Below are 72,089 nucleotides of genomic sequence, written 5' to 3'. Positions count from 1 at the left end.
ATGATCCTTACATGATTCTAACCAAGATGGTGTCGAGTTTTAATCAAAACGGTACAAGAATAAAGGAGTTCAAGTTTTGAAAGGTTACCTCTAAAGTGGAAATCGAAAGATGGATTAATGGACTTCCATAAGTGATTGGATGATATGGACAGCATCCTTGGACCTTAGTGAAGTTGTTTGAATGTTTTGAACACTTTGCGATGGCTTGAGTTGCTCTACCTGAATCCTCTTGCATGTAAGAAAAGTTGAAAATTAAGTATAGTGTTTAAGGTGTTACAAATGCAAAGTTAAGGTTTGGATAGTTTCTATGAAGTGTATGGAAGGTGTTTGGATGGTTGTTTGACACATAAGTTGCATGGAAATCAAAATTCACAAGTTTGTGCAAGTTGGAATTTTGGAGCTTTCAAATGAGGTAGTAAAAAATAGATTTTCGGTGTATTTGAATTAAGAAGCAAGACCTCCTATTTATAGGCAAGATTCGTGGTTTGTGGGGGGAAATCAGATCAAATGGTTGCTTCAAACTCAAGTTGTGCAACTTTGCTTCTTGGTGAATAAATGAAAAAGTTATGGTTCCCATGATACTTGGCAAGCTTTAAACATGACTTAGGGAGACTCCTCTGTAGGTTAGGGTGTTGCTTGTTGGATTTGTGTTGCTTTTGGTGCATAGCAAACAAGTTAGTGGCTCAGTATAAGAGTTGTTGGTGATTAAAGTCACTTTACAAGAATGGAAATCATGGCCTTATGCTTGAAATGGAATGAATAAATGGACCATAGCCAAGACACTTGGACAATATCTCAAAAGCTTGTGTAATCTTCTGATTAGAGGTAGATTTTCAAGTTATATGGTCTATAATCACAGATTTGGTAGGTTTGGCTCATGTTTGTAACTTGGTTCTTCATGTAGGCTAACAGGCTAACCAGGCCTTCGAAAAGATCAGGCTCAAACCTAAAAAATAAGTCTACGTCAGACTACAGACCAGACTTAATCTTCGGTTTTTTTGACAAGTCAGGCTTAAGCTTGACAAAGCCTAACTTGGCCCGGTCTATTTCCACCCCTAGTTATAAAACATCATAGTTTTTAATATATATAAAATCTCTATTTTTTTATTTATTATTTTTATTGCACTATATTCTTATTATTATGTTGTTTTCCTTGGAACTAACATTAATTATAAAAGTTTTCGATGCAATTATCTTTAAAAAAAAAATTGCCTATACACATGTATAAGTTTATTTTGTCAAATATATTTAAAAATATAAAATGAATCATAATGCGATGAAATGAGAAAAACGCTAACATTTTCATTTCAAGTCAATTCAATTGAAATGAGACACCACAAATAAACAAAATTCTTTTTAGACATTTTATTTTTTTATTGAGGATTGCTATTTGTACAATCAAACAATTTACATATACATCGTATAGTGTACAGCATTTGCATTGGTTCTTTAAGTCAGAAAAAAAGAAAATATTAGTAATAATCATTTTAAAAAGTTAAAACCGTATACATAGGTTGTAAGTGTATTGTTTAGTGTAAAAATAATATTCCTCTTTTTTATTCTATCATTTTCTACTCAGATAAATAAATATTGTGATTGTAACCTCTAATGGAATGTATTTTCTTATATTTATATTTTGCTTCCTTATTTAAATATTTATACTAGAAAAAGTGAAAACAATTTTTTTTTATATTTATATCTTTGAAAAAAAAATAGTGAAAAAAATGAACAAATAACATAAATATAAATTGTTTTTTCAAACCAAACATAAACTTTTAATACATTTACTTGTATTGTATATCCAGTACTTCTTTATATCCAACTTTCTATTTGTATATAGCATTAGTTATTAATGAATCCCAATAATTGTAATCTAAGTTTCCTCCAGATTCAACAACACTCATAGGAACTGCATAGCTTATTTGAAGATTAGAGTTTGTTTCAACTAGCTTCTTTGATTCCATCATCAATGGATTTTTATGCCTATTAATCTCTGTAGAGCCATTCAAAGCATGCAAATAATCTCCAACTTCACTAAGAGAACTTATTCTTGAATAGGATGTATCTGAACTTCTACCAATGGCTGTCACCATATTAGTTTGTTGGTTTTCCACACTGCTAATTCTTTTCAAGTAGAGTCTATATTTCTGCATATTGAAAAAAATATTGGTTAGTTTAAATTCTTCTAGTAGTACTATTCGGCAACATTGATATGAATCATAAGAGATGAGAACAATACCTGGAGATGGCTGGCCACATTCTGGTTTGTAAGATTTTCAACATTCATTATATGAAGAATCTTTCTTGGCACAGCTTCTGCGAACAAAATAACACAGATAAATTTTATTGGAACAAAGAGGTAAGCAACAATAGATAAATTAAACGCGGTGAATATAAAGAACTTACTATCAATGCCTAATTGATTCAGCATCAACAAACTTGTGGTGTAAGTCATTTGACCAAACAACTCGAGGCTTCTTCTTCTGAGCCGCTGCATCATCATTCGCTCTATCATCCTTCCTTTTTTTCGATTGATAATTTTCATTTTGATTTGAATTTGCTATCATTGTTGCAATTTGGCTTCTTTTGATGTTCATACTTTTTCTGATTACATGTTGCCAAATGAGCTGTAGTTTTTCCATTCTAATAGGTTTCACAAGATAATCACAAGCACCATGTAAAACTCCTCTCATCACCATCCTTGGATCATCATTCGAAGAAAACACTGAAATCAAACACATTTCAAATCAAACACTTTATAATTTGTTATACCATGAACCGATAAAATCGATAAAGCTAAAGAATACTTACATATTACAGGTAGGTGCATTCCAACAAGCTCGAGCAGCATGAATCCATCAATGTCTGGGATTTGAACATTAGTCATTAACATGTCAAAATTGTTTTTGTTTTCGCTCAACATGTTCAACGCAGTTATTCCACTCTGAGCAATGGTTACTACAAGAAACAAATATAATATTAATATAATTATAAAAGATACAATACAACATTTTTTTAAACCCTAATAAAAATAAAACATACCATTGTATTGACACTCTTGGAGAAGTCTCTCCAAATTCTTGAGACATATTAAGTCATCTTCAACAACCAGAACACGCATTCCAATAGGAAATTGATCTTCAACCATGGTAGTTTTATGTCAATCCAAAAGATGAGTATGAATTTTTCTCTTTAGAGGCCAAGTTAAGAGAAGAATAGTCCTTAATTGGAAATCTTAGGGCAAAGTTGCGATTGATGTGATACAAGAAGGTGCTTTTATAGTTGTTGTCTTAAATTTAATTTTCAACGAGTATATCTTTTTATATTTGTTTATTTAAGACAGAATCTTTCTAAGATTATATGTTTAATGATTTTGTATTTTTGGAAATCATGTTTCTTGATTTTTTTTTTGTAAGATTTGGTTTTTAATCTGTGCCCATAAATATCTCACCGAGATTTACTCTCCCCGTCTAAAAAGTTTATATATCTTTGAATTATTTATTAGTAAACTTAGATTTATTATTTTTATTTTGTCTAATATAACAAAATATTTAATTCAAAGAAAATAAGTTAAATAAAAATTTAATCTTTAAAAAATATTAAGTTATGAGTTTTAAATACCATAACAATTCTTTAATATATAAGATTATGATATATAAACTATTCTTTAAATATCATCAAATATTGATGATGGAAAAATTTCATGTTTTCTCAAAATCTACTTGAATATATGTAAACCCTAGAAAATGTAGGATTTATTGTGGAGGTATGGAGGACAATACTAAGCACATGCTTGAGCAAGCCACAAGTTTCAATGGTGGACATTTACTCTTCAGACATTTGAGAATCCCACTAACAAGTAAGAAGCTGACCAACAGTCAATGTCTGGGACTGGTGGAGAAAGTAGGAGAAAGGATTAAGCATTGGAGTGCTCACATGTTGAACTATGCTGGCAGGGTGCAGTTAATAAATAGTGTTATATTTGGGACTGCTAACTATTGGATGCAGTCTATACCAATGCCTAAAGGTGTAACTAAGAACCTTGAGGCATTGTATAGATTCTTTTTTGGACAGAAAAAGTATTATTACAAGGAAGTCACCAGTTGCATGGAGCAGGGTTTGTGCCCCAAAGAAATAGGGTGGTTTGAATGTGGTCAACTTCACCGAGTGGAATAGAGCTTGTCTAGTGAAGTTGTTGTGGAATCTTTGTAATAAAGAGGATAACTTATGGATACGATGAGTGCATGCATACTATATAAAAAATGGAGATATAATGAATATGTCGATTGGGGACAACTGCTATTGGATACAAAAGAGTATCTTTAAGAAAAGGACCAAAGTGAAGGAAATGCAACAATGGGGAGAGCTGATGACAACTAGAAAATTCATCATGAAGAATTTTTACTATGAGTTTCTTGAGCAGTACCAACAGGTGTCTTGAAGGGGCTTGTTTTATGGCAATGTTGCCAGGCCAAGAGCATTATTTACCTTGTGGCTTGCTAGCCATGATCGTCTTGCCATAAAATCTAGACTGGTTAAACTAGGGATGCTGAGTAATGATATGCGTGTGTTTTGTGATGGTGTTGAAAACCTGCAACACCTATTTTTGAATGCAGGGGCACGAGAGGAGTCTGGAAAGTTGTCATTCAATAGATGAATGTGGATCACACACCTATGAGATGGACACAAGAACTGGCATGGGTGACCATGGCTAGTAAGAGCAAGAAATGGGGAGCAAAAGTCCTCAAGGTGGCATTGGCGGAAACAATTTATAAATGTTGGAAGCTTAGTGTAATCCTCGGTTTTTTTTTTTTGGATGCGAACTGACTCTTCTTTTATTTTTGAGTTGTGAAAATCAGAGAGTCGTCACCGACTTTTATTTTATCCAATTAAGGAAAGGTTTATAAAAGAAACAGAAAAAGACCTTAAAGAGATTTTGGGTTCGGGGGTAGGTTATACAAAGGGAAGGTGTTAGCACCCTTTGTATCCATGGTTATCCATGGGCTCTTAATTGCTTAGCTCACTTGTTTGAATCGTTTGTCTTGTTTTGAAATGCTTGTATGTGGTTTTAAATATTTTGTAAAGAGTTAACTTTGTAATGATCCTTGTGCGGATGTATACAAAGTATTTATCTTTCGAAAGATATTTTGATGGTTCGAAAAAAGATTTTTAACTTCGTAATGATCCTTGTTTGGATATATACAAAGTGTAGTCTTTTGAAAGTTTGTTTTAAAAAAAACAGTGATGTGTAAGAACTTTTGTTGTTTTTTGATTGAGCAAGCAATTAGGAGGTATACCCTAAGTTTATAAGGTTCTATTTCTTTGGAAAACTTTCCTTGACTGAATATAGAAGAAATTTGAATTGTATTTGAAACAGTAAGTTTTGATTTTGAAAAGAGTAACAGAGGGATTACCCTAAGAGGTGCAAGTGTGATTGTGTTTTGTTTTCAGATATGTTATATTTGAGATTAGTGATCTAGCGCTTCAATTATTATTCTTGCCATACACGCAGTTTTATATGTACAGGAATTAAAGTGCGGGAATGTAAAATGCGGAAAGTAAATCTACGCTATTACATCGATTGTGCGAGAAATGTAAACTACGCTATTTACATGAATTTGACAACCTATACACTTATCTACGAATTTAAATTGCAATAAGATAAAGGGAAAATATTTTTGGATTTTTGGATGGTTGATTTTAATTAAAATTAATGCATAATTAATTTAATTAAAAGGTTAAGAATTAGAAATAAAATTTAAACCTAAAAAGTTAAGTCTAAAATATGTCCAATTTGTTTGTTAATTAATTTTAAAATAAAATTATTTTTTTTTGTGATTTTTGAAATTGTTTTTAAGATTATTAAGTTAATTAACATGTAATTATACAAATAATTATACACATAAATTAAACTTAAAGAGAAAAATATTCTAACTATGTGCAAAATTAGTTTATAATATATAAACTTAATTTAATAAAAAGAAAATATTTTTTCTGATTTTTTTTTGATAGGTTAGGAATAATTAGAAGATAAATATATAATATTATCTAATTAATTAAACAAAATATTTTAATTATTAAGAAAAATAAAATATTTTTGTGTCAAAAATTAATTAAACATTTTATCACCCTAAAAATATTTTTAATATAATTTTTTGATTTTTAAAACTATTTTAAATTAATTTTACAAGGAAAATCAAATAAAATAGAAAATATTAAAAATATATAATCTGGTGTGGTTGATGGGAGGGTCTATGGTATGGATGCGTGCTCAGGTGCGTTGGATCTTGTTACAAGTTGATCTGATGGCTGTAAGCGTGAGGCACATGGTATGATGGTGGAACGCAAAGCACATGACTGATCTGAAATTTAAAAAACGCACGCGCGCAAACTGGCCAACCAGAGGACGCCACGTCCTCGTCTTCTACCTTGCAAACCTGTAAAAGTTTCAGCTACAAATTAGCTACGGATTTTCCCAGCTATTTCGTAGCTGATCATCTCCGATCTCAAACCTGCACGAAACAAGATGAACAAACAAAATAGTAACCCAGATCAATCAAGTGACATGCCCTGAGCTCGAATATGCCCTTGTTGTCACCTAATTTGGTCTCTATCGCAGATCCCCATTTTTGAAGCTTCGAAACCCTAAAATGGCAACTCCATATACCTGCACTTAAACTCAAATTAAACAACCCATAAACGTTCTACAAGTTCATATGATCATGAATATGTATTTAAAACAAGTTTATGGTGCATGAATTAGTGTAACCGAGTTCAAATGAAAGTCACTGAACCATGACTTATGGAGCTCGATTCTGTGAGCTTCAAGGCTTAGTAATGATTGGAATAGGTTCAGTGATACTTGAGGAAGATGTTTGAATGTTTAAATCTCACTGAATTGGCCTTAAATCCAAAATTCGAGTTTCAAGTTTCTTGCAAATTTTTTGAAGTGTGAGAGGTGAACTTTGGCTCTGAATTCATGTGTCTCCTCTTGCTGAAGTGTTCTAAGCTATTTATAAGCAATAGAGGTGCTGCAAACTTAAGCTAACAAGCTTTGAGTGTCTTTGAACTTTTGAATTTTTTAATAATAAAAGCTTTGAATTTCTTGGCCATGGCTTCAATTTTCTTCACCCCTCTTGCCATAGGTCTTCTGTACCTCTATGCTGCAGAGTTTGGATCAAACTTGGTGGCTCAAGCTAAGGACAAAAGCCTTGAATCATTATCTTGAACCATTTCTTTTTTAATTTAACTTTAAATGAAATAAAATTAAGTTAAAAAAGAAATAAAAATGTCATGGGCCTAATGTTGGTCGTGGGAGCCCTTTAACATCATTAGAAACATGTTTGGATCATGAATGCTTGGCCTCTTTTGGAAAAAAAACAATTTTGATCAATGCTAGTTTCATGCATTTTCCCAAAAAATAGCCAACTTCAACAAGGCATAACTCCCTCAATTTTGATCATATGAAGGAGTTCTTGTACTTTTTAGAAACCTCAAGATGTCCTCTACAAGCTACTCTGAAAGCTTTTTTGCATTTGGAGAAATTATCTTGATGTTATGGGCTTTGACAAAAAACCACTTTTTGTTGACTTTGAAAATGACCTGTAATGTCTTGGCTCATATTTTCCAAATGGTAAATCCAATGACCATGGGACCAATTTCATTTGAAAGATAATTGAATTTCCTTCAAAATAAGCTTTGGTTGGAATTTTTCAGATGAACGAGGAGAGAGTTATGGCCGGTCAAAGTTCAGTTGACTTTTTAGGAGAAATATGATCAACCATCGATCAAGTGATGAATCTTTTGACAAAATATGGATGTTGACAAAAAAATTTATTTTTGACTGTCTGTTGACTTTTCGGTCAAACTGGTCGTCTGTTGACTGTTTGAGCTGCTGACTGTGCGTCCGAGCGAATCGAAGTTTGAAAATTTGTCTGATGGTACTTTGAGACATATGGAGATCCATGAAATCCATTTGAGGTCTCAAAAAAACTTGTTCTCCTGAAAAAAACAAAAAACCCTAGTTAGGGACTGTTTGTGTAGGAGACAGTTAAGCGTACCTGATTTTTGTGCAGTGTTGAGTCTCTGCTGATCATGTGATTATCAGAAGACTTCTAGAACAAAAATCTTGGAATTTTGAAATGCAAAAGATTGATTTGACTGATGGTACAAACACGGAGAATCGTGCTGTCAGCGGGTTTGACTGTTAACTGGCTGTCTGAGTATTAACGTAACAGTTAAAGTGAAAACTTTAACAGTTAAAGTTAATTTTTCTTTTTGCTTTTTTTTGTTGTGTTAATGGTGAAAATTATTTACATGATTTGTTAGAAAAACAAAAACATAAAAATATACTGTACGCGAACGAAATTACCGATAATAAAATTGAAAAGGATTTAATGCACAGAAAAATATTTAACTAGCAATAAACACACATAATATTATCTCGATAATTAAGTGACAGTACAATAGATAATACAATATTTAATACTGATAGTACAAATATTACATAATATAACGAACAGTACAACAAATATAATGAACGGTACATTATTTGAAAGCGAAAGATACGACAAACTTTAAGTATGACGATTAAAAACCCATGCTATAAACAACAATATATAGATGTAAGGGAGTGCAAGCATCCCAGGCCCGCATTTTTCTGGACTATGCAGACAGAAAAAAGACACGATCACCGTAAAAACAGTGATGAGCACAAGAAAAAACGTATCCACCCACTTTGCCATTTTTGCCGGGGACGAAGAGAAAATAATTATGAGATAGTATGATAGAAATTTGGGAGGTGAGTGAAATTTGATGTGAGAATTTATGGAAAAAATGAGGGGTATATATAGAGTGAAATGAAGGATGGAGACGTTGGGGAATGAAGTGATACCGTACAAAAAAGAAAGTCTGAGTGGTAGTAGGATTTGAAAGAAAGTATATGGAATAAAGTTAGGATTTTATTTGAAAGAAAGAGATTTGAAAAGAAAGAAAGAGATTTGAAAACAATAATATAGTACAAAAATTAGTGGGAAACAAAACCAATAATAATTTAATTGTTACCAATACAGTCTGAATCCCCGGACTCTGCGCCTGCAAAAATTTAATTCTGTACCAATTGCGTCAGTATTATTTATCTGAAAATAAATCTCAAATAAACAGCGTGTTAAGTGATAAACAGTATTTGGCGTTTGTGTAAGAATAAATTCAACAGCGAACCCAAAATTCCGTATATAAAAAATATCCTAAAAACTGAGTATTCATAAAATCGGGATATTTATGAAATAAAATCCAAGATTATATGAAACTCCCAATTTTTAGACAGAAGTCGGTTGTCTTCTCTCTGAAAAAAGATGCGGGCAAATTTTGGGGTATAACACTTAGTAACGATATAGTTTATAGCATAAAACAAAGTGATATGATTATATATAGGAAAGTCATAGATACCATTGTAAATAGAGTTTGGATGAAACCAAACTTTAGGAAATATATTGTTCACTTACTGTTAAGATAGTGGGCTTGAGAGGTATAGGATATTTTGGAGTTATGGAGCTGGAACCTAAGAGTCGCTTTGCACAAATTGTTTTTTTGGTTATATATAAATTTTTATTTCCCAAAAAAAATGTTAAGTATTGAATGCTACTATTTTTATATTCCCTTTATTTAATTTAAAAATAATCTATAATATAAGAAAAAATTATGTTCTGGAAAATACCATAATACCCAGATTGTTCCACAACCCTCCACATCATCTGGTTTTTTCCTTTGCAACCACACCTCTTCCTTTTCTTAACGTTTCTACCAGCCTTATCCAATCACACCCTTCATCTTTCCAAGCTTCATCTCTGCTTCTCTCTTAAGCAATTTCATCTTTATCTCTTAAACATTTTTCTTCGATAAAATAGGTAAAATGGATTTATCTCCTTCATCTATTCACGACATTTCCTCTTCATCCCCAATTTTATGTTGTTGATGCTTTTGTTTTAACGTTGATGCAAAATTTCAAATTTCACATATTATCTTTGGGTTCTTAAAGTATTCATTTGAAAATGGATTTAGGGTTTTCAAGGTTTAAGGGTTTTTCTTTTATTGCAAAATATTTTAGGGTTTTCAATGATTCAGTGTTTTTAAAATTTAGATCTTCTATATCAAGTAATTAGTACTTTGGGTTTTTAAAGAATTGATCTTCTGTGTTGAATGTGTTCAAATACCGATAGTTTCATTGAGTTATTGTTTTCTTTTGTTGAGTTAGAATGGCAAAAAGGTGAACTTTCAATGACTAACGTTGCTAAAAAGGGTTTCATATGTGCTGGAGGTATAACGACATCAGAAGTTGTTGTTCTCCTTTGAACATTCTATGAGCAAGGAAATACAAATGTGAGAATATTCTTCACTACTTTTATAATTATTTGCTTTCTCAAATACATATTATCTAATACACGCATGTTTTGACTCAACTCTGATTTTGTGTTTCTATCGGCTTAGGTATCCTTACTCTTTGCCAAGCATTATAATATCGGTTGTTTCATTGATAATAGTTATTGTCTTCCTATGGATTCCGGTATGTATCTTTAGTTTTTATGACTTTTATTTTCAACACTTTTATGTTGTCATTTCATACTTTAAACTGCATACATGAAACAATTCACAATCACAATGGTAGAAATGTGTCCACGGATGATGCTCGTAATGTTCTTGCAGTTTAAGGTGCATAACTCTTAGACCGTTGGTGCATAATTTTCATAAACTCTTAAGTTTAGTCCTATTGTATATTTTTATCGAAAATCAAAATTATGCATCAGTATATCATTTGTTGATATATTTTATGTTTGGTGTTGATCTTTGTATTCCTATAATTACATAAAAAGACATTTTGTAGAATTGCTAACTTCTGAAATTTCCAGGTTTGACACTTATGATATATACCAACTAACCCTCTACTAGTATATGGAAAAAACTTGTGGATCTTTTATCGGGTTAGGTATCCTTACTTCTTACCAAGCTTTATAATATTAGTGGTTTCATTGGTAGTAGTTATTGTCTGCCGGTGGATTCTGGTATGTATCTTTAGTTTTTATGGCTTTTATTATCAACACTTTTATGCGGTAACCAAGTCCTTTAGTTAACTCTATAGAGAATCAAATCTAAATAAAATTTTACTGTAATAATAAGCTTTAATTAACAAAAGGTAGTTTGTATGACTCATAACTGTTGCAGAACAAATTCGGTTCAATATTTGTGACATTTGGTATAACCACTGCGCACTTTGGTTCTGTACATGGACGATGTTTTATTATATTTTTTGTTTTTGATGTATTTCCGGAGCTTCTGAGAAAAAGACACAAGAAAAGTGGATCGATGCACGCGATGACGGGGGAAAGGAAAGGCATACTTTTCGGTGACAATGTAATTTTTCAAGAGGAGTATAACTCATGCCGACAATGGCCTTGCCTTATAAGCAAAAGATGGTTTGCTCAAGTATGTGGAGCTTCATGAAATGGTATGCTCACATGGTATGTTGAGCTTCATGAATTGTATTATTTGAAAGTACCTCAGTCAAAAAGCATTTAAATAGATTTGTGATGGAAGTCCTAGGTGTGGAAAATTTGAAAACTAATCCTATTTTAGTTCTATGTTATTCTAAAAACAAAACATGATTTTGTGAACTTATTTTCCCTGATATTCTATTCTATAGTTCAAAAGTTTAGTGAAATATATAAATAGATTTATTTGATCATTTTACTTCTTCATCGGACTTTCTTTATGAGATTTTATAATTTATAATCTATCTAAACTCATGTTCTTTTGCCTCATCTTATTGGATGGCTATATCAAGTCAAATTCCAAGCATCACTAAAGGCATGATGGTTAGAGTTTACATTGCAATGTCAATTCTAAGTCTTCTAAAGCATTCTTCTCAGGTTTTCACTTCTTCCATTTTCAATGCTCCTATGTCATTCTTTGACTTTCTAAGAAGTACATGGTTCATTATAAATAGAAGGATTTTTCAAATTCAAAATCAACTTCTTCATGAATAATTTTCTGATTTTCAAGTGTCAGTAAATATTAACAGAAAAGTTTTTTCCTGCATAATTTCCATTCATATGTGAAAAATTTTAGAGAAAATACTTGAGCACTTAAATGTAGATACCATATTTATTTGTTCATTGAAGGAGAATATTGAATTGTCAATATATCAGAAAAGCAGTAAAACTCTCAATTTTATCAAGTTTGTTGCAAAATATGTCTATACTAAATTTTATAAGTTTCTTGTATATTATTCACCAAGTGTATGGTGATTTTTGTTTGTAAGAAATTGATTATTATTTCTACAGGTGTTTTCAAATAGGGAGGGTTGTTGTTATATTTTTTGGAAGGTCATTTGAATCGTCGTGATTCAAAGTTCATCATTGTTGTTGGTGTTCTTGGAAATCAAGGAAGTGCCATGCTTCTTTGTTGTTGTTAGAAGATTATAAGAGAAGTTTTAGTGGTAGGCTTATACAAAGATCTAACAATAGTGAAATTCTCTCGCGGGTTATGAGGGGACTGGAGTACTCTTGTTTTGAAAGTTGAACCAAAATATATCTCAGTGTTATTTACTTTTCCGCGCATTATTTTTTTTCTCATTTCTTCTATTCTTAAACCAGAAAAATAAAAGAGATATTCATATGCAAAAATAACCGAATAATTTCATAACACCAAATTCCCCCCTCTTAGAAGCACTCTAAGCTTACAATTGAAAGATATGGCAGATCCATATTTGGTGTAGGAGATGAAGATGATGATAACAATTTGACCTTCTGATGCAATGGTGGCCCTTGTTAGTTTTACTGGGGGCCCCTTAATGGGCACCAATTCTTTCTGCTAAAAATAATAATTGTTTGAGAGTTTTAGGTTGTTGGAGTAGAGTAAGCTCATGAAGGGATTGTAAGAACTTATGTATCTATGTGGTTTATGAATGAATTGAATATCCTCTCTCAACCTATTGGTTGAGGTATTTATAGAGATTGATTGGGCTTGGATCCTTGGACACATGGGACGGTTATTCTGCTCCTCTTAGGAGCTAGGAGTTGTTATTTCCCATATTCTTCAGGAGAACGTTGCTTTCCCAATTTGACCGAGCTTCCATACTGTTATTTCTCTATGACACATCAATACCCATGTTTTGTTAGTGGGCAACAAGTAATTTTATCTAAGCCCATAAGGCGAGTGATTTGACCAAAGGGTGAATGATAGATATAACAGGTGCACGTTGTAATAAATGGGTGCGTGTTGTGATGATTGGGTGTAAGTTGTGATAAATTGGAAACTAAAGTTCAAAATTTTAAAAAAAAATTAAAATAAAACTGTTAGGAAACTAAAGTTCTTAAATAGAACTTAGACACCTCTAAAATTTCAAATAATTTTAAATTAGAAATATAACTACTCATATATATATATATATATATATATATATATATATATATATATATATATATATATATATATATATATATATATATATATATATATATATATATATATATATATATATATATATATATATATTAATGTATTAATATATTTCAAATCTTTGAAAAAACTTATACATGATTATAACTTTTTTGTAATTATAATATTTGCTGCTCCCTATAATATTTTTGACAAGATCTGCCTTTAGTAAATGTAGTTCATTAAAAGTATATATTTTTTTATTTTAAATATAAATTTAGTTTATATTTTCTTGTATGTTTAGCCACACCAATATATAATGTCTGGATCCGCCACTGCTTTGGACGATATGTGTTATCTTCCTGCCTGTTATGAATCTCAAGTTTCCTTCTATAGATCCTTTACAAATATACTTGTATCGTTACCAAGTATGTGATTACGATGAGGATATTCAATTCATTCAAGAACCACATCCTATAATGTGGTTTTTGAAAATTCCAAGTAATTTAATGCAAAAAGGGGAAGGTTCAATCCACATCATAATCACTCTTCACGATGATGACCAGGAAGTGGAGACTGAGCCTGCACAACCTTATGAAGTGAGAAGATCAACAAGAGTCTAAACTCAATTAGTTAGATTAAATGATTATGAGAGGTTTTTGATCAAGCCATAAGAAAAAAATGGTGACCCAATTGAAGAAGTCGTGATGGTTGAATTAGAACCTATTGATCATGTTCAAGCCATGGAAAATGATAATTGACAAGGTGCAATGAATGAAGAGCTTAAAGCCATTGAAAAGAACAAAAACATGGGAACTAGTAAAGTATTTAGGTAAGAAAACAATAGATGTAAGGTGGATTTAGAAGTTGAAGGTGAAGGCAGGCGGTGAAATTTTCAAGTATAAGGCAAGTTGGTGGAAAAAGATTTTCTTCAAAAGCTTGAAATTTATTTTAATGAAGCATATGCATCAGTGATTAGACCTGAAACTATAAGATTGATTGTAAGCATTGCAGCAGATAGAGGTTGGAAGATGCACCGACTTGATGTGAAGTTAGCCTTCCTCAATGGACCTCTAGAAGAAGAATTTTATGTGAAGCAGCCACCTGATCAAGCCAAATCAACAAAACACAATAATAGAAACCAAGCTTTATGGCTATTTTTATTCAAATTAGAGTGCTAATCAAGGTGATAGAAAGAGCACAACTTGTTGCTTGTTCATTCTTGAACTAGCACTAATCTTACGAAGTTCAGAGAAGTAAGGAATTATGACTTTGTGTTCATGTGAGATAGAGTATGTCACAGTCTCCTATGTTGTATGTTAGGCCCTTTGGTTGGAGATGTTACTTGAAGAGTTGAATATGAACAACTGTGTGCAAATCAAGTTGCAAGTTAGCAATCAGTCAACAATTGATTTAGCAAATCATTCAATGAGTTATGGTAGGGGTAAACACATAAAAAGGAAGTATAATATCCTAAGAGACCAAATTGATGAAAAAAAGGTTGAGAATTGAGTATTATAAAATTGAATTGTAATTGACAGACAACCTGACAAAACCGTTAAATCATAGATAATTTGAAGGCCTTAAAGAAATAAATAGAATAAAAAGCTTAAAAAATTTGAAATAAGAATGATATAAGAAAATAATTCAATTTTAAATATAATTGTTGGCGATGCAACACAAATTAACATTCACAACTGATAGTTAACTTATTAACATTCACAACTGATAGTTAAGTAAGTTAGTTGGTTTTGAGCTTTACGAACCTTTTAAAAAGTCTCTTTTTTAAAACTCTCCAATTTCCTTTAATTCTCTCTACTTCAATTTGAAAAAAAAAAACTTAAAATTCTTCAATTTGTAAATAACTTGAATCACAAGTTACCAAGAAAGAATGTGAAAACAAATCATTATCAACATGTTAATAAGACTAACAGACAAACTAGTAAAAAATGGAATCCAAAACAATGTTAAGGAAAACAGAACGATAAAATGAAAAAGTAGTCACATTCTACATAGTACATAACAAATTTAACTTCTAACTCAAAACCAACAACATAATTTCTTTTTAACATATAATGAATTGTACAACTATTATAATCATAACCCAACTTATTTATGTAACGAATCTGAATGTGATTAAATAACAAGCCAAAGCCTTACGGCATTACATAACATCCCATCACATTAACAACATTGGTATATATTTCTTAAGATAATCCAATTCCAATTTAATAATTAAAATGATAAAGAAAAAAAAATTAACAACATTGTAAAAAAAATTTAAGTATAACTAATTAATTCTTCTTTCCTTCTTCTCCACCTTCTTCCAAGTAAGTTTTCTTCCTTCTCTCAGCAGTAGCAAGAACACAAATCACAACAAAACACGTGGCATAAATCCCGTGAATTTTCCAATTAGTCTTCGGCGGTTGCCGCAACACCACTTTATGAAACACCGTCATGTAATAATGAAGCCCAACCGAAAAGCCCACAAACGTTTGGGCCAAGCCCATGAACTTCGAGCCCAAACCATTTTCCGTCGAGAAAACCAGAACAAGGTACATGAGAAGTAACAGCAGGTAGAAAATGTAAGCAAGTGTTTGAATGATCTGTAGGGTAAGATACGTGGACTGCGAAGTAGAGTAGAAAAACTTCAACGGTTCGAGGCCAGTGATCAAGGAAGAGAAACAGAGGATGGAGAAGTAGATTGATAGATAAGCTTGGATGAAGATTAAGAGCTTTTGGAGAGAGAAGTAGGCTTTGATTTTGTTGAAGAGAAGTGAGGCTAAGAGTAGTGGGAGTAAAACGCAGGTGCAAGAGAGGAGAGTTGCGATGGTTGGTGCGTATTTGTTGCCGACGTATGGTTTGAAATTGTTTGTGATTTGTTTGTTGGTTTTTGTTATGTAGGCTTTTGAGGTTGTGGAGATTTTTTCGAGGTCGGGGATTAGTGTTTGTTGGAATCTCATTGGGAGATCTTTGAAATCTGAAACGAAATCGGTGTCTTCTTCGTCGAACAACCAACTAGGTGGTGTTTGTTTCTTGATGGTGTTCGGTTTGTTTGGTTTGTTTGATTCTTGTTGATCTGTTTTTGTGACGGTGGATTTTGTTGTTTTGTTTTTGGTGATGCTGGTGCTTGCTTTGATGAGATCCAGTGATTTGGTGGTGGTGGGTTTTGATGTGGAATTGAGTTTCTTGGTTTTGATGATTGTGGAATTGAGTTTTTTAAGGTTGGTTGTAGTGTCGGTGAGTTTTGTTTGGTTTTTGGAGGGGGTGTTTGTGGTATTGGATTTGATTGTTTTGGTTTGGTTTTTTGAGAGGTTGTTTGGTTTGATTAACTTGGTTTGGTTTTTGGGACTAGGTTTCTTTTTGATGGGATGTTGAGATTCAGATTCTTGTTTTTGTTCTTGTTCAGTTTCCAGCTCCAACAATGTTCTTCTTGTATTGATGTTTGATGAGTGTTTTCTGTTGAGTTGAGGTTGAGAGGAGGTGGTGAAGGAAAAGATGGAAAGGAAAAGGAAGAAGAAGAGAAGAGAGATTAGGAGGAGCTTTTTGCTGTTGAAGTGAAGTAGTGGAGCCATTTGTGAAATGAAACACAAGAACACACTATGTTTAGATGTATGTGAGAGTGTTGTATGTACACTAATATGATGGGATGGGGAGAGTGAAAAAAGGGTCGGCAGAGTAAGGAATTAGAGGTTAATGGTTTTATAGGTTGTTGAGGAGATAGCACACGAGAGGGAGGTGTAGCAGAGTGTGAGATTGGAAGTATTTATTGTGAAAGTGGGGAGGTTAGAGAAAAGTGAGACCCATCACATGAGGCATGGAGACAGAGTATGCATAGTGGTGGAATTCACTATCCAAGACGCGGTTTTAGATGTTGTTTACTCTAAATTTTTAATGCACTGGGGGTGTAGTATTTTCTTGTTTGAGATTTGCTGGAAAGGTTCACTTTCGTTTTTACATGTATTTGTTTTATTGGGTGTGATTTGTGGAAATTTTACAATTTTTGAAAAAGGTCTCGGATGGTTCCACTCAACAGTCCACCCAATGTAAAACGTAAGAGATTTTCCTTCAGTTAACCTCTCATAGAAAAAATTACGTACTTTGAGGTTTTTTTCTCAACTAGTCAAATAGGGATTCCCTTCGTTTCCTAAAAAGTTTAAAAGAAATTGAGAATCTCTTACTATAGTTTTATGTAGGGATAACACAGGATAAAGTCAGGTATTTATCTTACTTAAACTCACCCGAAATTACTATACGAAACCAAATTCAAAATTATTATCCGAGTCCGAAATTAAATCCAAATGTTAAACAGGTGCTAAAATAACACACATACCTGTTGGATTCGGGTTTTTTTTTCATCCGAACCCGTTAAACACATTCAATAACAAAAGATTCATCAATAAAAATGTATAATAGAATTTGTACAAATTTGAGTGATACAATTTATACAAGTTTACAGAATCTAAAACAATGATGCACAATTAACATACTGTCTCATCAAAATTAACATAGAGTCTCACAAATATTAAAACTCATGTGTACAAGCGGGTGTTGTTTCGAGTTTCGGGTGCGAGTTTCACACTATTCAAATCAGCACCCAAAATATTGACTGACACCCGAACTCAGTCAACTCGAGTTTTTACCCGTTGACTCGAGTTCGAGTGCGGATGGACCCCATATATTTGAGTCTTCCTGCCATCCCTAGTTTTGTGTATATAAAATTAAATAAATATTAAATATATGTCGTATGTCTTAGAAATATGTGCAATTTACATAATTTTTTTATTAATGTACCCTCTTTCTTTTTATAAAATGAAGTAGATCCTTACTTCAACTAATAGCATGAGAGAACCGGGTTAAGATCCTCTTAATTTCTTTGTCTCTCCATTTTCTCTATTACTATAGTTTTATGTATAAAAACACATATATCTAAGACATGTGACAAATAATTAATGTTTATTTAACTTTATACACATAAAACTATAATAATGGTGTTCTCAATTTCTTTTAGGAAATGAAGAGGATCCTTATATAAGAGAAACAAATGTCACACTTTCTATAACATTCCATATTACTTGGCACTCGAACCAAAGTAAAAGCCCTCTCCCAAACAGAGTAAAAAGGCGTTTCTACAATACTCTTTTCGTCTTAAAGTAATTGTCATAGTTAGTAATTTCACATAAATTAAAAAATGTGATAATTAAAAAAGAGAATATAATTTTTACCAAACTATTCTTATTTCCTATTGGTATACTCAAATTATCATAAATATAGAAATATAGAGTCACAGAATAATAAATTAAGAGGATTAGTTAGATGATAAAATTGGAAGATAAAAATTAAAATTGCATTTAAAATTAAAATAATAATTATTTTAGAACAAATAATTTTATCAGATTCGACACTTATTTTGTGACGGAGGGAATAATAATAATTGTTTTTTCAATATATTTTCTTATTTATAGTTTAGAGAAGTAAATAGAATGCTATATTAAATGATTGAGTATAATATTTATAAAAACAAATAATTATATCAAAAATGAACTAACTTGTATATTGTTTACCGTGTATTTTAAATAAGGGTTGGACACATGTTAAGAGTTAAATGTGGAAAAAAATTTAAATTTATACATTATTTTAATTAAAAATTAATAATTAATGTGCTTATTATATTTTTCAATACAGAATTTTTATCCTTAGGTTTCTTAACATGTGCCCTTGAGGCACATGTTAGTTTTATTCTTTAAATAATTTTTAAACCAATAATTAAAAATGAAAAGAAGATTCATTTTATAATCATAGGTTCTATTTGACAAGAGATCTTTTGAACTTACAACTTATAGTTTATAAAATTATAAGACAACAAAAAAACTGTTTGACAACAATTTTTTCATCACAAACTTATAATTTATTTTATTCGTTTATAGTTTATTTTACATATGTTATTTCAAATAGCGTTTTAACTTATATCTTATTTTCTTCTATTTTTATCTTTATTATTTTATCTAAAATCCACTACTACTTTTTATAATTTATTTTAATTTAAATAAAATAATTATATATTAAATGTTTTTTTTGTCATTTTAATTTATTAATTACTTAAACGGTTAAATTTACTAAACAATTCAATCAACTTATCAATTATTAGTCGTCAAACATAAATTATAAAATATTAATCAATTTCAATTATAAACTATCGAATAACTTATCACATAACTATTATTTTTATCAAACAAGAGCCATAGTAAAATTTCCAATTTAGTCATGTAATCTGGATCTATTTTACCATCCTATTAAAAGAGTAGTAATAATTTTTGTAACTAATATTTATTTACCTAGTATAACAATAAATGTAGGATAGAATAAACAATAAAGTATGAATGATGTACTATTTTATATTTATATTTTTACTAGGTTCCATCAAACAACTCCTTGTTTGGAGCATTTTCATTGACATGAGACAACGACTTTCACATGTCAATAGTTTCAATAAGTTTGGTAGCAAAGTGACAAAATATTTATGAAACTCTGCCTACCTAGCTTAGAACGTAGAGAGAATAAAAATAATTCCTTCATTTCCTATAAATCAAACTTTGATAATAATTTCACGAATTTTAACTTATTAAATCTGAATTACCTTTTACCTAATCTATTAAATTTGAAACTTTGATAATAATAATATTCGTTCTGAAGATTTATTATTCTAGTTTCTACTGTAATTAACTGGAGTAGTAATACATAATGATGGAATCAAATAACCATTGGATTGAATCAAGGGGAGAAAATGATCCAACAAATGCAAATGGAAAAAGATACTATGTCGGACACCGACATTTGACAAAATAGTGTAACTCCAAAGCCTCCAATCTTTTTGTTCTTTCTCTAGTTGAGCAAACCAAATCATAAACTCCTCACCTTAAAAAGTGTCGTTGAAATAAATATTGTTGAAATATACTAATAATCTCGAAATTATTTAAAACAAATAGATTTATGTTAAGTATTAAGTTGAAGAAATTGAATATTTATTAAATATTGAAAAAATTTAAAACAAATGATGTGGACATGTGGAATTTATTGGACCACGAAAATTAAAGAGCTCCATTAATCCATACCAAAAGAAACTAAGCATTGCATCTAAATTATGCTGAACTTATCCTAATAAATAATTAAGCTTTAATGATGGCCCCTCTGTGTTAATAATTGTACGAAAACCCTCACTGACTTAATTAGAATCAAACAATATTCAACTGCTCACGAATTCTTATGTCACGAAGTAAATGTGAATTGAATATTGTGTCACGATTTTGTTTTCTTTGTTAACGATTATAGTTTGGTGAAGATTCTTTGTTTTTACTAAGGAAATTAGTACCCATTTTCTAAAGGAAAATTCCAAATAATTATGTACTCCATAGTTCTGTATAACAATTTCTGAAATAAAATTGTTCTCATTTGGAGCTGACCCACCTTAAACAGAGCTACATCCACATCCGTGTCGAAGACGGTCTTAAACACTGGCACAGTAAGCTAAAGTTAGTGAAGAACACATTTTCCACGTGCTCCGAGAAGCACGTCATCAATTGTCTCTCATAACAGGAGTTGATCCAGGATGGTGAGCACGTGCTACTCACTCCCACTTGCACGTAGAAATCTTGATAGTCATCCATTATAGATTTGGTCATTCTATTACAATTGTTAGAATTGTATTGGCTGAGCCATATTTTTGAATTGGATAAAAGCGCTGAAATTGATTAGTGTATCTTGCTGTGCAAATAGATAGTACACATAGATATATATGATTACAAGTGGGCCTGAACTAACATATGCCTAAGGCCCACAGAAGAGACTAAAGACCCAATAAGGCAATTATTCTAATACCCCCCATAAGCTTGAGGGTATATTGTAATTAACCCAAGCTTACGAATGTTAGAATGAAACACGGAAACGTCTAAAGGCTTTGTGAAGGAGTCTGCAAGTTGTTGAGAAGATGCTACAGGGAGCAGTTGGAAGAGATGTTGCTGAAGTTTTTCGCGGACGATATGGCAGTCGAGTTCTATGTGTTTGGTGCGTTCATGAAAAGAGGAATTGTTGGCGATATGGATGGCAGATGCATTATCACAATACAGCATAGCTGGTTTATGAAAGGGAATGTTTAGTTCGTGTAGAAGGTTGGTAAGCCATTGTAACTCGCAAACAGTAGAAGCCATGAAGCGGTATTCAGCTTCTGTCGAGCTGCGAGAAACTGTAGCTTGTTTCTTGGATTTCCAGGATATCAAAGAGTCTCCCATATAGATACAAAAACCAGTGACAGACCTGCGTGTTTCTGGGCATGTTGCCCAGTCGGAATCAGAAAATGCTTTTAGCTGGATAATGGAATTAGATGGGAAGAAAAGTCCTTGTGGTGGTGATGATTTGAGATAGCGGAGAACCCATATAGCAGCGTCGTAGTGTATGTCCGTTGGATTGCTCATGTGTTGGCTGAGTTGTTGAACAGAATAGGAGATATCTGGGCGTGTGTTGAGTAGATAAATGAGTTGCCCGACGAGTCTTCGAAACTTAGTAGGATCAGCCATTGGAATACCATCACTAGTGTTGAGCCTTGTGTCACGAGACATTGGTGTGGAAGCTGGTTTACAACCAAGTAAACCTGTGTTGGATAAACTGTCGAGGGTGTATTTGCGCTGATTTAGGTGAATGCCAGAGCTGTTCCTTGCTACCTCGAGTCCAAGGAAGTACTTCAAATCACCAAGATCTTTGATATGGAAATGTTGCTGCAGCAAAGTTTTGATGTGTTTGATTGTGATGATGTTAGTTCCTGCAATAAGAAGATCATCAACATAAATTAGTATGAATGTAAAGTGTGATTTGGCTTGATGTATAAATAGGGAGTGGTTAGAGGAACATTGCTTGAAATTATTAGCTAACAGTACTTGGGATAATTTGTCAAACCACAGTTTGCTGGATTGTTTCAAGCCGTAAATTGATTTTAAAAGTTTGCATACTTGGTTTGGATGAGGAGGAGTAATGCCCTTAGGGAGGGACATATAGACTTCCTCATCTAATTCACCATGTAGGAAAGCGTTATGAACTTCGAGTTGGTGAAGGTGCATATTTAAAGAAGAAGCAAGAGCAAGAATGAGTCTTACAGTTGTTAGTTTGATGACAGGAGAATAAGTGTCGAAAAAATCAATACCTTGGACTTGATTAAAGCCTTGAGCAACTAACCGAGCTTTATAACGTTCTATAGTACCATCAGAATTAAACTTGGTTTTATAAACCCATTTACACCCTATGCATTTCTTACCAGGAGGAAGATCAGTAAATGTCCATGTATTGTTGTTGGTTAAAGCCTGAATTTCAGCATTCATGGCTTTGTTCCAATGTTCATGGAGAGTGGCTTGCTTAAAAGAAACAGGGTCAGAAGCAGTAGATATAGCAGCTATATAATTGAAATACGCAGGAGAAATGTGTTTATAAGAAACATATTTGGAAATATCATGTGTTATATTAGTGTGAGCAGTATTGCATATGAAATCCTTCAAGTAAGCAGGTGTAGATTTAGTTCTAGTGGACTGTCGTAGAGTTTCAGAACCAGTATTATTATGCTGAACAGAAATAGTATTATTGTCAATAGGCTGAACGGAAGTATTATTATTGTCAATAGGAGGGGGTGATGTGGATGTATTGTTAATAGGAGAGGGTGTATTTTGTGTAGACTGAACAGGTATTGCTGAATCTGTGTTAATGGTTGGGAAAGTAATGTCAGTTTGGTTATGTGGAGAAGGGCTGTGTGGTTGACATTCAGGATTGGAAATAAAAGTATCATGATCAAATAAGAAAGGACTATTGCTGTTAGTAGGGTCTGTGATAGTAGGAAAAGTGTCTGAATGAGCAGCTGGTGTATAAGGGAAAACATGTTCATAAAAAATACAATTGCGAGAAACGATAATAGCCCTAGTGTTAAGATCAAATACAAGAAAACCTTTTATGCCTATAGGGAATCCTAGAAAGATACATTTTGTGGATCTAGGATCAAGTTTGTCTCTATTTCTTAATAGAGTGGATGCATATGTTAAGCAACCAAATGTTTTGAGGTTAGAAAATGAGGGAGGTGTTTGGAAAAGAAGGTTGTATGGAGTTTGGTTTTGTAGAGTAGGGCTGCTTAGTCTATTTATTAAGTAAGTAGCATGACATAAGGCATAGGACCAAAAATTCTTAGGTAAGTGAGCATGAAAAAGAAGGGATCTAGTAACATTTAAGAGATGCCGGTGTTTTCGTTCAACAACCGAGTTTTGTTGAGGTGTTTCAACACAACTCCGTTGGTGTATGATACCTAAAGAAGCATAATAAGATGGCATAATAAATTTTGTACCATTATCACTCCTAATAGTTTTTATTTTAGAATGAAATTGAGTGTTGCAGTAACTTATGAAGTTCTTAATATGCAAACGAGTTTCAGATTTATTATGCATGAGAAGAGTCCAAGTATACCTAGAGTAATCATCAACAATAGTGAGAAAATATTGAAACAGTTATAGGAAGGAATGGCTATAGGACCCCATATATCCATGTGCACAATATCAAAACAGTTAGAAGTGTTAGATGTACTTATAGGAAAAGAGAGTTTGCATTGCTTGGCCAAGTGGCATGTGTTACAAATAGTTTTCTTATTAAAGGCAATGTCTTGAAATTGTTTAGACATGCTGTGTAAAACATCAACAGAAGGGTGTCCTAGTCTATAATGCCATAAGGTATTATCATTGCAATCAGAATTGACAAGGCTAGCAGAATAGCAGTTATTAGCAGTGCATTGTGTGACCGGATTCTTGTGAAGAATGTAGAGATTATGAAGCTGTATCACAGGTCCAATCATCTCCTTGGTACACACATCCTGGATTTGGCAGGAATCATGTAAAAAAGAGACAGTCAATTGGGATGTTTTGCACAGTTTTGAGATAGAGATTAAGCTAAATTGAAAAGATGGGATGAAGAAAACATGATGCAACATAAGATTGGGAGCCAAGTTAATATTGCCACAGAATTTAGCAGAAATAGAAAAACCAGTAGGCAAATTAATAGACATAGGTGTTATGGGATATATATCAGAAAAACACTGAATGTATGGGCAAACATGATGTGATGCACCAGAATCCAAAATCCACATAGAAGGGTTGTTAAATATACTACCTGTTTGCAAAATACCTGAAATCAAAGCTTTGTCCTCCTTGGGTTGTTGGTTGTCTTTACGAGATTGCTGGAGAAGCATGACAAGATGTTGGTAGTCTTCTTTGGATATTCCCATATCCTTGTTGTCATTGGCAGTTTTAGTTGGCTGATTAGGCTTTGTATCAGCATTAGATTTGTTGTTTCTGTATCCAGGAGGAAATCCTGTTTGAAGTAGCAGGTGTCGATTGTGTGGTTTGTTTTGTGGCAATTGGTGCAGAACATGGTAGGTTTAGATGAACCTTTGGCTTTATTTCGTGAAGCATTGTTGTTATTGGTGTTGGCATAAAGGATTGTGAATTGTGTAGCCGTGGGATTGGGGATTTCTTGTTGAGCAATGAGAGAGTATACACGGCTGATATTGGGAAGAGGATCAAGGAGAAGAATTTGGGTGCGAATGTTGTGATACGAATCATTGAGACCTTTCAAGAAGCATGTAACATACTCCATATGCTTGTAATTGCGAACGGCTTTGGCGAGATCGCAAGTACAGGGTGTAAGGCAAGAACAAGAAGGGGTGGGGCGTAAATCTTCGAGCTCATCCCAAAGAATTTTCATAGCAGTAAAGTAAGCAGATAAAGAACGGTCGCCTTGTTGTATTGAATGTAATTCGCGAAGAAGATCAGAAAAACGGAAATGATTACCTTTCGTAAATCTTTCGCGTAAATCCTCCCAAAGATCGAAAGCTGAATCAAAGCAGATGGTACTCTGGGCGATATGAGGGGAAAGAGTTCTGTTGATCCATGACAGAACCATGCTATTGGCACGTTCCCATTGTTCATAATTGGGATCGGAGAATGGCGGTTTCTTGAGCTTTCCGTTGATGAAGGAGATCTTGTTCTTGGATGTAAGAGCACGTCGCATAGACTTACTCCAGTTATGATAATTGTTGTCATCAAGTGATGGAGCAACGATCGTAGCTCCGGGATTTTCACCAGGATGTATGTAAAAGGGATTACTAGGATTAAGATTGGATTCTGAACTGATGTGTTTTGGGCTCTTTTTAGGGCTTGATTTAGGGGTAGTTTTGGGGGTAGATTCATCGTCGGAAGCCATGGCTGATTGAAGAAAGGCAGAAAGATTGAAAAAGAAAGGAAAAAAATGCAGTGTTTAGAAGTGACGAAGATGCGGAAGGAAGAAGAAGGTAAAGTGGTTATGGTCTTCTGATACCATATTACAATTGTTAGAATTGTATTGGCTGAGCCATATTTTTGAATTGGATAAAAGCGCTGAAATTGATTAGTGTATCTTGCTGTGCAAATAGATAGTACACATAGATATATATGATTACAAGTGGGCCTGAACTAACATATGCCTAAGGCCCACAGAAGAGACTAAAGACCCAATAAGGCAATTATTCTAATACATTCAGCCCACAATGGAGACTGTTCGCCTAGCGCCGGAGGCTCACTATAAATATCCTCCACTCCACTGCAGGAGAGTCATATATTCACTTTTCTAACCTTAAACCTTGCTACCTCTACGATCGATATTTATTTTAACATCTGAATGTCTGCAGGTACACCCCTCCTCCGTTGATTGCATCAAGTCCACGACTTCCGCGGGCAACTCCACAACTTTTTGATCCGGTAAGATCAAAATTAAATGCCAATTATAATAATAAGTAATTAATACACTAATTAAATGTTAAAAAAATGTGTGCTTGTGTGAACATCATATTATATTTTTCTCTAGCTGGATTCATGGATTGCAAGAAGATTCGTCACAGTATAATGTGATAGTAGTTCATGATATGCTGGTTTTAGTAATGTTGAAGAAGCTTCTAAATGTAGTTTAATATTATACTAGTTGTTCATAGTGCTGACTTCTAATATAGTGATCACCATTTTTTAAAGAGTCAAACATTTGAGATTCTTTTCGCACTAGGAAGACACAACTTGTATTAGATTTTCCTTAAATTATTATTCAAGTCATTTGGTACTGAAAATATGGGCAAACGTTGATTTTGACTTCGATGTTCTTTTGTCTCTATTCATTATTGCGTAGGAAAGTCGGTGATTGGGTGTGAAATTTATAAAACAATAAATAAACATGGAAGCCTTGCATAAAATGAAATAAATTACTAATGAGCAATATATTTTCTAAAATATAACGGCTTTTCTAATCCATGTGATTAGTTTCGAATTATGTGCTTGATGTGTTGCCGATGTAAAATTGCTGAAAATTGAATCTCAAGAAAACATAGGATACGAAACTGGGGAACATACATAACAAACCAGTAATGGAACAATGAAATAAAGGAACAAGGAACCAAACATTTCGCAAACACGTTTGTTTGCTTCGATTTTACGATGCAAATATTGATGACAAAATGGGCCCAACCTCTTCACACGTTGGACTATCAATTTTCCAAGGACAATAAAGTATGAACACAATATGAGTATTGGATACCATTCGTATCCGATAGGACAATATGTTACTAATTAATTGGAAAAATAAAATACGATACATTAAAGATACCTATATATAAGTATATATTAGTATGATAGTAAAAATTTATTTAAAATATTTTAGATACATAAAAGTGAATTATAATTTATATTATGATAATAAAACTTTTTAGTGAAAAAATAGTAAATGTTGCAGTTGCAGAAAAAAATGTAGTAAATTAGAACTTTCTTGCATAAATAAAATTAAGGGAAGTGCTGACGAGTGTTCTTGGGGCATTTTTTAAGTGATTAAAGTGGTAAATTTTGTTAAAAATGCATGTATTTAATGTATTGAAAATACATTGGAAATTGAAATCATGACTTTTATAAAGAATACTTTTTTTATTTAGTATGTTTAAAGACTGTCCCGAAAACAATCGTTAGCAAGACCCTAAAATTAATGATACGCAGAAGAAAATTATATTTAATATGAATTAAATTAACCATTCTTGTAAAATGATAAATTTCTGAAAAGAATTAAATAGAATATTAAAGAATAATTATTAAAAAAAATTAAAAAGAATGAAGAGTTAAAAAAAAAACGAAACATTGAAAGATCACATATTTGTGACATATAGAAGACCTATCGCCACTATATTAAAGCATACCGACTATATTTTTAAATTTTCCGTGCTTGATAGTGATAGGGTGGGAAATGATTAAAAATTAAAAAAGGAGACTAAGTTGGAATATGCATCAAATTTTAATAGTGAGGTTAATTTGACATCTTAACTCATTTTTATAAGTATTAAACACTATAATTTTAAGTATAATTACACTTAGTCCATTCCTAACTAACTTTGGACTTTAACGACCCACTTGAAAATTTGGAAACCTAACTTGTGAATGTGATTGCTAAATTGGTTTTGAGAAGTGGAAGTAAGAGGGTTATGTAAGGTATTGGCAATGCACACACTTGAGTTAATAACATTAGTGGTTCTTTACTTGCTATTGATTTCTTGGATTTTAAGTGGGGTTGGTATGCTCCAATCTTGAACACCATCAAGCCTATCATTTCAGGGAGGTGCTATAGTAACAAAGTTCAAGTAATTGGGGAGGTGATGGTATTATTTTGACTGCTGAGACAAAGCCGTTTGAAAGGAGGGTTTTGAGTTCTATCAAGCATTAATAAATAGGTTTAAATATAATTTTGGTGACTGCAATGGATTCAACTTTCCGTAGAAGCATTATTCTTGAGAGAGATTTTTTTCGCTACTTTAAGAAGTTTTGTTTGAAATCTTTACATTACTATTTTTGCGTTTGTTGAGTTTGGTAGAGTGATGTTGACCAGATAAATTGCTTATAAAAAAAAGGTTGGAATTCACTTTGGTTAGAGTTCAATTTCAAGCTAGCAAATATGACTTTCAAGAACTATAATATTATGCCTTGGAGTTTAAAAAACAAATGACACAATTGTTTAATTCTGGCTTTACAAATGATCTTGCATTATGTGTCATATCTATAGGAAATGAAACAAATGTCTTTGACATATTAACAAATCTAGTGTTTGCTTTGAATCCTTATCATTTACAGAACTTTAATTCTCACAAGATTATCTATAATTTTACTAGGAAAAAAGGAATTATTGCCAAGTTGTGCAACTCCCGCGCTCGAGATCACTTTTTCGCATTGTGATGCTGTCGAAATTATGTTTCAAAAGGATGACTACATGGTCACCTAACTATGAAGTATCCATTGGATAACAGGCATATAGGTGTTGTAAAAGAAGACCAACAAATAGCCAGAAATATTACCAAGATAGCCTTAGAATAAAAAGAAAGATCATGAGAAAAATCACTAATAACCAGACAGAGTATGAGGCTATGATTGTAAGGATGACTTTGGCACGCGAAATGAGTGCGTCCAATCTCATAGCTAGAAGTTATTACCAACTTTTTACCAATTAAGTCGAAGGCGATTATCAAACTAAAAAAAGCATAATTTATGAAGTATTTGTAGAAAGTTCAAGAACTGAAAAATCACTTTAATTTATTTGAAGCAAATTACGATCATAGCGAAGACAACTCTAGAGTTGATCTCTTATTAAAACATGCTAGCAACTAATAACAAAGTTGTCAATTCGGGTGACAACAAGATAATAGTAAAAGAAACATTGGTATCCCCTAGCACGAAAGAACAAATTTGTCAATTCCATAAACACACTAGATGCCAAGGGCTGGATGACACCCATAGTTCAGTACACTGCAAAAAATAACATTTTTTATGACGAAATTTTCACCACGTACAATAAAGAACTGCGTGTACATGTGATCGGAGCGTTTTGTTTTATTTAAATAATAATAATAAATCTGTTACCTCGGATTTAAATAAAATCGAACTAAATATATGCTCAGGGTTTGAGGCTCGATTCCCATCTCTTACTATTTAATATTTCATATGAAACCAAAAAGGCGCCTTTATTTTTTTTATTTTACGATGGATATGTTACCTCGATTTTCTGTAAAACTAGGATAAAAATTCACTAATTTTTGTATTCTTTTTACAACCACAAAGACGCCATTATTTTTTATATATTTTACGTCGGCTATGTTACCTCGGTGTTTTAGACTAACCTTGATAAATATTCTTTATATTTCTTTATTCCTTCAGTGTCTACCTTTTCGAACCCTAACGAAAGAACATTATTTCTCCAGCCAACGAAATAACACTTCCTCTCCAAGAAGTCATAACGAAAGAACACTACTTCTCTAGCTAACGAAAAAACTCTCTCACCATTAATCTAAAAACTCTTCTTTGTGGTATGTTATTATTGTTGTTGCTCTCAATTATTGTTGTTCTTGTTGTTCTTCTTATGGTTGTTGTTCTCCATTATTGTTATTCTTGTTGTTCTCCATTACTGTTGTTCTGATTGTTGTTGAGAAACTTTATATTATGGATTGTAGTTGGGCCTCTTCGCTATGTTCATTTCTTATTAAAATTTTGTGACAATAACTTTGGGCTGTTTTAGGTTTTGGTTTTGGTGTTTTGGATAGTTATGCAAACACCTGTTGCTATAAGAATAAATCTTGGTTAACGTACAAACTTCCTTGAAGACTATGCATCAAGAACATGGGAAAGACAGCAAGAAGGAATATGGGAATGACAACAAGATAATTTACTATAAGTTATAATTTCTATGTTTTAGATTTTGTGTATGAAGCATTAATGTGCGATTCACATTTCCTTTATTTTTTGTTTTGCTGCAAATGTGTTTTGGTTTTATTCATATTTAGTAGCATAAAACCATATGATGAAAGCTGATAGATTGGTGTGTATGAGAAATGAGTTCTTCGATTCCTTGAAACCATAGAATAAAAGCCCTAAATTAGTTGTAACCTTAAGTGGACAGATTAAACCATAAAATAAAACTTTCTTTAGATAAACTTACAAAAAGGTCATTTTTTATTAATCATATCTAAATCCTCTGGCTTAGAGAAAGTTTGACCAAGTATAATATGCTTCATCATCATCAAAATCGATGATGATTTCCCTTTTCACCATTCTTCTTCTTGGTCTCCTCTTCCTAAGATCTCTCCTGGGTCTCAAAAGTCCGGTAGCAGGGTCTCTTTCAACGACTTGGACCTCTACAACTACAACAACTTCTGTTCTCTCAGTATTGGATGAAGTACTCATTTTGTGTTTTGGTTCTTCCTCCTATCCGATTTCTTTGGATGGAGTTTCAGCATAAGTTCTCATTTTGATTCTTCCTCTTCTTTGATTTCTTTGGATGATGTTATTTTTGTGTTTTGGTTCAAAGAGGTTTTTCGCTTTTATATTGGTTCTTCTAATTCTTCCTCTTCTCTGATCTTTGAAAATATAAAAGCCAAAAGATTTCACGCATATCAAGTTTTCTTCTAATTATTGCTTCTTTAATTCTCTATATTTTCTTCTCTTGGAACTTGGAAAGATCTTTTGGTTGACTAGCTATCTCGAGCTGTTGAATGATTACATCTCTTTGTCTTTTCAAATTTCATTTTCACTTCTTTGATATTCCTTCCCCTCCTTCTTACGCATAATTTGATGTGATGATGTGTACATTGTAGGTTGTTTGGTTCCTAATGGAATTGTGTCATTGATGTTATTATTATTGTTGTTGTTGTTGTTGTTGTTGTTGTTCTCCATTATAGATGTTGTTAGGAACATTGTTTTATTACCTCGATTCTTCAAAACACCGAGTGTTAATATTGGGCGTGTCATCCAGTTCTGAAAATAATAAAAATGTTGATGATGAGAATCGAGCCCATGTGTAGTTTGGTGTTTTAATATCTGAGGTGATAAGGGGTAACTTTTCATGACGCCCTTCGTTACCTTGCTTCCGTAGTTGAGGTCAAACACATTTTGCGTCCGACATTAGATGTATTTTTTGTTGTAGTGGTACCTGACGAACGAGCAACTATTCTTGAATTAAGAAGAGGAAAATAAGGCAAAGTTGTTAGCTGAAAAATATACTGGCAGGTAAATCATATAAGATGGGAAAATTCACACAAATGTTGAGATGCCTGGGAGAGAGCGAAACTTCCCCGGTATTATTAGAAGTACATGAAAGTAGTATCTACAAATGACACAAAAGAGGAAAAGCCTTGGAAAACATATTTCTAAGTGATGATTATTATTGGCCAAACATGTTGAAATATAACACCAATTACATTAACAAATGGGATAAATTCCAGTGATACTCAAACATAGCATACTACCCTACATATGTCCTTCAATATGTGACCTCATATTGGCTATTTTCTATGCGCAAGTATATATAGTTAATATTAGTACATTTTAAAAGTAAGAGTATCGATCCCACAAAGATTGTACTAACTTAAGTTATTTTTAGTCCAAAAAATTGTGAAAAGAACTTGAGCCAAGATAATAAATAATGGATGGTTGTCATTTGGTTAGAAACAAAAAATTACAACTAAAAAATGAAGTTTATTGAGAGAGTGGAAAAATAGGATGGGCAATTATCTATTTAATGATAACACCTAATACATGAATATGATAGGTTATGTCGTGACAGATGAGGCTAGAACATGATCTAGTGGTGTATACATACATCGTCAAAATATATACATTAATTCACTATGGAGAAAATTCATAAGCCACACAATAGCGTCCATGCATTTCTTTTATAAGTTTTGCTTTCTCTTATGGCTCCAGCTCTTTATCCTTAAAGTAACCAAAGTGGCAAAGTATTCTACTTATTTTTTTATCTATATTTGTTAGAAGTTTCATTTAATAGAGGATTCCTCGACAATAAAAAACTATTATCTATTTTTAATATATATATATATATATATATATATATATATATATATATATATATATATATATATATATATATATATATATATATATATATATATAGCAGCAATGCATTCGACAAAATAAGTCACTAATACCATATCATAACAAATAAAAGATTAATTATTCATTAAATTTCATATTGACCAACACAATGAGTTTTAGCTCATATAGATCCAAGTAAATAAAACAAAATAGATTTCTAAGTTAAATATTTCTAAATAGTAAAGAAATAAAATGATAACCTAAGAGTGACATTTCACCTACTTGCTACCTTCATCCAACAAGAGGCATCTTGTGCCCTGCTTAATGGTGTAGTATTCATTTAGAAATGATAGGACGGAAGGCACGATAGACTCTGGGTCTTCCTTTCTTCTTTGTTACTAACTTTCTCTCTCTAAATTTCTAAACTTGTTTACTCGTTCCAAAGCATATCCTTTTATAAACATTCTTCAACTTGGGTATTGTCTCAAAGCTCGGGTCTTAGGCCTTATGATATCCAATGTTTCCAAAATAATTGAGAAGTTAACAAAAGGCCGATCATGAGGCTGTTGACGACCAGAAAATGACCATTTAGGGAAAAAGCGTCCTTGTCAGAAGGAAGATTGGTACTTTCTACGGGAATGTAAATAATGTCCCAATCATTTTCTCAAAATACTTAGAAGATGGAAAATTATGGAAGAAGACCGATTCGCAAACTCAATCATTCACAATGTATGGCAAGTACATTTGTAAGAGTGAGACCATATTGAGAGGAAAGCCCCACTAATTTGTCACTTGTTCCAGAAAGCCATATCCAATAAACTTAGAGGCTCGAGGCTCTCACGCCACCTTAGATGGACGAGGAAATCGGTGCTCTATATGTTAGTCACACAGATCCACTCTTAGTAAATTTACAACTTTTCCGTCACCCAAAATAAATATCCTCACTGAGACTCAAGAACACTCTCGAAGTACTATGGCTAAAATATGTGAGAACAAATATAGATCTAGTGAGATGGTGAGATAATTGAAAAATGATGTTTTTCCACGTTTTTTTGTTGAAAAGTGATAGAGAATATCTCTATTTATAGGCCAATGCGTAGTCTAAATTTGGAAACAATCCATGAGACTATTAAATCTCATAATTGATTAAGGTAATTTTTTTTGACATTCTAAATAATCGATTGTTAAGGCCGCGAATGGAAGGTTTGATATAGAGTTGTAACGAATCATTAAGAGATTGTCCTAATTAGTTTTAGACTAACCCAAACATGATCTAATCGATTAGGCTTATGGTTTAATTGATTAAATAGATAGAAAAAGTCTCCTAATTAATCAAACACTCTCCGATCAATTGGCTAGGTCTCAAAAACATTTTTTTGTTGATTTGATAAAACATGAGAGGCTTCTCTAGACTTATGTGTGCGTGTGCGATTTAGCCATAATATTTCCAGAAATACCCTTGTGTCTTTTACAAGGAAATAGTCACTCAGACGGACACAACCAAGCAAGCTTTCACACTTCCTCTCTTTCACAACTTTGAAGCTTTAAGTCTTGATATTATTATCTTTTACTTTAGCCTCACACAAGAACCTTGAGTCTTCTTGATGAGGCTTGAGATATCTCCATGTTGATTACCATCAGTTGAGAGTTTGAAAGGTTAAACCACATGTGATCCTTGAAACCTAAGTCTTCACTTGAAAGTCGTTGGACTATAATGTGTACTTTAAATAGATGTCTAGCTTGATTCGGGGGGAGATCTTGATCAACCATCTTTTGCATAAGGCATAAAGATTTTAGATTGAGGAAGAATCACAAATTATTGAGTGCTCGTCATCCGTCTCTCTTTTTCTATATTTCAAAATTATTATTACTATTGTCAAAAGACTTGCATCTTAAGTCTGGATATTCTCGTAACCCTTAAAAATTCAACATGTTGGTAGATCCAAATACATTATATTAATTTTACTACAAGTTTAACAAAAATAGATGCCAATAAATTCACCAATCAACTTTTTTATATTATTTTAAATTTAAATACCTACATAAACATCAATTTATACAAGTTATTGCATCACTCAATTGTATTTGATTCATTAAAATGAAATTTGAGAAAAATATATATTATTGATTATATAAAAATATATGATAAATATTTGTCTTGCCATTGACACGTAGGAAAAAAAACTTTATGAATTATCAATATGTAATAAAATAGTGAATAAATATATATTACTAATGTTGATATATAAAAAATAGTGAGACAAATATTTGTCAAGAATTAATATAAAAGTATGGGAAATTTTTTCTTGATAAAAAGTATATATTTTTATTTTAAATGTGTATAAAAACATGAGATGCATAAAAAAAGTGGGAAAATTTATCATCGATTTAATATTTAAAAAAATTAAAAGACGGGTCAAATTTATAATTATTAAATTTATAAATATGTAGGATAAATATAAAATATCTATGTAAAATTACAAGACAAATATCTAGACCAAAAAAGATCAATTTTGCTTCAAATTTTATTTCTTTAACTATATAAGTTAACTAGTCAGATATTTGCGCGGCTGCACGGTTAAATTTATTTAATACGATATAAATTGAATTTAGACACGTATATAAATTTGAAACCAACTATTAATTTCAAAATGAATAATAATTATATAAACTCGATTGTATTAAAATACAAGAGAGAAAAAGGACCCGTGTGATGAAAGAAAAAAGAATATTTAATATTTAAAAATAAGGATTTTATCATTTAAATTAAAGTTATTGTTTATTAAAATAAAATATGTATTTTGCTAATATTGACCCATTAAATAGAAAGTTTATTTGATACAATATAAAATATATTTATATACAGATGTAATTTTGAAATGAGTTATTTAATTGTAAAATGAAATATAATTATATAAATTCAATTGTATTAAATAATCATTCCAAAAAGAAAGAAAATGACTCGTGAGAAGAAGAAAGAAAAAAATTGATATTTTGAAATAAGGATGTTGTCTTTCAAATCAAAGTAAATTATTGATTTAAATAAAATAGACATTGTGTGGATAAGAATCGGTGAGATTTAGAAATCATTTGATATAATATAAAATTTATTAAGATACACATACAAAATTTGAAATGATTTACTAAATTATAAAATGAGCAATAATCATTTAAATTTAATTGTATTAAATAATCATACAAAAAAGAAAAAATAAATCATGAGATGGGGAAAGAAAAAAATTAATAGTTAGAAATAAATATTTTATTTTTTAAATTAAGATAATGGTTAATTAAAATAAAATAAATATTGTGTTAATAGTAACCCATGAAATAAAATTAAATTTTAATTATTAAAAATAAAAAATAAAATTTTAATATTTTTAATGACAATAAATAAAAGATGAAAAAAAACTATAAAAAAAACTTCCTCAGAGCAAAAATGAGAGAATCTTTAAAAATATATGATTGACAGAATAGAGATAAGATAGAGGAACTAAATTTTTTTTTTACATGAATTAAAAACAAAACTCCATAATAAGATTTTTGTATATTTAAAGCTTAAATTTAAAATAATAAAATTCACTTTATGTGTTTGATTTTAAAATGTGACTTATTGATGACAAGTAACATACATAATGCTATTTTATGATGAAGTAGCCTAGGCCTAACATCAATTGCTTCATTTGTGTGATAGTTAATCTATACAGCATGCAGTATATAAAAATGCTTATTTCAATGGCAATAGGGTTGATCATTCTCTTGCTAATTTTGTCTAATAAATTAGAAAGAAAAAATATATATATAAAAGCTTATTTCTCCTCAAATACAGTAATATAATAATAAGTGAACAAAAAAATTACCATGCATTTATTCATACTAAAAGGACCAAAAAAGATATGTTAATCAAAAGATAGGTACGTATGAATTGACCAATGAGCATCAAGGGGTGGTGGCGCAGTTGGCTAGCGCGTAGGTCTCATAGCTTTCTGAGAGTAATCCTGAGGTCGAGAGTTCGAGCCTCTCTCACCCCAACATTCTTTTTTCTACATTTTTTATGTACAACCCACCAGACATAACAAATGGGATTCAAGTTCTTTTACGCATACTATATATACTGTTTACAAGCAATTATTTACTTCCAAAATGCTTAATTACATACTATACTGTTTACAAGCAATTATTTACTTCCAAAATAAATTGTCTTATTGCTTTTGCTTATGCACACTGTTCCACAATCAGGTTTTTAAAACAATATAAAACTTGTAATATTCGGTAGCCCAAATAACTCAGATAGTTATACGAAAAAATTTTAATTTTTCTTTTTTTTCGGAATACAAAATTGTTTACTTCATTAACAAAATTTTTGTAATTATATCTCAAAAAAAATTTGTGTAATTAATTTTTCTTTTAAATATTTTATTTACAAAATTTTCATAAAGTTTATTATTATTGTTATTGTTATAATAAAATATAAATTATAGTATTTATTGTCTTGCTAAATTTATAATTATGAGTGAACGATGATCCGCTCGCGTAGTAGCTATAAGCAAGGTTGGCCTAAGGGCTAAACCACTGAGGCTAGGGCTTTAGACTTCAAAAGTTTGGGATTAAAAAAAGATCTTAAATTTTTTTATTTAGTTATAAAATAATGTAAATGACACATTAGTTTCATATATAATTGTAGCTGAGTTGGTTACATTTTAAATGCCTCATTTAAAAAAAAAAAAAATAGGCCTCTAAACGGACTTAATAGTCGATTTTATTTTCAGACAAAATTAAGGCCAAAATTACTAAAAACAGGGTGTGAAATTTTTGGATAAAATCAATGGCAAAATTTTTAGACAAAATTAGTAGAAACATGGTGTAAAATTAGTAAAAACAGGGTGTAAAATTTTTGCTCAGACTCCCTAAAATTTCTAGCTCCGCAGTTGATTGTGTATTTCCTCTTTTGAAATTTGTGTCTAATTTAACCTTGGAACATAACCTTTTGGACCATGCATTTTCATTATCTACTTATCTACAAACTTATCATCATAAAAAAATTCAAGGACATTCAAATAAAATTATTCTTCATTGTCTTTATACTTCATCAATTTTATAGCAGATGAATCAAAGATTTTGCGACCCTCAACCTCAAGCATGTCATAAATATCTTGACGCACATTATGGGAGTCAAGGAGATACTGAACCAAAAAGGTGTACAACATATGACGCTTCGGAGTAGACCTGCAAATGTTCATCTAATACAAAATAAATTTTACCTAATTAACTTCTTTGTATTAATGATGACAATTTAGCTAGTGTGTTGATTGTATTGAAGTAATGAAAATTTAAGTTCGTATCCACGTGGATAGAGTCATTTTAACGGGACAAATTACGTGCTATTGAAAAATAAACCTAGGGTTTTCTTGAGAGTTATATTAAAAATTGTTAAAATGTTAGGAAAATATCAAATGGAGAAGAAGATCAACTCTTGTTTGAATCCACTAATTTTACTAGTGATGAATGCACTTATTCATCTAAAGTTGATTTTACAAAATTATGATGAATTAACACCTCTATTATACCCAATTCTTTAGTGTATAACTTACTAATTTAAACTACAACTCCCTAATCCCTTAGGCAAGTTAGATAGCAAAATTAGGCAATTTACCTTCATTAATTCCTTATCCACAACTAATAATCATTTATTCTTAAATCAGTTATATATATGAACAATTACTTTAGATTAGGTTGATAGACTTAGGGTCAATAATCCCTACTAACCTAAGATCAACTTGTTAATTTGTCAACACACAAATAGCATTAAATAAAAGAGCAATTGAATAGAAAATATAGTATCAACTTATGCAAATAACATAAAAAAAGCTATATGGTTCAACATATAAATATAAGTTTCACTTCTTAAGACCTAGTCAAAAGTAAATTATCTACTCGTAGTAATAAAAGTCAATACGATGAATTTGGAAGAATAATACTTGAAACTCAAAGAATAGCTAGGCCTCTAATGGCTAAAAACTCAAATTCCTTAGCTCCTGAATCTTCTTGTTGTCACTTTCTACCTCCAAAATTCTCCACCTTTGGAAAATATGTCTTTTTGCCTTTAAAAGAGCCAAACACGCATCCAAAAATTATCCAATCACGACCACAACCACTTTAATCCCTCCCACGATGCGCTGGAAAAACTTGGACCATGGTCGCGTTACTTTATATCACGACGTTGTGACATTCATTTTCTCCCACGATGGTCACACAAAAGTTCTAGTGACAAAATGATGCTTTCCTTTGCTTTTTCTTTTAAGTTTTACAATTGTTCTTCCTTATTCCCCTTCTCCAATTATTCAATGTTTCTTTTCAAATTAACTCAAATCAACTCAAAGAACTAGAATCAATCGAAAATTCTTCTAAAAATTATATGATGAAATAGTATCATCATAACCCCAAACTTATTGTATTGTTTGTCCTCAAGAAACTCATTCATAACTGCGATATTTTTATGAACTTCATACTTACCAAACCACAGATAGACATTGATGATATCAAAGTTAATCTATTCTTTGCTTAGATTCATCATACTTCAAAGAGTTTTCTCTGATTTTCCATGTACTCGATCTATTCTCAATCCTTGAAGTTAAGTACCTACTACCTTCCCATTTCCACACCATCCTTATATATTCTTTATTTATTTTTACTTATGGATAATAGAATTTTGGCTTTCTTTTTCTCTCTTTTTTACCAAAGCTCTATATTTCTAGCTTCTATTCATTTTTTTATTCTCAAATTCTAGTACCCCAACCCCACACTTAAATTGTTACTTATTTCAAAAACAACCCCAAACTTAGCTTTTTACATGTATAATGAAAAATCATAGAAAAATACAATATACCTAACTCCAAGGAAAAGGTAGGAATATTTCTCTTTCATTTCAAATGGCTTAACTCGTGGCTAAATTAGCAATAGAATGGCTCGGGCTCAAAGAATTTAACAACGAATAAAATTGTTTTGGGGTTCACCTAAGAAAGGTTCTAAGTTAAAACAAACAACTTGCCTAAGTGGGTGGACAAATTAACAAATAACAATTCAGAAGTAAAGAAAATCCTATAAGGTAAACAATCATACAAATATTCATACAAGAAAGATGGTAAATAGTGGAATTATTTGACTCAACCCTTACTTGCCGAGGTATCTGGTGAGTGAGTGCAAGATCGTCCAATATTATTCCTCTTAGTATTTGTCTCTTTTCTTTGTCCACTCTGCTATTTCTTTGTTTTCTTTTCTTGTGTCTTTTTGTCAATGGTAAGGTATCATGCTCCAAACTCGTACATTGAAAGCATTTTCATAAAACTTCAAGACAATTGATGTGTTGGTCTCTTGAATTAAGTTGTTAAGCTTGATCCAACACCTGTCCTCTAACATAGCAAGTAGTTTCTTCCACCCCTCTAAATTGTGAGGATTAAAAGCTCTTTCTTGAACTACCTTGTATTTCTTCATCTTTAGGAACCTTTATGCTTGTGCTTGTGTGACAAATTTTGAGTTGGGTATGTCTTTCCAGCATGAGTTGGCGGAGCATATGAAGTGGATAGAACAAATAAATGATTTTGCTTTGGAGGCACGATGAGGAAAAAAATTCTTATTCTTCATATTTATATATGTATTTGAGGTGCCTATCGCGCTCGCAATCGCTTTCATTGTGCCCGCGATCCCGAACAGCCCTTTCCACAATAGTCACTTTTAGAACATTATGATCGCAATCGCGAATAAATGTATCACACCGTGATGGGACTCGATTATGGCCATAATGGTCAACGTCGTGTCCAAGAATTTTCTAGTAGCTAATTCACTTATTTACTCATAAATTTTCCCTACTTTTCTCTTTTTTCTTAATTATTTTTTTCATTTTTTTCATACATCTTCACCCGTGTACATGCTACAAAAAAACATTAACACTCACAAATAACATGAAATTAAAATATGCATGAAATTTAAAATAATTTTTTATTTTGGGCTGCCTCTCATTAAGCGTTGCTTTATCGTTATTAGCTTGACTACTACTCGCCTAAGGTTCTGCGAGTATCAGAGACACCTTTGCATCTGGTATCTCACCTCTAGATGGTTTTAATCTTTGGCCATTCTCTATAAATGTGTGTTCATCTCTAGGATCATGTATTTATATAGCACCACTAGAAAATAAATTTGTTATAATAAAAGAACCAGGCAACTTAGATTTCAACTTACTAGGAAACAGGCTAAGCCTAGAATTTTAGAGTAGAACCTTCTGTCTCGGTTGAAGTTCTCATTTCACCTGGTTCTTATCATGATACCTTTCTGTTCTCTCTTTATAAATCACAAAATTCTCATTGGCTTTAATTCCTATCTATTCCAACTCATCTCGTTTAAAAAAACCTCTTCTTCCTCACTTCTTTCTCATAAAAAAATCTAAAACTTCACTTCCCAATAAGCCTTGTGTTCTAGCTTGACCGGTAAAACTGACAATATTTCCCATAAAATAGTTGGTACAAAGATAGTCCTAAGTGTCATACCCCAAATTTTGACCCTAAGATTCCTTAATCATTTGCATTCTAATCATTGATCAAGATCACAATTTTGATATTCAACCTTTAGCTTTGTGCTCGTCTTGTCTTTGAGGAATCACCAACCACCCATGAAGTCTTTTTCTCTTAAAGCTTTGTGCATTGTAGGTGATTGAATCAAGTGCATCTACACATCTCCTAAAAGCTAGGGTTTTGAGGATCGATCCTCAATCAATTGATCATTCTTGGAAGCTAAATGGTTTAAACTTCAAGAGAGGTATTCTTATCATCAAATGCCATGTTCTAAGCATCTCTCAAGTTCCTTTGAGCAAATTCATCTCAAGATTATGTGGCTTGGTTCATCAAGAAGCTTCATAGGTTCTTGTGTTTATTTCCATGCCATATTCAATAAGTTTCCTCAAGCCATAACTCTCATAAAAAATTATGTTTCAATAAATCATCATTTCAAAGTCTCATGTCTCTCCTCATGCTTTATCATGCAAGAAAAGTTTAAGAGATTCAAAGTTGATTCAAGAAGTTTGACCTAATTTGACAAGTTCTTGATTCTATGATTACAAGGGCATAACTCCCTCAATTTTCAACATTTTGAATGCTTCATTGTGCAAATTATTCTCCTTGACATCATCAGGAACTTATATTCACAGTCCAAGAGGAAATTTTGTGAAGAAATTCATCAAAAGTGAGAAGACATTATAGGTCTTCCTTTGAAAGTTCAAGGAATTAGGTGTCCACTTCAAAGATTCATAACTTGGTCAATTTTTATCATTTTGAACCCATTCTCTTAGAATAATAATCTTGAATGTGTCTAATTCAATCCATCTTTGAAGATCAAGAACAAATTTTGAGTGGAGGACCATGGAAGAAAGGAAAACATTATAGGTCATCTCATGGACTTAGTGAAATTTCAAGTATGGCATGCCTATCTTCAAAAGTGCATAACTTTCTCATTTTTTATAATTTATGGGCGGTTATTTTCGCCAAATGTTCATTTTGAATAGAAGAACATTTCATATTCAAAGGTCTAAATTAAATTCATGCTCTAAGGCATTCAAAAATTGCAATCCCTTTGTGCACAAAACTTGGGCATGACTTGTTTGATGCAAGGCATAGCCCAAGATTTCAGGTTTTTTCCTCAAAACCTTATGATCATATCTTCCTCCTCAAGTACCCAATTGATCTCATTATTTTTGCATTGTGTTCTTCATGACAAGGAGAGTATTTGGTTCAAAGAAAATCATGAAACACACAAGCCAATTTCTAATGGCCTTGGCATGAACATGGTACCTTAACTCTGAATTTTGGCGCATGATTAGTTTGCATTATCACTCTAATTCAAGTTACAAGCCAATGTAGCACGCGTTTTTCCTCCTAAACATGATTATCAACCTTCCAAAAGTTGTTTACTACATTGAAACACGGGTTTTGGTTGAGTTTTGGTCACATGAAGTCACACTCTTGACATGGCATCGGGCTCACACGAATGTACTCATTCTCGATCCTTCTTGTACGTATGAGCTCACTATTCACTTCCACTATAAATATAGATCATTCCTCATTCATTTTCCTCAAACTTTAATAGTCAATTGACCCCTGCTAAGATTTTAAGCTTGTATTTCGTTTTTGCTATCCCACCCTCCAATCACTCAAATTATCCATTCAGTTAGCTTCCTTGACCTTCATTGAAGCTAACCAGATCATTTGCAGGCCAAATCGTGCTTCCATTGAAGCTCACCAAGTCAAGTTTTAAAGAAGATTTACTCTACTTCGTTTAGGTAGAAATCTCCACCAAATCAACTCAAATTTGTGTCTAATATGATGATCTTGACTCATTGAAACTCACTACATTGTTAATGTTAAGATTTGGCTTTGTTTGATGCATCTGTTTTCAAATCCCTTTTGGAATCTTCTTATGGTTTTTTCCAAAATGAGTGAGCTACACTTTGAATAAATTTTTCGCGAGATGTGGTTAAGATCGCCCAGGAGAGACAAACACAATGATACCTACGTGTCCATCTTCTACCAATGAAAATATGCCATTTGAAATGTTTCTATTGGCTTAACATTTTAATGCTTGATGCGCGTGTTTTGACTTGGATCCATGATGCACCCTCATGTCTGGACCATCTGATTTGTCAGCATGTTTAAATGAGCTAGATCCAACGCTCCTTGTTTTTTCTCTATTTTTTTTCTTTCATTTTTTTCTTTTACTCCATTTAACTTCAAAAATTCATAACTCTTTCATTTTAATTCAAAAAAATATCAAAGTTTTTGCTAAATTTCTCTTTCTGATGAATATTTTTCATATTTTTATTTTTGGTTTTACCATTTTTAGTTATTTTTGCTTTGTTTGCTTGATTTTAATTGGTTTAAAAATAGTTTTAAGTTTCCAAAAATTACCAAACATTTTTCTAAAAAATTTATATAGTTTTTCTGATTTTATTATGGTCTTATTTGAAATTTATTTGGTGTTTAGATACTCATTAAGTATTTCATCAATAATTTCTTATTAATTGATCATTTAAAATCCCTTTTAATTTCTATAATTGTTTTTTTCCTCCATCTCTTTTCTTTTTGATTTGTGGGAGTTAGTCTTGAGGTATCCATTGTATAGAGACTATAATTTTATCATTCTTCTGATGGATCATCAAGATAAAATCCCATAAAGACAAAAAAAATTCATTTGGAAACTTTGGTTTTATTTTGATCCATTCCCCTCCCTCTTCATCTTAACCCCAATCTTGTTTTTTATTGTTTTTTTTTTTTTTTACAAAAGCAAGCTTAACTTCTTTCATTAATCAAATAAGAGGAAATACAAGGAGGAATTTCATCAAGTAACATGCGTCGAGTTCAGGAATTGGCCGCCTTAGCTAAAGTGTGAGCAACCATATTCGCTTGACGCTTTACAAACTTAACCTCAAAGTGGGGAAGATCTAGTAACAATAACTTAATAGAAGAAATAATACAATTAAACTCTGAATGGCCACTAGCGGTTGATCTTAAACCTTGAACAACCATCTGAAAATCACTTTCGAACAATACATGGCCAAAGTGAAGAGTACTAATACCATGAATAGCTTCCTTGAGGGCTAAAGCCTCCGCTTCTATAATAGATAAAGTACCACCATCCCATGCAGTTCCAGCAATAACAAAATCACCATGATCGTCACGAAGGCACCACCCGCAGTTTGTTGTACCTAACTGACGGTTAAAACCTGCATCCACATTACACTTAAAGGAACCACTCGACGGCGGCTGCCACTGTAATAGATTCTCCTCATTACCTTCGGAGTGCCGAATATGTTGAGCAGAAAACCAATCTTGCCACTTGTGCAAGGCTAGCCAACCCAGTTTAGTAGCTTCTTCTTTCTCATTATTCCAGACCCAATCATTTCTATTCTTCCACAAACCCTCTAACATTACCGCTACTCTACCAGCAAGATTACTATCTTCCTTGCAACAAATATAAAAAATAACAGATTTAGCATCTTGGAAAGAGTGGAGACGGTGGAATATAACATCATACAAACTTGCTGCCCGCCAGGAGGAGATTACCTCTAAACATCCAAAAAAGACATGCCAATCATCTTCATACCCGTTATCACAAGACGGACAATTAGGAGCGCATGGAACATGATGTTGACGGAGTCGCACTCTCGTCGGTAGACAATCCTTACAAATCCTCCAAAGGAGATGTTTAACTCTAGCCGGTGCCGAAATCTTCCATAGGCTATTCCAATTACCCATAGCGGTCACCCCGACATATCTTTTCCGCCTTCCTCCAAATACGATACCTCGACCTGACACTATACATACCATGTTGTTCTTCCTTCCAAACTAGTCTATCCTCCATAACATCCTCTACTAAAGGAACTTGAAGGATGTCTTTACATGTATTGCATGTTTTTGGAGAATGATCTTCTATATCATTCCTCTAACTTGTTTTTAAACCCATAAATTTTTATTGACCGGCCTCGTTGTAGGGTGACTTCTATATAAGTTACTTGGCGATTGCTTAACATAGCGCTAAATTTGTCCCGCATCGAAAAATGATCATTCGTAGCCCAAACCTATGTTTGTAAGCCCAAGGATGGTTGATTATTTGACAATTGATTCAAGACCTTTGAATACTTTTTTGTGTAGAGGCTTTGATTCTATGAATCCTCGGATGAGTTTTCATTAACTTTGACCTAAGTTCATTATTCAATCATTATTGATCATTAACTTTGAGAATCAACTTCTAACCATTAACAATTAACTTCTAACTTCTAAATTTTTTTAAATTTTTTATGCTTATTTTATTTTGGTTTATTTTACCCTATGCTTTACTTTATTATCCCTCGTTCATCATTATGTTTATGTTTATGCTTATTCCCTTTTTCTTTTGTCCATTTAGACTTTTATTTTGCTCTTAAAACATTCATAATCAACTTGAACCATAGAAAAACTTAATGTGGACTTGGACTTTGGTTACTTTACCCTAGACTTGGAGAATGAACTATTGGACTAAGACCTTGATACCTTGGTTGTATTATGTTGATATTCTAGAAGTCCTTGGAGTTTACTCCAAGGCATTGGTTTGTTTTATTTGTGTGCGGGTTATTTGAGTTCCTTTTGTGTAAAGTCCTTGAGATGTATTTCAAGACATTGTGATTGAGAAATTCTTCTATATACAACTGTTACTCTGCCCAGTTTTTGTCTCAAGTTCTTATAGTGCATTTCCAAAACTTTGTGCAAGTTATACATATGGAGATGTTATGTTCATCTGGAGCTTATTTTCATTTGGTACTTGGTATTGTACTTGATTGGTTGTGTTAATCCAAAAGATGAGAAATCTACATTGACTTCTATATGTCAAGTGTTGGCTTCTTATTGGTTAAATTGTTTTTGTCCTTAGCTTTTACTTTATGCTTTGTGATAGTCCCTTCATCTCCTCCCATCTTTTTAAATTTTCAAAATCTTCAAGATTAAATTAGACACAAATTTCAAAAGAGGAAATACACGACCCCTTATAGCTACTACCCCTTATAGCTACTACGCGAGCGGATCATCGTTCACTCATAATTATAAATTTAGCAGACAATAAATACTATAATTTATATTTTATTATAACAATAACAATAATAATAAACTTTATGAAAATTTTGTTAATAAAATATTTAAAATAAAAAATAATTACACAAATTTTTTTTGAGATATAATTACAAAAAATTTGTTAATGAAGTAAACAATTTTGTATTCCGAAAAAAAGAAAAATTAAATTTTTTTTCGTATAACTATCTGAGTTATTTGGGCTACCGAATATTACAAGTTTTATATTGTTTTAAAAACCTGATTGTGGAACAGTGTGCATAAGCAAAAGCAATAAGACAATTTATTTTGGAAGTAAATAATTGCTTGTAAACAGTATAGTATGTAATTAAGCATTTTGGAAGTAAATAATTGCTTGTAAACAGTATATATAGTATGCGTAAAAGAACTTGAATCCCATTTGTTATGTCTGGTGGGTTGTACATAAAAAATGTAGAAAAAAGAATGTTGGGGTGAGAGAGGCTCGAACTCTCGACCTCAGGATTACTCTCAGAAAGCTATGAGACCTACGCGCTAGCCAACTGCGCCACCACCCCTTGATGCTCATTGGTCAATTCATACGTACCTATCTTTTGATTAACATATCTTTTTTGGTCCTTTTAGTATGAATAAATGCATGGTAATTTTTTTGTTCACTTATTATTATATTACTGTATTTGAGGAGAAATAAGCTTTTATATATATATTTTTTCTTTCTAATTTATTAGACAAAATTAGCAAGAGAATGATCAACCCTATTGCCATTGAAATAAGCATTTTTATATACTGCATGCTGTATAGATTAACTATCACACAAATGAAGCAATTGATGTTAGGCCTAGGCTACTTCATCATAAAATAGCATTATGTATGTTACTTGTCATCAATAAGTCACATTTTAAAATCAAACACATAAAGTGAATTTTATTATTTTAAATTTAAGCTTTAAATATACAAAACTCTTATTATGGAGTTTTGTTTTTAATTCATGTAAAAAAAAAATTTTAAGTTCCTTTATCTTATCTCTATTCCGTCAATAACTTTCGAATGTCATATATTTTTAAAGATTCTCTCATTTTTGCAGAGAGGCCGTTTTTTTTTTTTTTAGTTTTTTTTCATCTTTTATTTATTGTCATTAAATATATTAAAATTTTATTTTTTATTTTTAATAATTAAAATTTTATTTTATTTCATGGGTTACTATTAACACAATATTTATTTTATTTTAATTAACCATTATCTTAATTTAAAAAATAAAATATTTATTTTTAACTATTAATTTTTTTCTTTCCGCATCTCATGATTTATTTTTTCTTTTTTGTATGATTATTTAATACAATTAAATTTAAATGATTATTGCTCATTTTATAATTTAGTAAATCATTTCAAATTTTGCAAGTGTATCTTAATAAATTTTATATTATATCAAATGATTTCTTAATCTCACTGATTCTTATCGACACAATGTCTATTTTATTTAAATCAATAATTTACTTTGATTTGAAAGACAACATCCTTATTTCGAAATATCAATTTTTTTCTTTCTTCTTCTTACGAGTCATTTTTTTTTCTTTTTGAAATGATTATTTAATACAATTGAATTTATATAATTATTTTTCATTTTACAATTAAATAACTCATTTCAAAATTACATCTGTATATAAATATATTTTATATTGTATCAAATAAACTTTCTATTTAATGGGTCAATATTAGCAAAATACATATTTTATTTTAATAAACAATAACTTTAATTTAAATGATAAAATCCTTATTTTTAAATATTAAATATTCTTTTTTCTTTCATCACACGAGTCCTTTTTCTCTCTTGTATTTTAATACAATTGAGTTTATATAATTATTATTCATTTTGAAATTAATAGTTGGTTTCAAATTTATATACGTGTCTAAATTCAATTTATATCGTATTAAATAAATTTAACCGTGCAGCCGCGCAAATATCTGACTAGTTAACCTATATAGTTAAAAAAAATAAAATTTGAAGCAAAATTGATTTTTTTTCGTCTAGATATTTGTCTTGTAATTTTACATATATATTTTATATTTATCCTACATATTTATAAATTTAATAATTATAAATTTGACCCGTCTTTTAATTTTTTTAAATATTAAATCGATGATAAATTTTCCCACTTTTTTATGCATCTCATGTTTTTATACACATTTAAAATAAAAATATATACTTTTTATCAAGAAAAAATTTCCCATACTTTTATATTAATTCTTGACAAATATTTGTCTCACTATTTTTTATATATCAACATTAGTAATATATATTTATTCACTATTTTATTACATATTGATAATTCATAAAGTTTTTTCTCCTACGTGTCAATGGCAAGACAAACATTTATCATATATTTTTATATAATCAATGATATATATTTTTCTCAAATTTCATTTTAATGAATCAAATACAATTGAGTGATGCAATAACTTGTATAAATTGATGTTTATGTAGGTATTTAAATTTAAAATAATATAAAAAAGTTGATTGGTGAATTTATTGGCATCTATTTTTGTTAAACTTGTAGTAAAATTAATATAATGTATTTGGATCTACCAACATGTTGAATTTTTAAGGGTTACGAGAATATCCAGACTTAAGATGCAAGTCTTTTGACAATAGTAATAATAATTCTGAAATATAGAAAAAGAGAGACGGATGACGAGCACTCAATAATTTGTGATTCTTCCTCAATCTAAAATCTTTATGCCTTATGCAAAAGATGGTTGATCAAGATCTCCCCCCGAATCAAGCTAGACATCTATTTAAAGTACACATTATAGTCCAACGACTTTCAAGTGAAAACTTAGGTTTCAAGGATCACATGTGGTTTAACCTTTCAAACTCTCAACTGATGGTAATCAACATGGAGATATCTCAAGCCTCATCAAGAAGACCCAAGGTTCTTGTGTGAGGCTAAAGTAAAAGATAATAATATCAAGACTTAAAGCTTCAAAGTTGTGAAAGAGAGGAAGTGTGAAAGCTCGCTTGGCCGTGTCCTTCTGAGTGACCATTTCCTTGTAAAAGACACAAGGGTATTTTTGGAAATATTATGGCTTACAGTGATTTAATATATTTTCTGTCAAATTGTTAACTGAGAGGCATCGAGGATATGAACACAGAGGATCTAGACATAGATGATGGACACTAATGTGAAGTTGTTGCCTCCTTCTTCGACCATTGCGAGACCTTCGACTGCCACAAACTATTCCTAACGAATCTAAAAATGTTCGCCGTGTTGTTTGGATATGAGAAGAAAAGGACCGATTTTGTTTTTTTTTTTGTATTTCTCCAAAATTTCTTGTTTGGATTTGAAACTTTTTAGTTTTTTTTATTCTTCATTAAAGAAAACACGTGAAAAGAGAAGAAAGTAGAAGATGGTGGGTGAGGAAAAGGAAGGAGATCGCCGGCTAGGGTTTTTTGCGAGGGAAAAATGATATTGTGTTTTCTTCTTCTTTGTTGATTAATTTTTAATTTTTAATTTCTTTTAAATTATCTAGTTAATTTAATTTTTGGGAGGAAATCATGGAATCAATTTTTAAATGTCTTTTAAATAGTTTTAATCTTTTAAATTAAAAAATCCATGTAAGTAATGGTGTATTTTTGGAACAGAATCATTTAAAGAAAGGTAACGGTGTATACGTTAGGTAACATAAAGGAATGATTTATAGCTAAAAAATGTAAAAGACCAACCTGTTACAATAAAATATCCTAAAGGACCCTTGTGTAATTTTGTCTAACTTATTAATATTAGTTGTAGTCGGTTTTACAGAAAATTAAGGTAACATATCTGTAGTAAAATCTAAAAAATAAAGGTGCATTTTTGGTTCCATATAAAACATTCAATATCAGGAGATGGGAATCGAACCTCAAACCTTGAGCATATATTTATGTCGGTTTTACTTAAATCCGAGGTAATAGATTTATTATTATTATTCAAACAAAACAAGACGCTCAAGTCACATGTACCCACAATTTTTTATTATACATGGTGAAAGCTTCATCATAAAAAGTGTTGTTTGTTGTAGTGAATGGATAAATGCTGCAACAAATTAACAACATGAGGAAAATCAAAGTTTGGACAATGGCTGCAAAACACTCGGACATAGTAGGGTGATACCTATAGAAAGTATCATGGGGGTTCCAAAGAGTATGGCTCTAGTACACGACGTAATGACTTTGGTAGTGCATTTGGAAATGAGTCTACAATCATTGCTATGCTTAAGAACATGCAGGTTAAACAGGATAAGCGTTACGAGGAGAAGTTGCGTTGGCAATCTGATTTTGAGGCAACTCAAGTGGAACGTTTTAGACTTGTTCAAGAGCACTTATTTACACAAGATACGAAATTTGATGCCTTTGCCTCCTATGCTAATGTGAAATTTTCATCAATACATAATGAGATGGCCTCTAATCAAGCGGCCACAACCTCTCAGATGAATACCATGCTTCCTTTTCAAGAGGAGAATCACCATTACTACTCACTATTCTACTAGGAGATGTGTGATTTCTTGTATAATCAATATGGAAATTATGGAAATGATTGGCATCATGAATTTGGTGTTGTTGTATCTCATGCATTTAGGTTTTGTATTCATAGTTTGTTTTCATGTTTAAGTATTGATAATTGTGTCACTTCTTTGAAGTGAACTTATACTTTATGTTTTGTTTCTATGTCTTATGCCTTATGTATTGGGATAATCTGTTGCAACAATGTTTTATTAGTTGTTTGAATCGCCTTATTGTTTATGTTTATTAGTTCTATTTTGCGTCATTTCACATATGAGTTATGTGAGTGCATGTTATTTCTTCCTTTGTAAACGCCTCTATGTGGTATATTGGTTAATGTGTGACATAAGATACTTCTCGTAGCTTACTTTGTCTCTTTTTGATGTTGTAAAAGGGGGAGAAACATATGCAAGATGAAGTTATGGATACATATACTGGGGGAGCCTTCATGAAGACACGAAACTCGTCGTCGCGGGTTTTGCCATCATAAAAAGGGGAAGTATGTGAGTGCACTTCCCAAAATTAGATGTTTTGCATGATGTCAAAACTAGGATACTTGGATCTTTGGTGTTCCTGTACATTGGACGACATCATCTGAGTCATAATGTGCATCTTAGCATTAGGAAGCATAACAACATCTTTGAATGCATTTAGAAAAGGTTTTGTACATTTAGAAAAGATTTCATGTAGTAAAAATATGTTTTTATGTGGAAAACAAGTTTATGTGTTGACACATACATGCTATGAGTCAACACATGTGGATCAATATTAATGCATGTAGCCTCTGTTTGGATGTGTCGACACACGGGTACCCTCAAGTTGACACATAGAATAATTTTTTTCTATGAGTCGACACAAACAACTTTCGTGTCGACATATGCTACTCATTTTTAAATCATGTAGCTTTTTTATCTCTTGTGTCGACACATGACTTGATATAAGTCTACACATGCATCAACATGATTCGACACTTGACTCGTATGTGTCGACACATGCTTTTACAAACTTGAAATTTTGCATAATTTTTCTAAACCTCTTGTTTCCTTTTGCATCCAACTTGCATACATATAAATACCTCATACATGCATCATTCCAAAGTCAATGAAACTATAAACACATACAAATATTACTCTTCATCTTCAACCTCACATATATGCATACACACAAACAAACAACACAAACATTTTTTGTTTGGGTGCCATCTTGATTAGGTTAATAACACCCAGTTTAGGTTGGTGTACTGGTAATTGAGTTGAGAATATTTGGGGGTTTCATTGGAAAAACTGTGAGGGTTTATCCTCCAATAACATGGTGTTAGTTTGTGGGGTTTTGATAAGATTTTTGCAATTCGGATTCGATCTAGTGAAATATTTGAAGAACGGGAGATTCTTGCAAAGGACTAGCGTGAGACGGTGAATCAATTTGAAATCTTCGGTGACAAAAATTCACAATTTGGATTTGACCGAGTGAAAGATTTGAAAAACTATAGTTTCTTGTAAAAAGGTGGCGCGAGACGGTGAATCATATTGGTATTGTTGGGTGACTTGATCAAACTCAGATCAAGGGAAGAGAAGTGTTAGGATCAACATCAAACATAGGGTTTGTAGGGTTGGATTCCTATATTTCTCTTGCAATCAAATTTTGCAAAGATTGATTATCTCAATTCCCATGGAATGGGGAGCAGATGTAGCTATAATGAGGACGATTAGAGAACTTCCTAAACAAATCCTCGCGTCCTCTCTCTCTCTCTCTCTCTATATATATATATATATATATATATATATATATCTTTACTTCTCTATTTTAGGTTTAACTGCAAATTGTTTAATCAATTGAATGCGCATTGATACGTATAGAAAAATCATTTGTATCAAACTTGAAATTGCTTTGTTGATTAGATTACTACTAATAGAATTGTAATTGAGATTTCATATCAATGAATTCATAAAGCTAAATCTGAAATATCAAAGGGCACATCAAGTGTTTGATAAATTTGCATATTTGTGATTTGTGTATTAATTGATTTCATTAGAAATAGGTTATCGTTGTGACCATAGTAAAATGATTGATTGAGAAAATATTGTATTGTGTTATTATCACTTTCTTCGCATACCATTTGTTTTCTTACGCATATCCAATTTTCCAATAGTCGGACCGGGTTAGACGACTTTGTTTGATCTAGGATTTCAATTTCGCTTGCCATAATTTTTGCATGTTTCTAAATCAGTTTTAAAAGTACATTTTTAACTTGGGTATCCATTTACTGTTAGTGCGTGGGACACTTTCAGTGAGGAGAGAATAGAGAGAGAATAAGGAAATAAGGATTATATTATTGAATTGAATTGTACAAATAATGACACAGACTATGACTATTTATATATAACCCTGATTAGGTTTGGGCTTACACAACTTGGATTATATTTGATATTATTAGATTAGATTAGATTTTATATTATTTTAATAATATCAATACCAATAATATCTCAACAAATCCCAATAATATCTCAACATACCCTCTATAATCCAAGTTGTCAAACAAATATAAAAATATTCAATTTGAACTATTCCTAATTTCTTTCTCAAATTTAGGAATCTGTTGATCTTCAATCCTTTGGTGAAAATGCCGGCCAACTGTGCTTCACTCAAGCAATGCCTAACTTCAAGTTCACCTCAATTTACCTTTTCCCTTAGGAAGTGAAATCTAGCTTCGATATGCTTACTCCTTCCATGCAGAACTGGATTCTTCGCCAGATTTATGGCTGACTCGTTGTCAATTTGCAACACAAGAGGTTTCTTCACTTCCACCTCCATTTCTTCAAGTATTGATCTAATCCAAATTGCTTGACATGCATCATAGGATACTGCTATATATTCAGTTTCACACGATGATAATGCCACCACATGTTATTTCTTCGAACACCATGAAATTGGGGCACCAAATACTTGAAAGCAATATCCAATTGTGCTTCTTCGATCTTCCTTATCTCCACACCAATCAGCATATGAAAAACAAGTTATTACTTCTTCTGTGTCTTTAGATTTCATCGAAATAGAACTCTATACTCTATCGATCCTTTCAAGAATCTGAGAATTCTTCTTGCAGTCTTCATATGTGACACTCTTGGTTACCTCATGTATCTGCTCACTGATCCGACAACGAAACATATATCAGGTCGACTGTTGCACACATATCTCAGAGATCCAATAATTTTCTTGAACAAAGTTATATCTGTTTGACGCTGGCCTAAGGATCTAGAGGGGGGTGAATAGATCTCACAGAGTTTTTCGGAATTATTTCGAACTAAGGCGAAAGCGGTTCTGAATCGACTTGCGTCTATTCCGGACCGTTATTGCAAGGGTCGTATATGTGACAAAACCACAAGATAATTGAGATTAACGATGAAATGATATGTTATCAAATCAATATGTTTCACTATAGAAAATCGATTAACTTCTGATTTGATAAACTTTGATTTGCAATGCAGTAATAATGAAAGAAGCAAAAACACAAACACTTGGTGATAATGATCAAATTGATGGTGATTCAATGTGTGATGAATTGTGATGTTTATACAAGTTCTTAATTCACAATTTTAACACTCGAATCGTTAATCAATTTGCAATTATAACCAAATATGAACAGAACGTAAATGAAAAGATAAAAGTGACAGGAACACCATATTTGTTTAGGTAGTTCGTCGATCGTCCTCGCTACGACTACGTCTGCCCCCAATTCCAAACTGAAATTGGGAAATCTTCCATTAATGTTGAAAGCAGTTTATACAAAGAAGATAACAAAGCGATAAACAATAAACCAAATTTGTTGATCCTTTGAATCTTCTTCCCCCTTAATCTTGAGCCAGATCAAGGTCTTCCAAGAGCTTCACTTTGATCCCTTTCTGCAGTGTCTTGAATTGCTTGAACACTTGTTCTTCAATCTTCACACTCAGCTGGATCCTTAATGAAGCCTCTTGATAAAACCCCCAAAATTCACCAATCTTGGAGGACAAAACCCTCAGATTTTATTCACCAAAAACCCCACAAATCTTCACCCACTAGGAATCTTCAATTCCGTTCCATGGTCGTTATCAATCTTGAACGCAAACCCTCAACGCAAAAATGATTGTGTGTAGTTGTGTTGGAGTTGTGTCGATGATCGAAGATGAGAAGCCTTTGATTATCTTTCAGTTGTTGGTGTTAAGAAACTGCAATAATGAACCTTGGACAATATATATGAGAGCTAATCAGTTGGAGCAGAGAAAACCAGAAATTTTGGCATTTTTGATCAGATAGGTCGACCTCTTGTAATGCTTAGGTCGACCTAACAGAGCTGCATTTGCTTTGAACAACATTTGTTCCCAGTTAGGTCGACCTGTTAAGGAAGTAGGTCGACCAGAATCCTCTTCCGATACGTTTTGGGGACTTTTCTTCAGTTTAGGTCGACCTAGTTGTTGTGTAGGTCGACCTATCAGAAGGATGTGTAAATTTCTCCACTTTAGGTCGACCTGGGTTGGGAGTAGGTCGACCTGACTGCTGTTTTTCTGATTTCTTCTTGTTTTACTTGTATTGAGTCGACCTATATGTATAGTGGGTCGACCTGCTCTGTCTTGAGTGACCAATGCTTGCTTTTCTTTGAGTTCTTCTGCTTGTGCCTTGTTGCTTGTTTGCTTGTGGAGTTTGCCATGGATCAAAAACACCTTTGTGAGTGTGATCTTGTATTCACATACTCCCCTGATCAGTGCATTTTGATGCACATTCCTTTATGTTTGTACTTAGGCATTTCTATGGTTTAGTTTGTTTATTTTTCTATTTTATTATGTTTTTATATTTTAATTTATTTTTATTGTTATTTGATTTTCGTATTTATTTTTCAGCTTTAGCAGTCTGCACGGAAACGGTCATAACTGGAGTTCCAGGAGTCCGATTGAGGCGTTCTAATAATCGACGGAAAGCTAAGATAAAGAGCTACAATTATTATGTTGGAGTCGAAGTCAGAATCGGACTGTAGAAGAGCCAGAAAATTCGTTGAAGTTGCAGCACTAGTTATAGTTAAGTTTCGGGTCAATTAGTTTTGGGCCTGGGTCGTCTGTTTGACCAAGCTGGATTGTAAAACGGGTTGTGCTATTGTCTCTTAGGTTAGCAGCCGCGGTACAGTAGCAACCATCTTCCATTCACGAAATTTTCCAAGCTTTTGACGATCGTGTAATGGAGAACTAATCCTAAGGGCTAATCTGCCGAATTCGAATTCCACAAAACTTTGAGGTTATTATTACTTTCAATTTAATTCAGTTCCTTTCCAATTTGTTATATGATTTCATTTGCTTAATTCGTTCTTATAGAATATATTGGATTTAATTCGATTGATGCATGTTCCTTACTTTAATCGCGTTTAAACTTAGCTTATTCGTTAATTCGTGTATCGATAACCGTTTGCTTAATTCGGTGAACCGTTTGCTTAATTCGGTGATTAGGAACATAACTCGTGTAGTATTGTCGACGCTTGTTTCATCAATATTGCAATCGAATAGGAATTGGTACCGCTTAGGGAATTGAAATTGTAATAATCAATGATAAGTTGGAAGTAGAACCGGTAGATTAACCTGTTATAATCACTTATTTCAAAACAGCTTATTTTCAGAATCACTTTTGATAATCATTTTTTTTCGACCAAACCAACCCCCCTAAATCGATTTACCTTTGGTTAATAATCAACGAGAATCCTTGTGATACGATACGCGAGTCACTTGTCGCTTTCTACGGTTTTATTCAAAACTACTCGTTTTTGATCCGCGCGCGACAGCGGATCAAATTGGCGCCGTTGCCGGGGATTCTTGTCGTTATTAATTGATTTTAGAGTCTTAGGTTTAGTGTTTGTGCGTTTAGGCCGTAGATTCCTCGCAGTTTCGGCCATAACGACTTTTTGAGTCGAAAAATCGGTTTTTTTGGAAAATTGAGTCTGATCGATAATCTGTTTTTGCCTACTGGGAGCACAAAAATCATGGGATCAGTACTCCCTTACTCTAGAAGAGTAAGGGAATTCGACCTCAAATCTCCAAATTCATCATTTTTCTATTTTTAATTAATTATTTACTGTTTTTGCTGTTTCGAAAAAATTCAAAAAAAATTTCCATAATTCTTATTTCGTCTAATTAGATGAAATTTTATGTTTTTATAATTTTATGAATTTATTTTAATCATTTTTCTTCTTTCTATTTGTTTCTGCCTGTTTGGGACATTGTTGGTATTTATGTGTTTGTTGATAACATGGATGAACAAAGAACTTTAAGGCAGTTGGCTGCCCCTGATGCGAACTATAATGGTTTATGCATTGAGTATCCTGATGGTTATGTACCTTTTGAATTGAAATATGGTTCAATACATTTGTTGCATAGGTTTAGTGGTTTTGCAGGTGAGGATCCGCATAAGCATTTGAGTGAATTCCAGGTTGTCTGCTCTGCACCTTCTGAACCTTCACTAGAGGATATTGTCAAACAAATGGCTGCAAATAATCTTCAGTATCAACAACAAATAGATTATACTCTTCAGAATTTGCAAACACAGATTGGACAGCTTGCCACTTTATTGAATGCCATGCAGCAAGCTCAAGGATCAAACCAACAACCCTTGGAAGAGCATTCTGTTTTTCAAATAGAGTTTCTTTCTGAAACTGTTGATGATACTTGTACTGATTTGCTTGCATCTGATTTTCCATCATTGTCTGATTTTGATGATGTTTACTCATGTTCTGATTGTACTGACACTAACGTTTGTGTTGTATGTGCTGAGATTGATGCTGCCTTGCAGGGTAACATATTTACTACAGGTGAAGTTGTTATCGATGAAGCTGTTCATGCAACTGATACTCTTGACATCCCGGCAACCCCAAACACTCCTTCCATTGAGCAGCCACCTTCCCCCGAGCTGAAGCAACTTCCTGAAAATTTGAAATACGCTTATTTAGAGATGAAGGAAAAGCTACCAGTTATAATTTCTTCTAACCTTGATTTTGATCACAAAAATAAGCTTTTGCAGGTTTTGAAGAAGCATAAGAAGGCGATTGGGTGGACATTGGCCGACATTCCTGATATTAGCCCGTCCATGATTTTGCGTAGTATCTCAATTGAAGTGGAAGGTGAAACAAAAGTAGTGAGGCATCCCATCAATCTTTTGATCTCTGAGGTTGTGGAAAAGAAGATCCCATGCCCATTCGACACTTTCACTTATCGAAGATTCTTCTTTGATCCTGGAATAAACGGCAAAGACACTAATATAAATTCCAAGTTCAGTGGACATTACCCAAAGCTACTCCATGAGAGCCCCACTTTGGAAGAAGAGAATGTAGAAGATCTCTCTTTGGGAAAGGCTGCTTATGTGATCACCTATCCTCCTTGACTACTCGGGTGTGTTCTTTCCTTTCTCTCCCTCTTACTTTAATAATTATGTCCTTTCATTGAGGACAATGCTTGTTTTAGTGTGGGGGAGGGAATTCTTTTTTTTATTTTCTTTTGTTTTCTTGTTTTATTTTCAGTTTAAAATAATAAAAATAAATATGCATCGTTTTGAAAGTTTTAGGCTATAGACTGATTTGAGTCGAGTTTGCGGAGACTTGGAAAAATTCATAAGATCGGTATCGTTCTAACACCGTGAGTCTCCTGCATATGGAAATTGATTTAAATTTGTTATTATGTTTTAGCCTTAATTCTCATTCTCTGACAGCTCTTGAGTAGTTTATTTCAGCAGTCGGCACCATCTCTCACACACTTTACGCAGGGAAGCCGATGAATATAAGTGAATGTTCCGAAAAAAAAAAAGATAATACACCTTCTAAGTTTGGTGACCCTCACCCGGTCACTTAACCCAACGGTTGTGTAATCTTCAAAAAAAAGATTTCAAAACTCTTTGTTAGTTGGTTTAGCGGTTTCTGGTGCTGAACTTGGTAGGGAGGATTACGGTCCGATCCCCCGTAACTACATCTGAGTAAGCAAAAGGGTTATGCCACGTAAGTACCGGAACCCCATGCAAAAAAGGGATCAGAGTCACTAACCGGTAGCCTTGCTATAAGTGTGTGGAGATAACGGGCTTAATGTGATTGCGCCTGAATGAAAAAGAGCAAAAAGGATGAGTAAGTTAGGCTATGGTATAATAATATGATTTGAATTGGTTTGTGTATTGAGGAGGCTTATGTCTGCATATATGTGGTTAGTGTTCTTACGATGCCCTTAGTGTGCAAGATTAGTACATGGCGATGCGAACTTACCCGAAGAAGATTTGTAGCCTAGGATGAGTAACTATTGATGTATTTATGCTTTCGTTGTTTTGTTTTTCATTTTGCTCGGAGTGCAAAAGTTCAAGTGTGGGGGAATTTGATCAGTGCATTTTGATGCACACTCCTTTATGTTTGTACTTAGGCATTTCTATGGTTTAGTTTGTTTATTTTTCTATTTTATTATGTTTTTATATTTTAATTTATTTTTATTGTTATTTGATTTTCGTATTTATTTTTCAGCTTTAGCAGTCTGCACGGAAACGGTCATAACTGGAGTTCCAGGAGTCCGATTGAGGCGTTCTAATAATCGACGGAAAGCTAAGATAAAGAGCTACAATTATTATGTTGGAGTCGAAGTCAGAATCGGACTGTAGAAGAGCCAGAAAATTCGTTGAAGTTGCAGCACTAGTTATAGTTAAGTTTCGGGTCAATTAGTTTTGGGCCTGGGTCGTCTGTTTGACCCAGCTGGATTGTAAAACGGGTTGTGCTATTGTCTCTTAGGTTAGCAGCCGCGGTACAGTAGCAACCATCTTCCATTCACGAAATTTTCCAAGCTTTTGACGATCGTGTAATGGAGAACTAATCCTAAGGGCTAATCTGCCGAATTCGAATTCCACAAAACTTTGAGGTTATTATTACTTTCAATTTAATTCAGTTCCTTTCCAATTTGTTATATGATTTCATTTGCTTAATTCGTTCTTATAGAATATATTGGATTTAATTCGATTGATGCATGTTCCTTACTTTAATCGCGTTTAAACTTAGCTTATTCGTTAATTCGTGTATCGATAATCGTTTGCTTAATTCGGTGAACCGTTTGCTTAATTCGGTGATTAGGAACATAACTCGTGTAGTATTGTCGACGCTTGTTTCATCAATATTGCAATCGAATAGGAATTGGTACCGCTTAGGGAATTGAAATTGTAATAATCAATGATAAGTTGGAAGTAGAACCGGTAGATTAACCTGTTATAATCACTTATTTCAAAACAGCTTATTTTCAGAATCACTTTTGATAATCATTTTTTTCCGACCAAACCAACCCCCCTAAATCGATTTACCTTTGGTTAATAATCAACGAGAATCCTTGTGATACGATACGCGAGTCACTTGTCGCTTTCTACGGTTTTATTCAAAACTACTCGTTTTTGATCCGCGCGCGACAGCGGATCATCCCCCTTTTTGATGATGGCAAACCGGTTGCAAAAGCTTCGTCAACAAGTAGTGATAGCTCCCCCGGACTTGTATGTGTAAGCTGAAGCTTCTTCAAACTGAGCTCAAGCTCCCCCGTACTCTCAGCACCTATCTCCCCCTTTGACAACATCAAAAGAAATACAACAACGGGACAGTAGAAGCGAGTAGCGAGATAAAATAGATATAACGCTAGCATGGCATAGTATAATAGATAAAGATAGGTAGAAATAGCATAAGAACCAAACATATTTAAAGGTACACTTTAACATACATAATAATCCAAGAGATTTAAAAAAAAAAGTACGACAACATATAACAATTTGAACATAATGATAATGAAGTGAAATGCAATGACATGATGGTATGATAGAGAATGCATCCTAACGCCTGCCCCTTCTTCCCCTTCCTCTTTGAATTGTATGAGGACGATCTTCTTCAACTTGTTCCAACAGATCAAGCACAGAAAGATTGAGGGTATTGAAGCTTTGGCTTAGATTGGCATGACGGTTCAATGTCGTTTCCTCATATTGATTCTGTCTTAAAGTGGAGTTGGATACAAATGTCTCAAAGTCAGCTTTGTGGTCCTGAACCAAGCCATATAACGATTGATATTGTCGTTGTTGTTCGTCATAGCGGTCTTGTTGAAGCTGTTGCATTTGTTGGAATTGGAGCTGCTGTGTGTCGAAGTGCTGTTGTTGTAGGAGTTGCATATTCTCTAACATGGATATGATGTTGGTTTGATCTGGAGGAGGCGGAGCTGTATATCCCCAAGGGATATCCTCTTGTTGAGAAGGAACATATCTCCAATTTGCATCTGTATCTTGTGGAACATCTTCCATAGGGTGATCATCATCATTTGCATTGTCTTGATCAAATCCTTCTTCTTCATTTCCTGCAATGTGTCCAAACTCCGTGGGATCATCATAATTGTAAATAACCTTCCCGGTTCCCTTTTGAATGAGATAGTAGGTTTTCCTAACTGGATTCCAATGGTATCCCATAAGGGTCAAGGTTGTTTGTGAGAATTCTTGAGATTGTTGCATGCGGATGTAGTGCAAGTGATCAAGCCTCATGCCGAAATGGTTGACAATTGTTTGAATTATTGATCCATAACACAGGGGGTAGTTTTCTGTTGGACCTCATGAAACTTAGCAGCTAGAAAGTAAGGCCAATGTACACGCGTTCTGTTTTGCAGCAGATACATGAGCACAACTTCATTTCGTTCAATTCTTGAGTACCCTCCTGCTCTTGGTCGAATGATTCTTGAGATGACCCAATTTAGGAGCCTAGGATCCCGCTTCAGGTGACCGGCTGTTATTGTTTCATTTGGTTTGTCAAAGACGGAAGGGTCTTTGAGGATAGATTTCAAGTAGGCCACATGGTCATAGTTTCCCGGTACATCCCCGTCTTCCATACAGAATTCATCGCCTACAATTTTGAGACCAAAGATGCTTATCCAAGCCCGTTTGTCAACACCATGCGACCTAGAGCCCATTTTGAATCGGAAATTACAACCATCCCCTTTTTTAAATCCTGCATAGAAAGCCCTGACAGTATTTTCACAGTACGGAGTATCACATTGCACTAAGGGATGTGTGGTGGTCGTTTTCTTTACCTCCCCGTTTCACTTGGGAGGACGGCACGCTAAACCCTTCACGCGAAATTTGGAAGGAGAATGCGCCCGTGGTGGGATGAATTTTATTTCAGTTCTTCCTACGATATCACACGAACTTTCTTATTTGTCCTACGAGTAGGAAAGGGAAAAAAAGATCTCAACTAAACCCTAGGAGTTTGCTAAGTGTGGGGATTTACACCTAGACTAGAAATTCTGGAGTCCGGGAGGTCGGTTATACATAGGGAAGTGTTTAAACACCCTACATATCTGTAGTACTCTACAGGAACCTTCTCTGTGTCATTGTGTTTGTGTTTATTGCTAATGATTGGGAAAGTTTCTCCTTTGTATTAGGAGAGAGAATTGAATTGATTTTAAAAGACAGACAGACAGACAAACTGACTATTTTTGGTATTTTATTAGCTCGCTGAGATTCCTTGTGAACCTCATGCCTACATATCCCTAGTGGAAGTCAGAGCTTAATGTAGTTCGGGGAACTAACTAGGGAAATTAATTATTTTTGGTGCCTTGCTTGAAGCTCAAGGTTGAAGCTTGGAATTAAATCTCTGTTTACAGTAAAGGGACATGAAATTATCTCTACAGAGAGGTATTTGTACTATTCTACCACAAACATTTAAAGGAGTGACAGAATAACTGAATTCATTTCATTCAAGAGGGGGACCTTACTTGTGTATGTGCAAGTATACCAGTCAAATGCCTCTTAAATGAAAGAAAGATGCTCATCCAAATTAGGGAAAGTTACCACATGTCTGGGTTTTACTGCCAGCTCATGCCTTTCAAAATCCTAAATGGGAGACTTGATTAAAATTGAAATGAAATGTTTGTTTGTTTGAATGTGGTAGAGTAGTAAAAATATCTCTCTATGGAGATAAGCTATGTCTATCTACTGTATAAAAGATTTGACTTTTAGCTGGCTTGTATGAGGCCCAAGCTTGAGGCTTTTTGATTGATTAATTAATATTATTGACTCTGGGAGATGACTCCACTGGGAATTAATTACAGGGTATTTTTGTGTTCTGTACAAAGCCCAGAATTGAGGCTGACTCTACTTAGGGAGACTCTATTTGTGTGCCTTGTACAAAGCCCAAGGTTGTGGCTAACTGTTGAGGATAATTGAATGACTCTATTTTATGTGCCTTGTACAAAGCCCAAGGTTGTGGCTAACTCTAGCTAGGGGAAAACATTATTTTCTGCCTTGTACAAAGCCCAAGGTTGTGGCGGACTCTTAAATGAATTAAGTATGGATGACTATATGGGGAAAGATCCTAAGTGTTAGGAATCTTTGACACATGAAAGATATGGTTTTTCTGCCTTGTACAAAGCCCAAGGTTGTGGCTACTGAGTGATGAAGGACTCACTGGGGAGACTCTATTATCTGCCTTGTACAATGCCCAAGGTTGAGGCTGACTCTTGACAGGGGAGTTTTATTGTTTGGGTGCCTTGTATGAAGCCCAAGGTTGAGGCTAACTGTTTTTGTTGGTTTTTGACTCTACTGAGGAGGTTTTATTTATTAAAAGACTGTTTTTCTTTGGAAGCTAACCCTTTCCAGGGATTTTGACTCAGCTGGTGAATTTGTCTGTTAAAAGACTGACTTTATCATGTTTTTTGGAGGCTGACCCTTTCCAGGGGTTCTGACTCTTTTGGGGAAATTATCTCCTAAGAGAATGAAATTATTTATTAATTAATTTTGGAGGCTAACCCTTTCCAGGGGTTTTTATTGAAATGAAGGAATGTGTGGAAGCTAACCCTTTCCAGGGATTTTGACATTTTAGACAGATGTTGGAGGCTAACCCTTTCCAGGGGTTTTTATTAATATGAATGGCAGAAAGATTATCTAATGGAGACTTCTTGTTTAAAGCCCAAGATGAAGGCTGACTCAATGCTGAGGATGACCAAACATGGATCCTAGACTCTGCTAAGGAAGATTGATGAAGATAAGGGTGACAGAGACTGTCCATGTCTCTCATTCCAAAAATGTACTCAATGTGAAATTGAGACAAACTTAGCTTGTTTAAAGTCTGGTTTTAAATTGGAAGAAACTCACCAGGGTAGGCTAAAAGGTGACTAAAGACCTGTTCCTATGTTTATAAGAAACCTGATGGGTCCTTGTATACAAGCTCAAGAGGAAGCTGGAAATGCTTTTAAGAAGCCTGTGGGTCCTTGTACAAAGCCCAAGAGGAGGCTAATCGAGGGTCCTTGTTATAGCACAAGAGAAATCTATGTAGTTTTGAACTTATTTTGGCTCTAAGCAAATGGGTAAGAGGTTTCACCGGGAATAATTCCTCTTTGGGTGGATGTGTCCTATTATTTGGATTCTAAGGTTTTTGCCAAGATGTTTCACCGGGAATAATTCATCTTGGGGGTTTGAACTACAGATCTCTAATTAGGAAAGAGCCTTCACCGGGAAGACATTCTCAATCCTAGGTCATATTCCTAATATATATATATAGTTTAGCTGTCCTAAGGTTTATACTCAAACGTAGTTCTAAACTAATATATGCACAGTTTATATTTGACAGTAATTTAAACAAAGACTGTAAATTGAAAGCTTGTAAAGCCTAACCTGGATGGAGTGGAGGCCATTGAAGAAGTATGTACAGAGCCTCAACAGTATTTTTGTTGTTTTGTTGATAACAGTTGAATATATATATATGATAAACAGTTAATGGTTTTTTTAAAACAGAAGAAGTGAAGATGGACAAAGGTCACATAGGTATCTGAAGAGTTTCACTGGGAATAATGCCCTTCAAATACCAGAGGAATGTTTTGAAAACAGAAAGAAGATTTTGAAAATACAGTTTTTAAAAACAAGCTAAGAAGAGAAGGTTTTTGGGACTTACACTCTATTAGAGGCCCAGTACTTTATAGTACTGGTGATAAAAGCAGTTGAAAATGATTTGAAATGATATAAGGTTTTGTTGTTTGAAAACCTTAATCATCCGTTTAATCGGAGATTGATAACAGCTTTGAAAATTGACAAAAGTCAACTTAATTAAAGTAAAAATAAAGATTTTTATTTAATTAAGACCTAAATAATTAGGGTTTTATCATAAACTTATTTACAAAGTGATTAGGTTAAAATAAAGTGATAATATATATTTAAAGTATTTAAGAAAACACTTAAAAACATACTATTTTAAACCTAATTAAAAATTCAAGAAATAAATAATATTTTTATGATTTTTTTGACTATTCACAAAATAGATATATTAAATAATAGGTGTATGAAAAATGAAGTGAAAATGATTTATTTTGATAGGTTAAATAAATATGTGAAGTTGTGAAGAGAAATGAAAGAAATTAGTGTTAAAAAAATAAGTTTTGGCCCTTGGAGGGTTTGAACCCACGCCCTTGAGGTCACCAGCCCAAAAAAACACCACTGAGCCAACGCGCGCTCGGTGTTAGTGACTTGCCTTCATTTGGTTATGTTTCAAAACAAGTTGTAAATCTTTGAAAAATAAAAGAACCAAAAAGTCTGGGGCGAGGGGGATTCGAACCCCAGACCTTTGGCATGAGGAGACTAAGAGCGCATGTGTGGCCACTAGGGCAAGTTATTCAGTCGTTAATAAAACGCACACCATTCAAAATAAAATAAACTCTCCCCTGAGAATTCAAATTTGCGCGCCACCACCATCTTCATCTTCAACCTCAAGCTCTCCATTTTTGAATTTCTGAACTTACTCGTTTCTCAACCATTTGCAACGATGTAAACATGAAACTTGCTCTAAATTCACTCACGATTCTAAATATGTAACTAACATGAACTATCATTAACTACATCTAATTAATTTACCAGAAATCGTGAAGAACCCTAAAATTTCAAAATTAAATTAAATGACTATACTGAAAGATAAATGGATGATGATAGAGGGTTTTCAATCCTCTGATGATGCTGAACAAGATAGAATCGAGCTATTTCACAAAAAGTACTTAAATTAAAGAGAGAGAGTTCAGAAACTTACCTCTGAAAATGGAGATCGTGAGGATGATAGAGAGCAACTGGGCTTGTATGAATGATCCCAAAAGCTTCCTTGTGGCTCAGTGATGCTAACTGAATGCTTGTAATGACCTCAAACCTCCTGAATTGTTCTATGGACCTCCCTCGATTTCAGCTTCAAGTGAACATGGAGGGTGTTGATTCTCGAGTTACAGATGAGCTGCAGCCATCTGGTTAGCTTCACTATGACCTGAGGAGTGTGTCTGGATGATTGGCTTGCCTTGAAACCTTCTGAATCACTCCATGGACCTCCAACTGCAGATGCTCCAAAGTAAGAGCAACAATGGTGTTCCTCCACCTACAGAAGTGATCCAGGTGCTTGGATCACCTCAAATGACCTCCCTTGAGATGTTAGAATGCTCACTTCCCAAAGATAAGCTCTGGTTTGAAGAAATCGATTCTTCTTGCCAAAGAACTTTGAAAAACAATGAACAAGAGAAGAGAAAGAGAAAGCAAGTAATATGGTTGCTTTGGTGTGTTTTTCTACTGAATTGTGCTCTCCTATTTATAGGCAAATGTCTCAGTACTGAGTGAGAGAGTGAGCTTGCTTAGTGAAGCAAGTTTGGTTTCTTAGCCATGAAGAAATTTCAAAGAATATCCAAGTGTGATCATTGCATTTTCGAGCCACCTCCCCTATCCATTGATTCTATCTGATCTTAGGGGATAATTCAGATGCAAAGTGAGCTCTAATTGGTTGATGAGAAGATTCCTTGGGTGATTCATCAATTTGCCATAAATTCTCAAATGTAATCATTACATAATCACATGTTCTTGTTTTAGGAATCTTCTTCAATTATCATGGCATGGTGAAAATGAATGCATGGCATGTTTGCAGATGTATTATGGGTCATGTAGCATCTGTATTTGAGGTCATGTGCACAAAACTTCAAAGTTCCAAAATGATGCATGACCTATAATTTCACTTCATGAGGCCAACTTTGAACAAGCATAACTCTTAGCTCAAATTGAATTTTGAGAAGGTTGAACACAATTTGGAAAGCCCTAAACATCCACTTTAAATCATTAGTTTATGTCTTCTTCAGAATCCTTTGGGAAATTTGTGAAAAATGAGGTCAAAGTTGGAAGAAAACTAGGTTAAAACACTTAGAAAAATTTCTAAGTGTTTATGACCTAAACTTCAAAATTTCCAAAACTTCATAAATGGTTGATCTTTTGAAAAAAGTTCCCTTGTAAGATGTTGTTTTATTTGGCAAGATCTACAACTTTCATGTTGGAAGTTTTTTGAGTTGTGTAGGTGAAATTTTGAGATCTCACCATGCCCTCAAAAACCCTAATTCCCGACTTTTCGCTCCTTGATGAATTTCTTTGAATTTCTTTGGCCAAATGACTTTGACATCCATATATTGATGATATTGATCTTTGAAAGTCATTTTTTGACCAAAAACCTTAAAAGTCAATGATGATCCTTCACAGTTGACTTTTTCCTGACAAAGTGAATTTTTGGGCTTTTGTGTAGAAATAAGATCTTCTCCCCAAATGGATGATATAAATGGATTATATGGAGGTAGTAGAGATCCTTGAATCATGTCTTGAGTTTTGGATTCATGCCCTGATTAGAAGTCAACTATCTTGGTGAATTAGGTCAAAACCCTAATTTGTCGACCATGTGAAAATAATGACTGTAGACTTTGAATTGAAGTGTGATGTCCAGTAGATCTTGTAATATGAGTTATTTGAAGATGATTGATGTCTTTGAATGACCCTCTGAGGTTTTTTAGGGTTTCCCAAATGTGATCCCTGATTTCAGTCCTTGATAGGCTCAAAACCCTAGTCTGGTGACATGAGTAAACCTGTACTCATATGACTGGATGTCTAATCAATCATAGATGAGAAAAGTGAAGTTTTTGAGCCCCATGATTGTATTAGAGACTAGTCTTTGTATTGATTGATCCTTTGCCTGAGCTTTCTTGTCTTTGAGCATCCTCGATTAGGTACCAGATGGAGAAATGACTGCTCTGGGTACTTGTCTTGACCTGATGAAAAATCCTGAAGATATGTCATCTCAGGGGGGTCAAAAATTAGGGTATGACAAGATGAATATTTTGATGTTCAATCAGATCAGCGACATTGGGAATATGCATATTTTTGACAAGATTTGGATCATAGATATATTGCCGAACAATTTTTCGTTTCATCTGCCACTTCTCAAAATTTTCCCTACAGTCAGGATGAACAAGAGCACTTACCGGTTGAGAAGATGAACTAGTAGCAACTTCCTTTCCCTTTCTTGATTTTGGAGGCATGTTTGTTGAGTAGGAGAGTGAGAGAGAAGATTTGTGACAGAGTTTGCACTTGAGGAATTAGGGTTGGCCGTACAAATGGTATGCAAATGAGCAAAAAGAGGTAAAAGAGATGATTATGTATGAGTGGGTATGGGTCGGGTCGACCAACAGACCCAATTTGGGAAATATTTGTAGCAGTAGGTCGACCTAATTTAGGGCTGGGTCGACCTAACAGAGAAGCCTTTGAAAAAACTGCAGATTAGGTCGACCTAAAAGAAGGGTAGGTCGACGTAACTGGGCATTTTAGTTTAGATGTTGAAAAATGACTTGTGTAGGTCGACTCAGAGGCATATTAGGTCGACCTAAATTCCAAATATTTGTGAAAATGCTCTATATATGATGTGTTTATGCCTAGTTATTTGCTTGTATGTTTAGAATATGATATGCTATGATTAAAGATGAAACACATACATGAGTAAGAAAGATATATTTATGAAGTCACTATAAGCATGTTAATTGATAGCATATTATAGCATCAATGATATTTTTGGAAGTGAACAACAACCATGTTACCGCCTTCTCAATATGTAGGTGTCACCGTTTAGTGGAAGCCTTTAGGCAATGTGGAATGATTCCTGACTTGATGAAGAACTACCTTTACACTAAGAGAAATGTTAGCTTGAGAATAATCAATATATATATATATATATATATATATATATATATATATATATAAAGTAAAGGAATAATCTTAAGTGAAACAAATGTAATTAGCCCAAATTAGAGATATCGAGTATCCCTAATTCCCTACGAATGTTGAAGTATTGCTCCGTTGCTAGAGGTTTGGTGAAGATGTCAGCTAGTTGTTTCTTGCTCTCTACATGTTCAAATATGACGTCTCCTTTCTCTACATGATCTCTTAGGAAGTGATTCCTTATTTCAATATGCTTGGTTCGTGAGTGTAAGACAGGATTCTTACTCAAGCTTATGGCACTTGTGTTGTCGCACATGATAGGTATACGATCAAGCTTAATACCAAAGTCAAGAAGTTGTTGCTTGAGCCATAATATCTGCGCACAACAGCTTCCGGCAGCTACATATTCTGCCTCAACAGTAGATAATGCCACCGATACTTGTTTCTTGCTATGCCAACTTATCAATGAATTTGAGAATAGATGACATGTTCCACTGGTGCTCTTTCTATCAGATTTGCAGCCAGCAAAATCTGAGTCGGAGAATCCTACCAAATAACACTCATTTCCCTTCGGATACCATAGGCCATATGTAGGAGTACCACGTAGATATCGCAGAATTCTTTTGACAGCTTTTAAGTGAGATTCCTTTGGACAAGATTGATATGTTGCACACATACACACACTAAACATGATATCTGGTCTTGAGGCAGTAAGGTACAATAGTGAACCTATCATACCTCGGTACAATTTCACATCAACCTCTTTACTTTTCTCATCTTTGTCTAGGTTAGTATTTGTTGCCATAAGTGTGTCAATCTCCTTCGCTTCAGTCATTCCAAATCTTTTGAGCAGCTCTGTGCAGTATTTAGTTTGACTTACAAACGTTCCATGACTGAGTTGCTTGATTTGTAGGCCAAGGAAGAAATTTAGCTCACCCATGAGACTCATCTCAAATTCACTCTGCATAAGCTTAGAAAATTCTTTGACAAGTTTTGCATTAGTCGACCCAAATATAATATCATCTACATAAACTTGGACTAAAAGTACATCTTTATCTTTTCTTTTAATAAAGAGAGTAGTATCAACTTTACCCCTAGAGTACCCTTGGCTAAGAAGAAATTTGCTCAAACGTTCGTACCAAGCCCGAGGGGCTTGTTTAAGAGCGTATAGAGCACGTTTCAGCTTATAAACATGAGTTGGATGCATGTAATTCTCAAAGCCCGGTGGCTGAGCAACATAGACTTCTTCATTTATATAGCCATTTAGAAAGGCACTTTTAACATCCATTTGGAATAGTTTGAAGTCTTTTGAACAAGCATAGGCAAGTAAGAGGCGAATAGCTTCGAGACGTGCTACGGGAGCGTATGTCTCTTCATAATCAATACCTTCCTCTTGATTGTAACATTGGGCAACTAATCTAGCTTTGTTTCTAGTAATAACGCCGTTTTCATCAAGTTTGTTACGAAAAATCCATCTAGTGCCGATTACTTGACGATCTCCCGGATGAGGGACTAAGTCCCAAACATCATTCCGTTTAAATTGGTTTAATTCTTCTTGCATGGCCATTAGCCAATGCTCATCAAGTAATGCGTCCTTAGCGTTTTTCGGCTCAACTTGTGAAACGAAAGCAAAATGATGACAGAAGTTACTTATCTTTGAGCGTGTTGTAACGCCCTTTGAGATGTCTCCTATTATGTTGTCAATTGGATGGTCTTTCACATTTGTCCAGGCCTTAGGAAGTTCTTCATTGTTTGAGATGCTCTCATTTTCATTTTCATCATAAGACTCATCTTTCTCTTTCTCAGCATCTTTCTTTACAATATTTTCATTCTCGTCTTCCTTATCTTTGACAATATCATCAGTGGATGGACCTGCACCATTAAACGAAAGACCTTTCTCGACATATTTTGTATAAGATTCATCAAAAGACACGTGTACTGACTCTTCTACTATAAGTAATCTTTTATTATATATCCAATATGCTTTACTAGATTGTGAGTAACCAGGGAAGATGCCCTCGTCAGCTTTAGCATCGAATTTACCAAGATTATCCTTACCATTGTTCAATACAAAACACTTACAACCGAATACATGGAGATGAGATACATTTGGTTTTCTACCCTTTAGTAATTCATATGGAGTTTTTTTTAGTATAGGACGTATTGTTATCCTATTCAAAACATAACACGCGGTGCTAATCGCGTCAACCCAGAAATACTTAGGTAGACTACCCTCATTCAGCATTGTTCTTGCCAACTCCTCTAGAACACGATTTTTACGTTCAACCACTCCGTTTTGTTATGGTGTTCTAGGAGCTGAAAAGTTATGCTCAATTCCATGTTTATCATAGTAGTTTTCAAAAAGATAGTTTTCAAACTCTCCACCGTGATCACTTCAAATTGCAACTATTTTGGTGTTCATTTTGTTCTGACATAATCTTGCAAATTGCGTGAAAGCTGGAAAAGTTTGATCCTTACTAGGTAGAAAGATTGTCCAACAAAATCTAGAGTAATCATCGACAATGACAAAACCATATATGTTTCCACCTATGCTTTTAGTCCTTGAAGGGCCAAAGAGATCCATGTGAAGGAGTTCAAGAGGGCGTGATGTTGAAACCATGTTCTTTGATTTAAAAGAGATTTTTGTTTGCTTTCCCTTTTGACAAACATCACATAGATGATCTTTTGAAAACTTCATTTTAGGTAAGCCGATTACTAAGTCTTTTGTGACAACCTTGTTAAGTAAGTCAAAATTTATGTGGGGAGACGTCTAGAGCAATTAGACACTTGGTACTAGATTTAGATACTTCATCCAAGTTTAGCATATAGATGTTGTTTACTCTTAAGCCATTAAACATAATGTCTCTTTTCTTAGTATGTTCTATTGTGCAGCCAGAATTTGTAAATGTTACTTTAAAATCTTTGTCGCACAATTGACTTATACTTAAGAGATTATGCTTAAGACCTTCTACTAGCAGTACATCAGTTATAGTTGTGGTAGAAGGGTTACCTACACTTCCTTTACCAAGTATGGCTCCCCGATTGTTATCTCCGTAGGTGACATACCCCTTTTTCTTTGCGTGAAACTCAACGAAAAGAGATATGTCTCCAGTCATGTGTCTTGAACATCCACTATCAAGGAACCACAACCTTTCGGCAATGTCAAGACACTTTTCCTGCAAAATTAATTTAGAGAGGGAGGTCCCCAATTTTCATTGGGTCCTTGGTAGTGAGTACATAATTTGTTGCACTTAGGCAACCATTGAAATACTCCTTTAGGAACCAAAATCCTCCTAAATTTGCATTTTTCAATGGTATGACCCTTTTTGCAACAATAGTGACAGGTAATATGATGAGAATATGTTGTTTTGCTAGTTGATACTTTTGGTACAAAAGTATATTTGCTATATAAAGGAGTATACGACCTTTTGAACTTATTTGGATCAACCGCAAAAGTCACTTTTGGTTATAGAGCCTTGTTTAATTTGGCTTTTAGATCTCTTACTTCTTTTTGCCAAATATGAC

The 72,089-nt window shown here is 33.2% G+C and overlaps 3 protein-coding genes and 2 non-coding genes across 5 annotated transcripts; 1 reads left to right on the top strand and 4 right to left on the bottom strand.

Moving 5' to 3' along the window:
• Window positions 1-1,826: 1,826 nt before the first annotated feature.
• Window positions 1,827-3,148, bottom strand: LOC131658062 (two-component response regulator ORR24-like). The gene is made up of 5 exons (XM_058927397.1): window positions 3,043-3,148; window positions 2,812-2,958; window positions 2,600-2,725; window positions 2,240-2,316; window positions 1,827-2,147 (listed from the first exon to the last, which is right to left on the bottom strand). Exons 1-5 carry the CDS (start codon window positions 3,146-3,148, stop codon window positions 1,827-1,829), a joined length of 777 nt encoding a protein of 258 aa, XP_058783380.1.
• A 12,459-nt stretch (window positions 3,149-15,607) lies between these two features.
• On the bottom strand, window positions 15,608-17,256 carry LOC131661443 (uncharacterized). Its single transcript, XM_058930983.1, has one exon. The coding sequence runs from the start codon at window positions 17,004-17,006 to the stop codon at window positions 15,726-15,728; it is 1,281 nt and encodes a 426-aa protein (XP_058786966.1). The 5' UTR covers window positions 17,007-17,256; the 3' UTR covers window positions 15,608-15,725.
• Window positions 17,257-36,324: 19,068 nt separating this feature from the next.
• On the top strand, window positions 36,325-36,412 carry TRNAM-CAU (transfer RNA methionine (anticodon CAU)). The gene is given in 2 exon segments: window positions 36,325-36,362; window positions 36,377-36,412. It is a non-coding gene; the product is annotated as a tRNA-Met (tRNA).
• Window positions 36,413-37,444: 1,032 nt separating this feature from the next.
• LOC131658061 (uncharacterized) lies at window positions 37,445-44,677 on the bottom strand. The gene is made up of 2 exons (XM_058927396.1): window positions 43,842-44,677; window positions 37,445-37,607 (listed from the first exon to the last, which is right to left on the bottom strand). The coding sequence occupies exons 1-2, from the start codon at window positions 44,675-44,677 to the stop codon at window positions 37,445-37,447; spliced, it is 999 nt and encodes a 332-aa protein (XP_058783379.1).
• Window positions 44,678-46,469: 1,792 nt separating this feature from the next.
• Window positions 46,470-46,557, bottom strand: TRNAM-CAU (transfer RNA methionine (anticodon CAU)). Its single transcript is given in 2 exon segments — window positions 46,470-46,505; window positions 46,520-46,557. It is a non-coding gene; the product is annotated as a tRNA-Met (tRNA).
• Between the last annotated feature and the right edge of the window lie 25,532 nt (window positions 46,558-72,089).

The sequence above is a fragment of the Vicia villosa genome, linkage group LG3 (assembly GCF_029867415.1).
Source record: "Vicia villosa cultivar HV-30 ecotype Madison, WI linkage group LG3, Vvil1.0, whole genome shotgun sequence".
Taxonomy (NCBI): Eukaryota; Viridiplantae; Streptophyta; class Magnoliopsida; order Fabales; family Fabaceae; genus Vicia; species Vicia villosa.
The sequence above is the reverse complement of the archived record's forward strand: the minus strand, read 5'-3'. Positions and strand labels throughout refer to the sequence as shown.

Bases quoted from the DNA above. Each gene is read 5' to 3' on its own strand.
- LOC131658061 (XM_058927396.1), bottom strand. From the start codon at position 44,677: ATGGGTAATTGGAATAGCCTATGGAAGATTTCGGCACCGGCTAGAGTT. The intron at 37,608-43,841 runs GTTTGTAAAGCG...GAACATTTGCAG, and splicing joins CTTCCCCACTTTGAGGTTAA to GTCTACTCCGAAGCGTCATA.
- LOC131658062 (XM_058927397.1), bottom strand. From the start codon at position 3,148: ATGGTTGAAGATCAATTTCCTATTGGAATGCGTGTTCTGGTTGTTGAA. The intron at 2,726-2,811 runs GTAAGTATTCTT...GTTTGATTTCAG, and splicing joins AATGCACCTACCTGTAATAT to TGTTTTCTTCGAATGATGAT. The intron at 2,317-2,599 runs GTATGAACATCA...TTTTGTTCGCAG, and splicing joins GCAACATGTAATCAGAAAAA to AAGCTGTGCCAAGAAAGATT.
- LOC131661443 (XM_058930983.1), bottom strand. From the start codon at position 17,006: ATGGCTCCACTACTTCACTTCAACAGCAAAAAGCTCCTCCTAATCTCT.